Source organism: Ipomoea triloba, chromosome 2, assembly GCF_003576645.1.
Source record: "Ipomoea triloba cultivar NCNSP0323 chromosome 2, ASM357664v1".
Classification (NCBI taxonomy): Eukaryota; Viridiplantae; Streptophyta; class Magnoliopsida; order Solanales; family Convolvulaceae; genus Ipomoea; species Ipomoea triloba.
The window spans coordinates 8,838,005-8,908,614 of record NC_044917.1 but is presented as its reverse complement, the minus strand read 5'-3'; the positions used below and the strand labels follow the sequence as shown (position 1 = coordinate 8,908,614).

Genomic DNA, 70,610 nt, shown 5'->3' with positions numbered 1-70,610 from the left:
AAAAAAACTATAAAAATACATGGACCGGCAGGGCATCATGATGTACATAACCCTATTCCTGTCAGTATCAAAAGGTCCCTTTTGGGCTTTACTTCTTAGATTTGTTAAGGAAGTGGACATGTTTTTTTTTGGATTTTTGACAAAAATGATCCAAAATGGAGAAGAAGATATCAAAATAGGACACTTTTCAAAGTTGTACAATATAGGGAAGGAAAAACTCATTTGGGACTTGAATTTCTTGTAAGAAACCCAAGTCACAAACTAGTTTCTCAAAAATTCAAAATGATTTTTTTTTTTAGCTAAAATATGATTCTTGTATAAATACGAGCACATGTGTTCCTCAATCATCGCCGTTTCTCGTATTTATACTTTAGTTTAAAAAAAAAAAGCATAAAAAACTCATTTGCGACTTGCGTTTCTGACAAGAAACTCATGTCCTAAATGAGTTTTTTCCTATATTGTACAATTTTGAAAAGTGTCCTATTTTGGTCTCTTTTTCTCCATTTTGGATCATTTCAGTCATTTTCCCTTTTTTTTAGTCCTTACCTTTAAGATTGTATGAATAACTTGATGTTGTGTTCTGACAAACGAACATTAATACATTATGGTCTATCTATCTATCTAAGAAACATCTAACTTCTCTGGGATATGATGTAAGATATGTTCTGTTTGTTCATACAATTGTGACTGTCAGATTCCAAACCTTTCTTGAATCTGAATCCTGGTTGATTCAGTAATTGCATGCTGTGTCATAATTGTTGTGTCCTAAGTATCTTAGTCCTCATAATATATATGCCAAAAGCTCTACAGATGGATTATTTTAACTGTCCAATTACATAATTATGGCAATGATTCTTTATACTATGCGTAAATTTACTTCAAATACCTTCTCTTCAACATGTTTTCCTAGGTACAAGAGGTACTTGAAAGCAAGCTGTCAGTTGTTCAGAGGTGAGGAATTTGATTATCTACAATCCTTAATCCATTTAGAATGTGGTTTAAGGTTTAAATGGTAAAGCTATATCTGACACCTCCTTGTCCTCGATCTCAGGAACCTGGAGGATGAGATACGGGCCACTTCAAACCCGAGAACCTTGAAGCTCAAGTTTATAGAAAAGGCGGTTGTTTCTCCCATTTATACCGGAGTGGAAATCAAAGGAGAAGGTGGTTGTCCTTTTCGGGTGGCTTTGTTTGACGATATCACTGGAAATATTGTGGACTCTGGACCTAATGCCTCTCTAGAAGTGGAAATTGTTGTGCTCAAGTTTGAGTTTGGTGCTGGTGGAAATGATAGTTGGACAGCTCGAGAATTCATTGACAGCATTGTGAGAGAAAGGGAAACGTTAAGAAATTCTCTCCGTACGAGATCGAGCTCTCTTCTTACAGAACGTGTTGTTGTGAAACTAGATAAAGGTGTTGGCGATGTGCACAATGTTAAATTCAGACACACTGCAAGTCATATGAAGAACACTCGGTACAGGCTCGGGGCACATGTTACTGATGACCGTTCTCGTGGTGCTACTCGAATTCAAGAAGCAATCACAGAGCCCTTTGTTGTCAAGGATAAACACATCCTGCGTAAGTAGAAGCTAAGATTCTTCATTATCTATCTATCATTTTTGTTTAGTCAAATTGCATCCTCAAACTCTATAAACTTCGTGTGCAGGTAATGCGAAGCATTTTACGCCGTCTCTATCTGATGATGTGTGGCGGTTAGTGCACATTGGCAGGCACACATATTGCCGTCTACAAGAGAAAAGAGTTCTCACAGTGGAAGATTTTCTGATTCTACACCTCAGAGATCCTATGCTTCTTGAAAGAGTATATATCTTGTTTAGTCTTTAATTTCCTCAACTTCATACCTAATTTGGGCTTTCGTATAGTATATTTTGTCTTTCTATCTTAATTGGGATAAGCTTTTGTTTTGTTTTTCATGTCCAGACACTTCGTATGAAGCCAAGTGCTTTCGAAGAAACACTGAACAATGCTAAAAGATGCAACAGCAATAAGATATATTACCATACCAATTCTCATCGAAACAAAGGGGTGGTCTTTAACATTTTTGGTCAAGTGCTTGGGTTAATTCTGCAATCACAATATATACCCGCTGATGAGCTCTCACAAGATGAAAAGGTAGGTTAATTTGGGAGTTTTATTTTATGTTCGCTTGGATCAATTCATTATTATTACTATCCCTCACTTGTTGGTTTGGATTTGTCACAGGCTAATGCCCCCCAATTGTTAGCATCTGCCTATGAACATTGGGAGGAGGAGGTCGAGTGTTTCGATGAGCTGACATCACTTGAGCAAAAGTTTCCTAAGCTATCGAGGTCCAAAAGTTTCATCGAAATTATGATTAAAGAGTTGCATCATGAAAATGTAGTGTTTCACATTAAAGAAGATGGAGCTGGTTCTCGTGCAAATGATTTCGGTTCTACTACCTGTCCTTGGAACACAGATGAACTAATGGCGTTGTCGTTTGAATGGCAAGCTAATGAGGCGAGTCGAGCCAGCAATGAACCTCGGGATGGTAGTGTCGCTAATGGAAAAGTGTTGAAGAAGTGGAAGATATTGGTGAACATAGTGAAATGGCTAACACAAAGAAGAGATGAGGCCATAGTGGAAGTTCATGTTCAAAAGAAGCCTAGACACTCTTAATTCAGTTCTGATCTGTAAGTGGATAGGCCATATATAGTTGCATATATGTTTTCTTGTTCATTATATTGTTTCCTTAACACCACACCTAAACAACATGCATACCAAGTACTTAATCTGTGTTTCTTTATTTGAACCTGTTATGGATGTTATCAATACAATATTCAAATCCAATTCCTTATGAATAGAATGTACTTTCTTGAGTTATGAATAGCCATGAACCCTCCTGCCTTTAATTTCTCCCTATTATTATTTTTTCTATCCAACCTTTATTATTATCATGACTAAAGTGTCATCCCACACCCTGAACTATACATGATTGTTCATGTCGCATCATAACCTTTCATAACATATATTTCGATTCACTTGCAGGTTCTTGGTTACAGCCTAACAAGATATTTGAAGGGACAATATCAGAATTTTGACTTTAAGTTCTGAATGGATGAGAAGTGAAAAATGCACAAGTCTTTGACCATTTTCTCAGGGTTTCTGCACTTGAAACTTTCATCTTCTACTAGTACTGATTTCTGAATATTTGATTTTTTTTCTCATCTCATTTCCTTTTCTTTCTTCTTGGCTCTGGTCTCAAATTTTTTGTAAAGTTTAATTACAATAATTTAATCTAAATTAATGTAATTTATTTGTTAATTTTTTGTTATCTTTTAAGTATTTAGCATTACCGGTTTGAATTTTTATGTATAATTTATAATATTATTTTCTTCAAAATTGAGTAAGCAAAAAAAAAAAAAAAGAAAAACTAAAAGAATGGAAAACAATTCAAAAATATGAAGTAAATGGGTTGGTGCTTTTAGGACACATATGTTGTAAATAAATAAATAATTATGGACATTATTCTCTATATCCATGGCTAGTCTTATCATTTTATAAGCTAAGGTAAGGGTATAAATGAACCGAGCCGCTCTGTCAAATTCGAGCTCGAGCCAAACTCGAACGGCTCGTTTAATAATCGAGTCGAGCGCGAGGTGACTCGTCGAGTCGCTCACAAGCTCTATATATATACACATATATTTTTTATTTTTAATTGAAACATGAATTTAAAATCAAACTAGTTAAATTCGAACTCAAAATCGAACTTGAACTCAAGTCTAAGCCTGAACTCGAGCTCGAACAATTGAGCTGCTCGAGCCGAACTCAAGCAGCTCGAAAATTGCGGAGCTCGAACCGAGCCTTTCTTAATGAGCTCGAGCTCAGCTCGTTTACACCCCTAAGCTAAGGCAAAATAAAAACAAGGCTATTAATATATGAAGTTAAAAGATTAATTTTGAATTTTTATAAACATATAATTTTTTTTATTAAAAAAAAATTAGAATAGTATTGGAGTAGTGCCCATTCAACTTTGGACGAAGTGTAATTATATATTTTTAAGGACTCTTTTAACTGATACAAATGGTTGTAACTATTGGTTGGAAATTTGGACTTGGAGGTAAAGGTCGAATTTTTCATTTCTGCTCTGTGGCGATATGCATGAACCAGCCTCGCCATCTTCAATCTTTAAGCAGAACTGAGGAACCAGAAGCTCATGACTCGATAATGACGACAAATTGACCCGCAATACAAACCCCGATTTCACCAGGTAATTCGTTGGTCCTTATTAAAACCAAAAACCCCTAAAAACCCTAGTCATTTCACTTTGGATCTCATCGAATCCAAATACCAAGAAAGATAAGAGTATTTTTTCAATGCATACATTACATTGTTCGAATCCTTACTTGTTCTTTCGGGGTTTCCGTTTGATGATTATTTCTATGCCGTTTTGGAGAGTACTGAGATAGAGGGTATGCCCCATTTTTCCAAACTATCAATTCATGTACTCTGCAGCTCTTTTGGTCAAAGGGTTTTCCAGGGCTTTTGTTGTTTTAGCAGTTTTTCAATTGGGGATAGTTTAGTTAATGGGCTTGGAAGCATAGAGTACCATTTGAATGAAAGTTGGAAAAGTCCGAATTTTGATCACAGTTTTGAGGAGAAGCTAAATTCCGATGTGTCACATGGTTCCATGGGTGTTAATGGATTTCCTGAAGACCATTCCCATAAAAACTTTCCCACAAGGACAAATTTTGTTGGCAATTTTAGAAGTGAGGCTCAGATGATTCTTGGAATTCTTCATAGAGGTGATCCCCGGTTTGATGCAAAAGCAGCCTTAGATGATTTGCATGTTAGGCTTACTGGCCTTCTAGTGAGGGAAGTTCTCTTAGGGATATTGAAAACGGCAAATTATGTGAATAAGAAAAGTTGTGCCCAGATGGGGTACATGTTCTTTGAATGGTCTGGTAAGCGGGAAAACTATATGCACACTGCAAATTCATACCATTTAATGATGAAAATTTTTTCTGAGGCAGGGGAATTCAAGGCCGTGTGGGCACTAGTAGATGAGATGATCGAGAAAGGTTACCCAACAACTGCTCGTACTTTCAACATATTGATATGTACTTGTGGTGATGCGGGATTAGCTAGAAAAGTAGTGCAAAGGTTTATTAAGACAAAGACATTTAACTATAGGCCATTCAAGCATTCATTTAATGCAATTCTACATACTCTTTTGGCTGTAAATAATTACAAGTTGATTGAATGGGTATATCAGCAGATGTTGGTTGAAGGTTATTCCCCTGACGTTTTAACTTATAATGTACTCCTGTGTACAAAGTACAGGCTGGGAAAACTATATCAGTTTCACAGATTACTTGATGAAATGGAAAGAAATGGGTTTTCACCTGATTTTCATACATTCAATCTCCTTCTTCACATTCTTGGAAAAGGGGACAAACCACTAGCAGCTCTTAATCTTTTGAACCACATGAAGGAAGTTGGATGTGATCCTAGCGCTCTCCACTTTACAACTCTGATTGATGGGCTCAGTCGAGCTGGCAACTTGGATGCGTGCAAATACTTTTTCGACGAGATGATAAAGCAAGGCTGCTTTCCTGATGTTGTCTGTTACACCGTGATGATAACAGGTTATGTTGTGGCTGGGAATTTTGATAAAGCCGAAGAGCTTTTTGCTGAGATGATAAGCAAGGGGCAGCTACCAAATGCGTTTACCTACAACTCCATGATCCGTGGGCTTTGCATGACAGGGAAATTCGAGGACGCTTGCCTTATGTTGAAAGAAATGGAGTCGAAGGGATGCAATCCGAATTTTCATGTGTATAGTACTCTAGTGAGTTGCTTGCGGAATGCTGGAAAGCTTTCAGAAGCCCATCAAGTAATAAGACAGATGGTGGATAAGGGGCGCTATATCCATCTTGTATCAAAGATAAAAAGATGTAGAAGACGATGATAAATTTTCTAATTAGTGTTGGGTGATTCAGTTGTAACATTTAGTTGAAGAATTGCAGATCAATCCAGCATATTTGATACATTCATTCACAAGCTGCTATAGGGCAGTGTATGCTCAATGACACAGAATTTTGATCATGCTCTCTAATAATTTCTATAATTTGTTAATTTTTCCTCGATGTGGCAAACCTGATAGATGTGCTAGACAAATATAAAGAAATGCATGCTTCATCTGAGCAGATACATATTAAATTTCAATGTAGTTTGAAGTGTTCATCCTATCTGTATCTGTTTGGCTCTGTTTTTAGTACAAGTTCTTTGCGTCACATCAATAGTTGCTTGCCCCTTTAGTTGTAAAAGTGTATATCACCGGTTGCTGTTAGCCATGCTATCTATTCTGTAAATATTGATCTGTCATTTATTATATCTATATATTCATTAGTGTTCCAATGGAATACATTGCCTTAGAGGTCTTAGCATGATAGCCAACTATTTATGGAGTTAAAATCTTCTTGTTTCTGAATTCTTTTGTTTGTTATCACTCAGTTTTGGTCTTTAATGAAGAAGGGATGTTTACTGTGTAGATGTCATATTAGATTAAAGTAAAATTAATGCATTATTTGGAAGTCTTAACTCTTAAGTGCAGACTTTGTTCACATTCTTGCAAACCAGTAAATGAATAAATGACTGATAGTTCATGATAGCTTGACCATTCATTAACTAGGTTCAAGAAAACCATTTCTCCTGCATTAACATCCCATAGTATGGTCATTTGCCCTTTTCTTTTTTTGGGTGACTAGGGAAACTGCTCTGCAACCACTATTCAAAGGTAAACTACGTGTCTGCAAATCACACAAGAAAGAAAATCCTATGTGACAAGTTTGACTGAGACGGTGTTGGTAATAATCGAACTCATAACATTTTGACACGAGAATCATGTTCCACCTACTCGACTACTCATTTCGGGGCATCATTTATCCATTTTGGAGTTTGATATGGAAGTCTATTAATATTAATACAAATGCATAGTAGTTAATTGGGAAAATGACATTTTTTCCCCCTAAGTTATGTGCATATAGCACTTTTTTCCCCTGAGTTATTAAAGTGGTAGTTTTTCCCCCTCAGTTATTTTAAAAGTGGTTGTTTTCCCCCCTGAAATGTTAAATTGACATTTTTGCCCGGCCGTAAAATAACTATTTGATTTATTTTTATTCTCCAACCATTTATATTACTAATATGTATGGAAGATTACGGTTCGATATGAACCTAATCAAACACCGTAGCAATTGAACTTAAATAGTATGGACGGTTACGGTTACAATTCGGAATCGAAAAAATAAAATAAAATAATTGTTAAATTAAGAGTAAATACCCAAAATGGTCCCTTGACTATAGCTAAATTCACAAATTGGTCATCGACTTATGATTTTAACCAATAACATCCTTAACTTTCGATTTTTGACCCAATTTGGTCCTCCGTTAGTATGCCCGTTTGTTGACCGTGAAATCCGAGGACATCGTAGTAATTTCACAAGCTCCTTGCATTCTGCCTTCCTCAACAATCCCGGCGCGGCGGCGATGAGCATTTCCGACGTCAACAAAATCCAAGGACAGAGTATTATTATAGTAGTAAAATCCACTTGCATTCTGTCTTCATCCAACAGCTTTCACACAAAATAATGGAAGAGCCGGAAACTCCAACTGCCTTCTCCGGCGCGGCGGCGATGAGCCAAGAAACAACTATGTTTTCCGACGACATCGACAGCAGTTGCTCCACTCCGTATGTGAGCGCCCTCTCTAGCCCAGGCCGCAGCCAACCTCATTGTGGATTTTACTACAGTGCTCCCGCTAGTCCCATGCACTTCGTGCTTTCCACCACTAGTCTCATTTCCAGCGCTTCTGTTCACTCTAAGGCCTCCGCCACCGCTGCGGCGGCGAATTCCTCCTTCGAATTCGACTTCTCTTCCTGGTTGGCGGGCGAGGGCGACGCCTGCGCTGGATCTATGAGCTCCGCCGACGAGTTGTTCTTCAACGGCCAGATCCGGCCGATGAAGCTTTCCACGCATCTTTAGCGCCCCCAAGTCCTGGCGCTGCTGCTTGATCTCGACGAATCTGAGGAGGCTGATATGGATCGCAGCGAGGAACAGGCGTGTAGGGGGAGGGATTTGAAGTTCCGCGATAGATCTTTGCGTCGGAGGACCCGATCCATGTCGCCACTAAGAACCGCTTCGTTCTAGTGGCACGAGGATTTTGAGGACAATGAAGAGCGGAAACCTAGCAATGAGAAGAAAGAGAAAGTTAGTAGCTTGTGAAATTACTAATCTGTCATCGGATTTCACGGTCAACAAACGGGCATACTAACGGAGGACCAAATTGGGTCAAAAATCGAAAGTTAAGGATGTTATTGGTTAAAATCATAAGTCGAGGACCATTTGTGAATTTAGCTATAGTCGAGGGACCATTTTGGGTATTTACTCTTAAATTAAGACTATTTTTAAATAATAAATAAAATTATAAAAATAAATAAATAAATAAGTTTTGATTGGCGGTTCAAAATCGAAATTGAAATCGAACCGTACAGATTTATCAAAATAAGTATTTGATTATTTTCACTATATATGATTGTGGTTCAGTTCCAGTTTATGGTTCAACAATTATTTAATTTTATTTTTTGGTTTTGAATCGTAACCAGAACCGTCCATACTATTTCGGTATGATTGATACAGTGTTTCCGAATCGTGATCATCCATACATATAAGTAATAATTTGTTAGAGAAGAAAAATAAATGAAATAATTATTTTTAAGGGTAAAACTGTCAATTTAACATTTCAGGGGGAAAAACTGCCACTTTAATAACACAGAGGGAAAAAGTGCTATATGCACATAACATAGGGGGAAAAAGTGTCATTTTCCCTAGTTAATTTAAAGCACAACCTCATAATCCACACATACATCACCTCTAAAACCAGAACATCATATCCCAAGTACAAACACTGCAACATTCTAACACAGACACACAACTTTCTCAAATCCAAACACTTGTACCCACCCATACACCATGAATGGGCTACTGTTCCTATTGATCAGAGACAATAAGTACAATAATATAGTTAAGGGCACTTGGGCTTGTTTCCATGGGTGGTCATCTCAGAGTAACACTTGCCACACATCTCCCTATTGCCAGAAGTGCCAGGGGGAACACACTTGCACCTGGCACAACAAGTCCCACAAGCCCTCAAGCACACATTTTTCCTGGAGTGAAGGCTGCATCTATGGCTGCATAACCCCCCACAGTCCAAGGGAACTGGATTATGTACTGGACCTGGGGCTGCTGCTGGGGCCATTACATTTGCCTCCTGGTGGTGTCCTTGGTTCAGATATCTTGACAGCCTTAGCACTGCACATTTTCAATTGAATGTTAGCCTTTTACAGGGGGGCAAAACAATAAATGTAAAAATAGGGGTTGCAACTTTCACAAGAGAACTGTCACTTGAAAACTTTATGTTTATTGTTATAGCACCGGCAATCCATTAATAAATACTTGTCATGATGGAAGTGTCAAAAGAAAGTTGGATATAAGAGATGTGAATCTTATATTGTGGATCAGGTGCATAATTTGAATGTCATTTTGGACAAAAATTTACAATGCAAGGTGGGCACTGGTCTATGGTATAATTTGCCAAGAGATGTAACGTTTTTCTATTCATCATACTCTTGTGAGAAATCTGATAAATCTCATTCGTTTAGGCTAAAATAATGTGATGTTTTTGTAGGTTATGTTATAATTGGTCCCACTAATTTTATTTATTTATTTATTTTATCTCCGCCACTAAATTTAATACTTTCACCAATACTAAATTTAGATTGATAGTTATTTGTATGGTGGCAAATCTCTCTCTCACACTCTAATGATAAATAGTGATAAAAAGACAAACCCATATCTTCCATGAGTCTTCTATTATCTCTGGTGAAAACCTGAAATATAGTGTAGATAATTGTGAATTATATTCTGTCAGCATCATTTGTGGTCCAAAAAAACAACAAAATTCACCCGAAAATTTAAAGAATAAACCAAGAAAAGAAAGCAATATTAATTAACCCAAACAAATAACATAAAATAAAATGGAAGAAGAAAACAAGAAAGTGGAATGAAACACACGTGAAATGCCTGGCTGAGACTTGCATGCTCTGTTTCTCTTGCTCCTTCAATTCTGGGATCAGATGAAACCTGCATTGCATTAATTTATTCAAATTAAATAATGTCTAGAAAAAAGAGAGTAAATATAAAACATATATATTCCCACCGCATACAATTATTGCGACCCCAAGGTTGCCAAACAAGGAATTTATTGTGAGTGAGTGTGAATAATGTTTTTGATATTAATGAACATTGAATACAATTTTACTGCATATTGTCTAACGATGTAATTTGTTTCAAAATATACTACATTTTAATTAAATTTGATAACTTTAAAAGTCAATGACTAAAATTAAGTATGAGTGATTGTCAAAAGAACTAAATCTGGAATTAAGTCATTTCCTGATTGCAATTAATTTAAATTTCTTTTAAACAAAACAAAACAAAAAAGGTCCCTAGTATCAATATAGTAAGATTTGTAGGAACATATAGTATAACTCATTTGTATTGAGCATCCTCAATAGCAATGATTTTTTTTTTTTGTTTTTGAAATGCCAACTAGGAGAGAGAGGAGAGAAAGAGAAGGAAAGAGAGAGAGAAAAAAGTAGGTCCAACACTAAAAAAAAAAAAAAACCAAAACAGCAAGACTCTCTAGTCGGTATGTGCACTGCACACGCTCGATTGGACGCTATAAGTGTGCGAAACGCACATCCATGTGCTTCTCTTCTCCGTTTTCTCTCTCTCGGGACTCACAAAAAATCACCCTTTTGCAAGAAGACCTCAATTCTTCTTTCTCCTCCCTTTCTCTTCTCCACATAAATCATGTTCTTCGCAAAAACCATTTAAAAATTGCTATTAAGAATGCCCTTGATGCACAATGAATTTTGTGGATATGTGAATTAACATCTCCAGTTTCATTACTAACTATAATTATTTCATTTTTAATCTTTCAAATATTTTAGATTCATCAATTTTAGTCTAAAATGTCTTAAATATTCCTATGAGAGAGTAAGATATAATAAAAGTGATAGTATTTCAATCTTTTCTTTTCTAAGTTTAATAATTCTAAAAAAATTGAAAATAAAAAAATAGTTAAACTAATGGTTAACAAGTAAAAGTAAAAATGTTACAATATTTGAATGATAATAGGTAGAATTTATCGTATATATAATATTTAGATCAAAGGCTGATTATGTTTCCTGTGTAAACTTGCAAATATGCACTTTTTGAGTTCTCTCTAGATTTTTTAAATATTTTATTTATTTGAATTTTGTTGAGTCCACTTTTAGCGAGAAACTTTAAAAGCGTATAATTGGAATAAACAATTGAATTTCAAAAAGTATAAATGTGAATTACAGAAAATTCAGTGTAAATTTATGCGAACATATAGGAAAGCATATATATAGTTTGTATATGATCTCATCTCAGTTCAAGTTCTCGTGAGGACAGTATTTTCTATGCGATCATGCGGTCAGTCGCTATTAGATATGTACAAGTGCACTACCAAATGTTTGGAAATGCACCATTGGGTGTGGTGAGGTATGGTGATTTTTTTATGTGTGGTGCATTTTGTGGTACATTTCTTAACACTGTGTGGTGCATTTGTGCATATTTGATGGTGAATCTGCACCAGCTACATGGAAAGCACTCTCTACATTTGAATCAATATCTATGTGTGTGTGTATATATATATATATATATATATATATATATATATATGTGAATGAGTTGATCATACCTCATAAGCAGCAAGACAGAGAAAGAAGAAGATGAGAGGTAGGAAAATGGTGAGACGCAAGGCCATGAGTGAGGAGCATAAGCTCTGCAGCTTTGATCTGTCTAAGGGCTTCTGCAGTGTTGAGGCTTTAGTTTCTCCCTTTTTTATAGAGGAATTGAATTCAGATATTTGTAGTAACTCTTGGATTCACCAAAATGCCCTAAAGATTTGCATCCTCCCACTGTTCACACATTACAGCTGTTTCTTCTTCAAGTGGTACCCCTCCCATTTCTTATTTTCGTGATTACTTTCTTGCTATAAAAATCTCTAAAATTTTATAACCATAAAAAATACCGTATCTTGCTCACAAAAGAAAAAATTCCTCACCTCGAGAGTTCCCACATCCTGACTTGACAAGATAAAAATATTCAATAAACAAAAATAATCGTGTAATTATATAATTAAAATAAATATAAAATTGCATGATTTTATAACTATTATGAAAATGAATTATAAAAATATATATAATTAAGGAAAGCATACGATGCCGATGAATACCGTAGGCTTTTTTTTTTTTAAAATAATTAATACATTACGTATAAATTAAAAAAAAAATACCATGTATATAAAATTCTAAATAATTTGTAAATGTAAAAGAAAATATACATAATGAAGTTATCATATTTAACTATGTTATTTAAATGTGTTAATATTTTATAAGGGAGAAAGGGGGGAGGGGGGTGGGGAGTGGTGGCAAAATAAGCAAAATTACAAAGAAATTGTGAGTGCACAATAGTGAAAACACAATACACAAGTTTAACACTATATTTAAGCACTAATACATACATTTTATTCATGTTGTATCCTTACTATCATTAACTTTTTCACAGAATAGACCTGGAATGACATAGCATTCCTAAGAATAAGCATATTCCTTTGTTTGGTAATGCTTTTTATTCCCAGGAACATTGTTCCTAGGAATGAGCTATTACCTTACAAGGGTAATAACTATTAACAGACCTCCTTAGTATTAACTTATTCCTGAGTTCTCGGGCAAATTTTCTTATTTACTATTTTACCCTTAATTAAACTTAAAATATATTTACATATTTTTGTTAAATATTTATACATATATTTTATATTATTAAACATAAATAATATCATCTCATCAAGGCGATTAAAACAAGATTAACATTTAATATAGATTAATTAAATATTATACAAATAATCAAGTGTTGGGTATAATTTTTTAAATTTTATACCAAAAAATAAATAACTATTTCCAAATAATTCACAATATACACATTTAAATAAATAAATATACAAATGAAATGTAATCTAAGTACATGTTTAGCTCAGGAATTTGAAATCTCATTTGGTTCATTCATAATACAACATTTGTTGGTAATTTACAGCCAAGTGATGTTCTTCTTGAATTTTCCAGTGGAAAGATGCTCATGAGTGATTGCGTTCTTAGTGTTCTTGCTGCACTAGAAGTGAGTGGCCACTTTGCATCATTTTGGCTGCTTCGAATGGGGTATAGAGCTTGTATTCTCCATAGAATAATCTCATCACATTTTGTTATAGTAATATTAGGACTATTGAATATGATAATTTGTTGCAGAAAGACTCTTGAAATAAGGTGATACACACATCTCAAACCGACTTCATGAAGACTTCATAACCTCTTCTTCTGAATATTATTAAATGTTCTTAAAAAATTTTGTTATTTATATGAATATTTTATTTCATAATTTATAGATCATTTTATTAATATTGCAATTGCTATAGAATAATATTATATAAAAATCTTATGTAATAATAATAATAATAATAATAATAATAATAATAATAATTTTGTATAAGGGTATTTATGTCTTTTAAATATATATTCCATTTCTATTTCTTTAACCAACCAAACGTTGGAATACAATTCCTAAAGTCTATTCCTTTAGTGAACCAAACAATAGAATACAATTTATATTCTATTCCTTACTTATTTCATTCCTTATGGAATATTATTCTTATTCCCTCCAAATTCATTCCGTGAACCAAACGTGTTGTTATTATATTTTATTAATTTAATAAAATAAGAAATAAGAAATTAAAGAAATTATATTTATGTAAATAACTAAAATTCTATTTACAAAATTGTCATATATATATATATATATATATATATATATATATATATATATATATATATATATATATATATATATTGTGGACAAGACACATTTTCAACATGGTAGAATTTTCAAAATATCTATAGAATGCATTTAACCATTATTTGTTTAAATTATTTAAATTCAGAATAATTATTAGTTACATATTTACATTATAAAGGAAGTTACCTTTTATTATGTCTTTTTTTTACTTAAAGAGGAAATAAAATGGACATTTTTTGTAACATTTTTCTGTGACAAGAAAACCTTGGAGACAGTATCCAAGAATGTGCACGAGATAAACCATACTTCTATGTAATAGCTTACAAATTACATAGGAAAAGTAAATTGCTCTAGAAAAATAATGTGTGAGTTATTATTATTTTTTCAAACATAGTTAATGTGAACAAAATACCTCCTTTTTTTTTCCCTTACATTACAAAGATTATTAATTATTATTTGTATGTGTGTATATGTATTTACATATTTTGTCCTTACTTTAACCTTAAAATAGGTTGTTTAATACGACATTGATATTTAACAAAATTTGGACATTATTGGACACTTATGATATGGACTTCTAAGTTCTAACCAGTAAAAGGGTGTTCTGTGCTTATGCTTCATACTAAGTAACTCTACTATCACCTAAAACGATAAATGGTTTAAACTTGTCATTAGTATTTGTTGATTTTTGAATTAGTAATATTGTATTTATTGGATCTAAAACCAACCTATAGGATCCGAGACGAGTTAGATTTTTTATAAGTATTATATTTTTTCTTTTAAGTATCAGGTTTTTTTTTTTTTTTAAATAACTCTTTAACCTCTAATATTACATTTTAATTTAAAAGTATTATATTTTTTCTTATAAGTATTGCACTTTCATTTACAAGTAACATTCATAATTACTTATTAGTATTATATTTACCAGCATAGGTATTATATTCCTATTTTGACTCGACTCAATTCATAGATTAGATCCTCATGAGACTCACCCAATAGAAATTAGTTTGTAAACATTATATCTTTTTGGCATTCCCTCATGACAAATTCTCCTGTAAGACTATCTCATGTGTCTCAATATGTGAGATTGGTTGTGTGAAGATTTTGGATCTTATGGTATATGTATTTAGTAATATTATTTCCAGCAAACTATCTATTACAGTTTTGCAATAAAATATTACTCCCTCCGTCTCATTTTATGTGTGATTAGCGAGACTTAACTGAAGTTATTATTTACAAATTAATTTTTTATAATATTAAGTTTAGAATTAGTATGTAAAATTTATATATTTAAAAACTAGATTAAAAAGTACTATTAAACAAAAAAAAAATTATATTTAAAAATTATATATGCAATTATGCTATGTTATTACTTTATTTCTTGCAAATGAATATTAGAGTTTTGCTATAAAATATTACATTTATGATGTAAAATATTATATATAATTCTTAAAGTATTGATTATATCTTGTCTTGCAAATTAAGACTCTTGAAATGATTTCACAAGAGACAAATCCCTCCTTTATAAGTTTTAATGTAATTGTATTTCAAGTGGAACTGACTTCATTTTATCGATCCATCGATGCGGAGAAAATCCCATTAACTGCATAGAACAATTATTGATTTATAAACTAGTCTTAGTCTCCAGTCTCTAGTCCCCACAACCAATCAACGTAGCAGAAAATTATGTGCTGATGCGGTGGGAAACTAAGAAACATTATCGAGTGGCAAATTATTGTGTGGACCATAGTTCATACAGCGTTATGTGACCATAATAAAAATTAAAAAGTATATTTTTAATATATTAAAAATATATTATTCGTGTATTGAATGTACATTATACAAAATAATAGTACTCAAATAATATATTTTTTCTAAATGTAATGTACATTTTTAATATATTAAAAATATATTATTTATGTATTGAATGTACATTATTTGATAATATGATCCATATAGCTATATGAACACACAATAATTGTTATCGAGTTGGCAAATCGAGTTGGCAAAAGGGTGTTCAATACTGACCTGGGCCTAAATTTTGGACCCTATTTTATCTATTTCAATTATTTCAAACGAGTCGCGACAAACTAATGAGGTGAAAGCCCATCAACTTGGTTTGAACTTTGAACATTGAGAGAGGAGATTTATCCTTTTATCCCAAAAGCTGAGAAATTAAGGGCAATTACATTTGTGGTTTTTTGAAGTTTTTTTTTTTTTTCAGATTTAAAATTTTGAACTTTTATGTTAATGGGAAGCATAATTTTTCTCATGCAAATGGAAGTTCTTTGTAGGTTCCAAAAGTAAAAAATTTTACCGCCCAACCGGGGGCGCTCATGTATACTTTTCCTTTAAAAAAAAAAATTGTCAGATTTTTTTTACTTTTCCTCTTCCCCTTCTTTCTCTTTCCTAGGTGTACCTATAAAAATAGAAAAAAAATAAAATAATAATAATAATAAGGTTGCTCTAAGGTCTGTACTCTGTAGTAGGTACAACGTTGTTATTTCTTATACTATTACTTTTATTTATTTATTTTGATTGAGGGAACCTATTGTCGCTATCTCATAATGTGTATTGAATTTACTTATCAATTTAAATTATTCATACTTGATTGCCACCAATTCAAATTTAAAACACTAATAAATTACTCTCCTTAACAGTCAAATTTATAATTTTGTAATTATTAAATTAACATATAACTTGACTATGTTGCCTTTATTCTTTACTATAACATCGTCTTTTCATTTTCTTGTTTTAATAAAACTAGTCATGCCATGAAAATTTTATTCGGCGTTAAAGGCTGTACCATTTCGCTTTCCAATCAGAGTAGGAATGAATCCAATCCAGGATCCAGCTGTCCAGAATTGTGGAGTGGAAACCAGCTCAAAGTCTCAAACATGGGTTCGTACAAAAAGGTCAAATTCAATTCATGCATGTACAAATGTACAATGTTGGTTTTTAACAAAATCCATTGAAAAGTTTAAAGAGTCATTGTCTTGTTACAATCGTTACATTGTGGACGTCCACGGTGCACCGTGGATCCTGATCCGAAACGACGTCGTTTTGATGTTAGTGGATGCGCACGCGAATGACTCCAATGAATTCATTATCTATAATACATATAATCCTTATTTAGACTACACAGAATGTTTTCCTAGAATACACAGAATATTGACACAAAATACACAGAACTCATCCTCCTAACATTCGAATGCACAAACACATCACAACCTGTGTTAATAACATGAATACACAGAATATTGACACAAAATACACAGAACTCATCCTCCTAAACATTAGAATGCACAAACACATCATAACATGTGTTACTAACATGAATACACAGAACGGTTGCCTAAAATACACAGAATGATTGCCTGGAATACACAGAACGATTACTAGAATACACAGAACTCATATCCTAACATTTTGGTACGGGGTGCACAATGCATTGTGCACCGTGGTACACGATATAAATTGTCGTCTTGTTATGTCAAATCAGCAACGCGATAGATATTTACAATTTTTCATATTTGTGAATTAACTGAGAAAATATTAATTTTAGTTCTATAAGTATTAGCAAAATGACAGTTTTGATTGTTTTAGTACTCATTCACGGTTATTGTTTTAGTACCACAATTTATCATGTCGGTCACTCCTCCAACATGTTGAAATCTAAAACTTTTAAGGGTATTTTCATTATTAAGATCTCAAATTGAGCATGAATATAGGGATTTAAGTAGGGGTGTTAGCGAACAGAACTTTCGACAAACTACTCGTATTCGTGTTCGGTAAGCGTTCGTTTATGTTCGTTATTAAGATAAACGAACATTAACAAACAAAATTTAGAGCTCGATTAATAAACGAACAGAGTCTAAACAGTGGTAAGCTCATTTGCTAAGAGATTGTGAACAAGCTTGTTTATGTTCGTTTAATAATGTTCACAAAAAAACTCGTTAAGTGTTCGTTTAATATTGTCCGCAAACATGTTCACAGACATATATAGTTGTGTTGTTCGTTTGGTTGTTGTTTGTGAACGTAGATTATGTCTTGTTCGCGAATGAATTGTGTTCATAAACATGTGCAGATGTTTAGTAATTAAGTGTTCACAAACCACTTCATGAATATGCACGAAAATGTTCGTTAACGTTAATGAACACGTTCGTGAATGTTAACAAACGAACACAAACAAGATTTTCAAAAACCTTAACAAACAAACCAATACCGCCTCCACTAAGGCTCAATCTCATGACTTATGAGAGAGTCACTACATGCCATTTGAGCACAAGGTGCTTGGCAGCTTAAATATCTTTATTCATACCCAAATTGAAATCTTAATTTGAAAAGGATAAAAATGCCTCTAATAATTTCATATTTCAGCATGTCTTAAATGAAAAGGTGACTGACTTGACAAATTTAGCCATCATGGATGAAAATTGATATTAAAATAATAGTCGTGGATGAAAATTAATACTCCGTAAGAATTAAACATGTGGACCAAAACTATCATTTTGCTAAAATTGGGATTTGCTCCAGTAAGAATAAGCACTCATCAAATTGTCAAATATGGAGTAATATTGTAATATTCGGAGAGCTTCTCAAGTTCTCAATGGTATAAACTTTCTATCCTCTCCCTAACATCACATTGTTTTTTTGTTAGCATACCTGTGAGAATAGGATTGATTATATCTGCACTTCAAAAATCTTTTTTTCTAAATCTTTTTTTTTTTTTTTTTTCTGAACTGAATGAAACAACCTGTGAGGCTAAAATACATATCATCACATTTTCTTGAATCAGGAAACTGTGAATTATCTTAACCTCAAAAGAATCGGTATATATATATATATATATACAGCCCAATTTTCATATCAACAACCACAAACCACAGTACCCGGCCATACTGCACGATCGTCTTCTACAGGTTGTTGAATCAACACCGCAATCTTCGTCGGTCAAGCATCTATGGTCAGCACGCGTGTCGGGGATGTGGCAAGCGCTCTCGAGGTGCTGATACTCCTGTTCATGGCTAAGCGTGGTAGCTGGACAAATCCGCTGTGACATTGCACTAGCCCGCCGCTTTCTGTGTTCTTCGTGCTGCAAAAGGGTAGTCGTTATGTCGAGCAGAAAAGCAGCAATGGTAGATCAAGTTTGTTTTTTTTTTTTGGGGATTAGTAACACCACACCTTGAATGAAGTCCAATTGCTCGGTAAATAGGCCTCGGAAAGCCTATCGTGCCAAGTGCTTAAAACCGGGAGAGGATGGCCCTCGGTTGTGAAGATGTAATTTCGATTGACCAAGAATGAATCATCAAAGAGAAGATACAAATACTTGCACCTGCAGAGATCAAGTGACGAGCAATCATCATAAACATCACATCAAAGAGGAGTTCGAGCATTTGGGGTGTGATTTTCTATTGTGCAAAAAGAATTTTGCAGTTCATAGAAGGAGAATGATTGAAGAACAGCAGATATGAAGGAGTTGAGCAAATTTGCATATTATATGATGAAGAAGAAATCTTACGTTTCAGCAAGGAAGAAACTGTGCTGATGATCTTCTAATTCCATGGTTGTCACATCTCTAACGCTCGCAAATCCACCTTGAACTCTAGTATATTGGTTTAGAGAATTAACGATTAATTCGCCCACTTCCATATACCATGGATCTGGTAACAAATGGAAAATGTAGCTTGATCAGCGCAGTTATTATTATTATCATTACTATTTTTAAAGGAAGCTGAACACTGCATGAAAATTGCTCCTTGAAACAAACAACAATATAGCAGAACGCTTATACTTCAACAAAAGCAATCATAACAGATAAGGGTTTATATTTCAACAAAAGCCATCAAACTACACACGAAACTTCAATTGGGTCATCCAACTCAAAAAAATTGCATTTGGGTCACTGAACAACGCAAATTCATGCAAATAAACTTAAAATGACCCGTTTACCCAATATTGCTAACATGACGGTTACCACATCAAAAAATTATTTTAAAAAAAAATTATAATAATTTAAATAAAATAAAATTTAACAAACACCCCCCCCCCTCCCCATGCCTTTGTATCCGCTGGAGACGAAACGGGGGAGGGGGTGGGTTTTTGTTTTGTTTTTTTTAACACAGGTGAAGTTTAAAACACAAGCAGAAAGACATTCTTTAACACAGGTGAAGTTTCTTCTTATTCCCTCCCACTCTTGAAAGGCAAATGATATTTTCATCAAAGGAAGCATACTATGCGGCTAATATCGTTAAGGCCTGTGTGCCTATGTAAAACCCATACGTATGTACTCTTTTAAGGTATTAAAATTAAAGCATGTAAGAAATAACCTTCAAAATGAATGTGTTGGGAAATCATAACGGGAAACTATTTAAAAGGAGCTGGTGCACACCTTTGGTTGCTTGGTATAGGTAAAATGTAGATTCCGCAAATTCAGGACGTAGAGGATAGTACTTCTCCGTGGGATGCAACATCTGATGGTCTAGTAGATACCTATACAAATAAAGACATACGTATTTGTTAAGACTCCACATTAAAAATAAGAGAGAAACATATTGGCTTATAAGGCAAATAGGTTAGACCAGCTAATTGATTGGATTCAGTCTTTTTAGTATGGTTTGGCCCACGTGCATTATAGCCTAGTTGAGTGACTTTTGTCCAATCTTAGATTTATTAAGAGTATTCATCTTATACTTTCCAACACCAAAGGAATGACACTAATGATGGCAACCCCAAGAACTATTGATTTCATTACAGGTCCAATATGCAGAGTAAACATCACAAGGATATAAAGAAAAACATTTAATCATGTAAGGGGAAAAAAAAGGTATAAAGTACCTCTCAGGTAGTACTCCGAATTTTCTCCATACATGGAAAAACTCTCGATGTGATGAATTAGCTGCATCAACATCACCAACTAGAACCTGACTTATAGCAATTATCATATTGTTTCCACCGATAACCACTGTCACATTCAAATGTAAAAACTTCTCCCTGTCTATGGTTTCTTACCTGCACGCCAGGCCAAAATGCTTGAAGACTTGTAAGTTGCCAATAAGTAGCTTTTCCTGTTCTCATGTCCGCATCATGATACCTACATAACAGTCATGATTTGTGTTATTTAAAAGTTTAATGGTCGTCCGATGACTTCAATGAAAATTTTAGGACTAATCCAAATTCCTAAAAGTCCCATTGCAGAAATACAAGACTTGCAAATAGAGAAGAAAAAGAAATAGAAAATCATTAATAATAAAGGGAAAATGAAACCAGCTTGGTTGGCGTGAGTGACCGTGCACTCTCTTCCCCTAAGAGAGGTCAGGAATTCAAAACCCCTCTCGTATGGAAAAACCAATATGGCCTGGCTAGCTGGCTAGCACTTTGTCCCTTAATTGGGCCAGCCCGGTGCAAACAGTGATTAGTTGAGTATGGTACAGGCTTAATGGTGCCTCCTACAGTTAGGACCTACTCAGGACACCTCGTGGTCTAACAAAAAATAAAGGGAAAATGAAAGAAAGATACTGGGCCTAAGCAACGGGCAAGCTATCGTGCAAACTGATGATGAAAGAATGACAAGATATCAATCAAGAAAAGTTAATCAAAACATTTCAGTATAGCAGAAACAGCACCATGGTCCATGTCTGAAATATTTCTGCACAGCAAGGTAAGCAGACTGAAACATCTTCCAAAATTCATCTCTCCCAAAGAGAATGTATGCTTTGACAAGATACTCGTAGAAGGAGTCAACACCTAAAAAGTAAAGATGATGCATAATACTTCAGAAACTTCATGTGCTAGAAGTTACCAAAAGAAAAAAAATCTTATCAATCAGGGCACATCACAAACAATGGCCATAGGCATAGGAGAAAAAGAGTACCAGCCCCAATTCCCGTTGAAAATTCTATCCACTCTCCAGTTGCTACATCCAATGTAGTGCCGAGAAGGTTGAGAGAACTCCGCATGCTCCACAGCTTACGTAGGGCACGCAAAGCAGCTATTTCAAAAATTGGATCCCCAGTTAAACGAGATAAGGCTCCCATTTCAAGAATCAGTGAGCCTGAATTTCAATGGGAAGGAAATCAGCAACAATCATAAGATAAAGTTCATTTAGGTTTGTGGGAATTTATTTGAGAACATATGACAAAATTTGTTTCTTGAACTCTACGGATAGAGGAATACATAGAGTTGAACATAGTAAAATAAGAAATTGAAAGATTTCGTTGAAATTGTTCGTTTGGAAATTTAGTAGAAGTGAAATACTGAAATGTAAATCTTTCTCACCACACCCAGATGTGCTCGTTTCAGTTGTCTCGTTCGGCATCACCCCATGCTGTTGACAATTTCCATTGAGACATGTCAATAAATCCATCTTTCAAACAAAATAATTGCAGCATAATTATACAACAATTATTGACAAAAAAGGTCACTCAGTGAGAACTGTTCCGGAATCATGCACAGCCTGAGAAATTAAAATGCATACAATGTTACGTTTATTATCAAACTGGTTTTTATAGTTTGAATCTATGGCATAGAGGTTAACCGATGAACAGTTTACCACTACACCCAAGCCCAACCTTCACTACTTGTTAATGTCAACTAAACCTTAATACTCCGTAATTAAGAAAATTTATAATGACCAACACCCAAACTCCCACAGTGATGAAGCACTTCTCACTATTAACTGCCTTCAGGCAGACAGTTTTTTTTTTTTTTTTTTTTTTTTTTTTTTCTTTCTTTCTTTCTTTCTTTAGACATTTATGTTACAGATAGAATTCAGCTCATAGTGGGAGAAACAAATAAAATGGAAACATACAAGAAAATATATTAAGTATTTTACACAGGTCATTTATTCAAGTAAAAAGTATGGAGCATAATTTCTACAGAGTATTTGATATTTTGGATAGTACAGATACACCAGAGCGTCCAAATGAGAAAACCCTTGGTTGAGTGCCTAAAGTTTTGAACATGTCAACTTCATCCTCAATTCAAATTCTTGTTTTAGAATGTCTATAATTTCACTAATAACGTCAAGTGAGTTGACACAGGTGGAAAAGTGGAATGTTAAGAAAAGACATTTTGGTAGGGCATTCTTTCTCGAAAGAGGAAAAGAATAGAGAAGGAAAAGCAATTTTCTGTCTAGATCAATTCTATATTTCACATTTCAATCTATACCCTATTGCCAATGGCTAGAGATGTATACACATAAGAAATTCACTCTAACTAAGAAGATTACTAGTAGTCTAAGAAACTAAATCTAGCAAAAAGGAATCGTGTGTGCACGCACGCACACACACAAATGAATTGAATTACTCTAGGAATGTGAAGTATTAGGATACAAGATCTAAAAGAGAAGAATCAAAACTATCCCTATCATTGTAGGAAAAATAATATAGATTCCTTCATGGTGTTGATTTCTCCCAATTTATGTGAATGAGCTGGTGAAAACCTTGGGGTCAAATCCCCTGTATCAAACTCCCCCACTTCTAAAGAACTCATCCTTGAGTTTGAGGAATCATCTTTATCATATGGCCTCCGTAATTGCTATCACAACATTGGAGTATAAGTAGAACTATGTATTAGAGTATTAAAATTAGACTATTAGTCCCATTGTGTTAAAGAGTATTAGAATATGATAGACAGTCTTATTCAAATATTCAATGCATAATTTAGTTCATACTTTAAGACAACAAATTTAAATTTCCCAAAATCTAGTGGTTTATGTTTTACTTGATAAAAGGCATTAACCATGTAGTTCTGGTGAGCCATGCATATTGCTTCAAAACCAACAATATCTACTTTCTCAAACATGTGGTATTCCATATCAATTCACCATTCAACTTCCCTTCACCATTTAGGCTTGTATGATTGACTTCTTGAGCATCACCAATTTGCACATGAAGCTCTATCTTGCTATTTCCGAAATCATGTTAATGAGTATCCACAACTTCTTCCTTTAAAAATACTCATCATATCAATGAAACTCATCTTCATGTCTTCATCAACATTCAATTTTCTTCATAAATTGAAACCAAATCTCAACTAACAACTTCAATACCATTGCTTTAAAGTTGAGCAAAAATGTCACAATTCTATAGGTAAAACAGATCTGTTGCATGTTGTATATCTTGCATGGGAGATAAGGAAACTTGACGGTCCCTTAGTTTTACCTCGGTTGAGCGAATTGACAATTTTGAATTTCATTCAGTATGTGATTGGCCTCCTTATGCAGAGGAGTAAACCTTTCTTCTTTTTTTTCTTTTTTTTTTTGGTAAATTCACCAGGTCTTTCTCTGTCCGTTTAACGGTCCGGGTCCACCCGTGCTCGCTCTAAAATCTCTGAGAAATTTGTACATATCATCCCTTCCATTGTGATGGGCATCATGATCAAAATGCCAAGGCTTATTAAATACAAGATGGTACGATTCCATGCCCACAATGTGATAGATAAATTTATCTTTATAGTATTTTCCAATTGACAAAGGAGCTTGACACCTCTCCACTATCATGATTCCTTCGTCTTCCTTAGTCTACTCAATTTTGTAATGATTTGGATCTCTCTCCCATGCAATCCCAAAAAGTTGACAAGGTTGCATGAATGAATGTTCTCACAACTCCCTCCATCAATTCTAACATTGCAAATACGCTTTGACATAGTACACCTTATCTGGAAGAGGTTGTGTCTTCGCAAGCTATCATCCATTTTGGGAATTAGGAACTTTCAGACCAATAGGCTTGCATGCTTATATTCTCCATGTATGCTGATATCATAGAATAGGTTGGTTGTGGGAAATTCCTTGACTCTCTCCTGTCTTCGAAATTGAATGCCCCTAACTTTGTCAACAGGACCACTACCATAACATTGTTCACCCCATGATTCAAGAGAAGCTTGGCTCTAATGCCACCTAACAAGGTGGGAACATGAAAGGTATGAGCCTTCCAAAGTGAATAAATTTACAACGTAACTAGGGCGGTAGAGCCTAATGTTTGACAAAAACAGGCAAAGAATAGATTTTAATTTTTTTTTTTTTTAAATCCCTTCCTAGAGCAATCCTACATTTCGGATTTCAATCAATATCCTATTGCTTATGGCTATAGCCTATGGGTACATTTATAGGCATAAGATTTTCTTAATCTAAATAGGAAGTTAACCAGTCCAAGAAACTAAAACTAGGAAGAATCACAAATAACCTAGGAACCAAACTGCTCTACGAAAGTAAAGTATTAGGATACTACTCCATTACTAAACATAAAAGGAAAGAACCAACACTATCCCTTGTAGGAAAATAGTATACATTCCTTCTATGATCTTGATTTTTTCCGAATTGCTAAATTTTGATTAACAATTGAAAACCTAGGGGTTGGTGCCCATGAATCAAATGTTTGATGCTGATGCAATTTCATGCCTGTGGTCCAAGGTTTAAGGATTAAAAGGGCATTTCTTCTAAGAAACGATGTAGCACAATTCTGCATGTCATTGGATGGTATATAGGTTACCTTTAAGTTGATCCAAGCATATGGCAGTCCGGTTGGTGTATCAAAAGCAGGTAGAAAACGTCTCCCCAAATCCTCAGCCAGATCAAGAAGTTGATTCTTATAAGTTCCTTGAACCAACCTGTTTGTAGAATCAGTTGCAAGAATATGAGCAGAAACTAGTCCTCCAAGAACTCTTATGTTGCACTACTCCATGCCAATCAAGGAAAAAAGAAACAGCATTAAATAAACCTTTTACATTACCAATTCCACACCAATCAAGGCAAAAAAAGAAAAGAAGAGCACCATTGAAAAACCAATGAAATTTTATCTAAATTGAGCAACCAAGGCACAACATTCTTAAGTCCAAAATAAGTTTGTATATTAACTGATTATTAAGTTGATGGAAAGCAACATTGGAAATTGCAAGACTTTCAATCAATCAATTAAGCCATATACTAAAATGTTAGTAGCCTAGACCATTAATTGATATATTAGATAGAAATTAAACTGTAAATTATACCTCAAAAAGATTTATTCTTGCATCAACGTCAAATGACAGATTTGCTGAAAGCCAAAGAACTGCCTTTTCAAACTCAGTGTGGTTACCCAAGATAACAAGACTGAAAGAAAAACATGATACAAAGACAGAACACAGAATATTAATGGCTCTGCACTTTAATAAACATAAAAAGAAAAGAAAAGATCCTCTTTCAATGCAAAGTCTTGTCAAAAGATGCATCAAATGTTTTATGTTGAAATATAGAACGAAAGAAAGGTAATATACCTGGATAATGATTCAATCAGTGTAAGAGCTGATCCACTATACTGATGTGGAAGATGTTCAAGCTAAAATATTGAAGTACAAAGTTAATAAACAAGTCTTGCAAATATTGTGAAGTTTCTCCAACTAAAACCATCAAATTAGGGAATTCATTTTAAGAAAGGAGATATAATTACCTTCAAATTTCCAAGCTCGCTCAGAGAATCTGTGTACGTTTTGGTCAAAGGTTTAAGCTCATCATGCTACAAAAATTTAGAGAATATACTTTATTTTGCCAAAGTAGAGTATAAGAAGCTGATTAGAAATATCAATCAGGGAGCTCTGACCGACCGGAAATGCATGCATCATATAGTTCTCATAAGCATGGTAAAACCTGATACAGAAGGAAAAATCATTTTACCACTATAGTTCATAAAGAGAGCAACTTGTTGAAACAGAAGAGAAATTAATCGAATATAAATAAACAACTTTTCTTCAATTTTGACATCAGGTTAGTGAGTTATTTCATGGGACTAGCAACAAACCTGCAAAATAATATATTGTCTCGGTAAACTGGTAAAGAGTGGCATTATCTAAAGCTACTTATGACTGTTATGAGCTTGTCTAGTTTGTTAATGAGTGCAGCTTCTTTTAACTATCAGTAAATATACCAAGCTTCTTGAACAAAAGCCTGAGGAATCAGACATTTCACATTTGTATTGCCAACATTGAGTTAGATCTGCCTTCTTAAACTAATCTCAACACCACTAGGATATGGGCATTCATACCTGTAGCAGATACCAATAGGTTCCCTTAATTTTATGGGTTGGACACTTATATAAGTTACAAAAGTCAAAAACCACAAAGGAATGGATAATTTTACTCAAAAATGGATTGCATAATTTGTATGGCCACTACATAATTACCAAGGTTGGGTCAATAGGTCCTCAATTCAATTGTGAAAAAAAATCACTTTAACAAACCAAATTACCAAAACTCAAGAGCAGCCCACCACACAAAGGCACAAATGCACTATAAATAATATAACCACAAATAGTAAATTGATAAGCAAGCATGAAAAATCTTCCTCTTCCTCCATATTTTCTTAAATCCACCAGAACAATTCTTGGACTTTCTCACTTCCAGAAGATTAAAAAAAGAAAAAGTAATTTGATAAAGAAAAGTAAAGAATGAACATATGAGATGCTTAGCATTGTTGAGAAAGCTTACATTTTGCGAACTTTCTGACTCATGCGTTTCCTCCTAGCTGCCATAGGATTAGGATTAGGATTAGGAGGATGAAACCCAGAGAAAGACATTTGAAAGAAGGTTGAAAGAAATATGAGCATGCATATCACAACCCCTTTCCTCATGATTCTAATAAAGTTTGTTTTTTGGGGTGTATTGAGAATGGTACAAGAGAAGGGCAGCAGAGATCTTTGTTTGAATATGAATCAGCAGACAGCAGATTGAGTCGAAGATGGGTACAGTGTCTTATGAATGTCCGTGTCAGCACAGCTTTGCTGGCGCTCACCAATCATCAAACGCCTCGTCAGATTCAATCACGTTTTTTTTTTTTTGAAGTGTTACTATATGTACTCCGTATTTTGGTTTTAGTTTGGCCAAACCCTTCTCTTGTACCATTCTCATTACGATGATTATGACAAGTAGGATAATTTGATAAACATTAGTCTTCTATTTTCTTTTCCATAGCAAATTTTCAGAAAATGATTTATCTTGCATTTTTCTTTGATTACACATGTTGTTTGGGGTTTGGTTCTTACTTCAAATGAGTGTCATTTTTCATGTTTTTTTTTTTTAACCATTGGATTAAAGTGACAATAGGATCATTTAAAAAAAAACAACTTTTTTATTAGTCTTTTTGGGCTAGACTAGGCTAGGCCCAAATCTGCTATTATTGTTGAATAATATACCTTTCAACCTACTACACTTAGTACTATTGAAATACAAATTAAATATAATGAGTAATGATATTGGGAAGTTCCGGTTGGCGTGGTGCTTGTGAGAAGCCCCCCTCACACTAGGTTGAATGCCCAATTTATACTAAGTGGTAAGGGACATAATGATGGTAAAGTACTAATGTAGCTAATGTGACATACATTGATTGGGTACTCAGGTCGGTCATGACATGTTAAACTGTTGATGTGATGACTAGTGAGGTAACAATAAAGTTGGCCTATCTAGCAATGATTGTCAGGAAGTCTCTAGCAATGATAGTCTAAGTCTTCTAAATATAGAGTTTGAGAAGTCCATTGACATGGAGGTTGGTAAGTTTACTGTAACTCAATCTACTGGCATGGAGGTCTGTAAATTTAGAATATGTGCACAACACCTCAAATAAATAAATTCACCATCACATAAGAAATTATTTTGTAACAAAAGTTGTTAGCTTTAAGCCTTTAAAAGTTTCATCATCACATCATTAGCAAAAGTGAGGTAAAAATGTCAAAGTGTTGCTTGATCCCATGATATATAATATCAAATTTTAAGTGACAACCAACTAAGCTACTTAAACATATAAATAACTTGTATATACATTTCATTTTTATATGTAAGTTACTGTTATATATGTATATATATGCATACATACATATAAGGGGATGAGTGAGGGGAACTACCTTGATTCCGCCCATGTCTAAAGTTATAGAAAATAGTTTATTATCTATCTCCCAATCTATCAAATAATGTTAAACTTTTCAAAACAATTCAAAGCCAAAATATGAATGAAACATATCAGAAAATGAAAATAGTTTACTATTCAATTCAACCTAGCTTTTTCATGGATCTATATGATAAACAATCAAGCATATATAACTAGCTTTTGGTAGGAGGCTTTGGTTGATGAAGTCCCACTCCAAAGACAGCTTCTGAAAGACATTAGTAGCGCAGAACAGGAGTTTTTCGGTAGAAAGTGAGAATTAAATCATTGTTTTTTTTTTTTTGAGAGCAACCAAATCATTGTTTTGATATACAAAAATTAGGAATAGACAAATTTCAACTAGTCAAGAACTTAAAAATTTAATGAAAAAAAATATTGTAATATAAAACTATGTACATCATTTTTATTTATATTTTGATACATTAAGTTTCCCAACTTAAAATCAATGAAGTAAATTGCGAGTCGCCCTTTCAGTCCCTAAGTCAAGATCTCCCAATGACTCTACATTGTTGCTAGAACAAAACTTTAGAGTGATCAGTCGAATCAACTGAACTAGTCTCGTTGGACAAAATATGTCCATGAATACCATTTCAAAACCATTAGAAGTGGTCAACCCAAACATTTTTATGACTTTCATTTGGACTTCTAACTCCCCTCCCCACCCCTCTAGTACTAGCAATTTTTATTTTAGTGCAATAACAGGTGTAAGAATAAAAGGCAACTATATTTTACTTTCACTTTCCAAGACTTTCAACCTTATTTTCTGGAGGACCCATGGTGTTTCTGATCTTTTGCAGATGAGCATTGGATAATGATACTTGAGAAGCAGAGGGCATGATAACAACAGGTTCTCTTCTTCCTTTGAAGATACCCATCTCTAGCTCACTATGAGAAGCACTAGCTCCCATATATGGCAGATTGGTGGAGCTATGGCGTGGGCATATATTGCTGAGATTCATGAGGATTTGGAAAAACAACAGTAGGAATACAGAAAAGGTCATCAAAACCGATAATCGAATGAGGGTATATGATAACACCAGTGTTCCTCATGGCAGATGAAAGGTAGAGATTGAAGCTGTTTTCCCTCCTAACTTCAACCTCCATTCTTTTCTTCTTCAGCCTCTCCTTTCTGTGGGCATTCTGGTGACCACCTAATGCCTGTGAGGTCGAAAACTTCTTCAAACAGAAATGGCATTCATATTTAAGCTCCACCACAGAAACAGACAAGTGTTTCTCCTTTGCCTTGGGAGAGACACTCTCTCCTGGGGAGCTCGAGTAGGCGAAAGCTTTCTCAACCTTATTAGATGAAACTGTGTCTGAGGAATTGACACTCTCGTCGTCTATTTCAGACCTCGGGCACACCTCATTTGCGCAAGGATCCACCTTGAAGCCAAATAATCTAAAATGCTTTTTATCACTGCAATCCCTTCCAGGTGAATGGAAATCAACCTTACCAGATTTTCGGTCCTCTGCATTTTCCATTTCCTAGGAAGGAGAAGTTCCAGGGATCTTCTGTCTTCAGGCCCTGCGGGTTTTATAGGAGGTGCATACAGGCAATTGTGTAATGGAAGCCAAAATGTCATGTTGTTATCATGCATAGGCATCAATAAACACAGAATATCATATTATAATCAAAAGATTGACATATAAAGGCAGACCATGGACCCATGTTGCATTACAGAAACTTTTCTGCTTTAGGATTAGTATGCACTCAATGTCATTAGTCACTTTTGTTTGGGAAAACATCTTATTCAAATAAACATTTTTTCCCACAGCAGCACAAATAGCACAAGATAAGAAACTTGGAAGAGTAGACAGCACAAGTTGAAAATTAAGCACCATCAAGATCGAGATAATATAGAGCAACAGGCATTCAGGGTAACCCTATATTTACCTCTAATTGCCATGTCAAATTTAACTAAAAGTAATTCCTATTCCCATGGAATGATACTCTTGCCAAGTGGTGGAAATGTACAAAATGGACTATGATATAAGCACATCTTCTCAAGTATCCAGTGAGATTTGAGCATATCTAGCAAGAAGGTAAAGGCTTAATATGGATAAACATCAAATATTCAAATTCATTCAGCAAGCATTTTTTGTTGCCATCTGCTCAAATTGATCATTGGACCACATTCCTTGCTTCCTTGAAGATGCTATGCTTGCCAAATCGCAATGGAATGTGTCATAATACCACCTAATTATTTGATGACTTTGCAAAATGATTTCTTTCCCAAGTAGCTAGGGATTAAATACCTGTAAAGCAACTTGACCAGGGAATAGAATCAAGCATACTATTTCACATTAAAAATGGATAAATTTGGCCATTTCCTGTGCCTTAGTGGTGCATAGATATTGTAACAAAAGAAGTTATACGTGTAAAGTGTCCTATTTATAAACATACAAAGATATAAGTGCTAAACCTAATAAGGCTAGGGCCACTTAACATATCTATGTTCTAGCTTTAGGGGAATGTTAATTGCAGTCCTAGCCTTATTGGACTTGGCACATATCTTTGTATGTATACTAGTAATCTTTATATATATTCAAGATGTCAATAATACTGCTTTTCTGACATAGTATATGAACTCTATGGTTTAGAGGAGGGACCACCTAAGGTTAGGGCTACACTTAACAATATCAACCAACTCAATTGCTATTGCAAATCCACAACTCTACTCCAAGCTCATGGAGAGCATGAAAAGGCAATAATGAAACTTTGGCACCATAAGAGCAAAACACTAAGCTCTTTGAATGTAACATGCTTAACCATTCAAATATTTTTTATCTAGACAAGTTTCAGTAATCAGCAAAGGCTGACTAAACTATATACACATGCAGAATGTAACATAACCATTCAGTCACTTTGAACTAGAGACATATTTCAGTAAAGGACAAGGTGGTTTCTGATTGGAATCCGCTTCAGCTTTGTAAGATCCTTTCCCAGAGCACACTCGACAGGCCTTGCCATGGGTGTACAGTAGACAATTTAGGTCAAATTTTAGTTCATTTGGAATTCGTTGATTGAGATGAAGGTATGTCTTTTTTACATTTGCCTCAGCTGGTACCCAACCAATTGTCCTTGCAATCTGAAAAACCTGCACAAAAGCTTTAGAAATTAATCTTACTCCAAACATTTATCCACTCCTGATACATAAACAAATAAATAATTCTTACATGTGTGTCTACTGGAAAATCATCCTGGTTGAGATGAAACATCAAGACACATGCCACCTGCCATCCATCAAAACCATCTCATGTGGGAAAAATCCGATAAAAATAAGTATGAGACAGTTTTTTAAACACACTATAGTCTGTCATTTTCTTTTTTTATATAATAACTAGTTTTCACTGGTTAATAATAATTATGTTCATTTGAAACTGTCAAAAAACAAAAAAAAAAAAAGAACTTTAAACGCCCCATTCCACAATCTTGAGAAATACAGAGCATTAAATTGGAGAAGAATGTTCCAGAGAAGCATCAATTGTTGAGATCAATACGATAGCAACAAAATACGGAGGAAAACTCTCGACAATCTCACAATTCAAGCACTTGGGAAGTATTAGAGATATGAAGCCCTTCTTGCAGTACAAAAAGGCCATTTGTAAGACTTCAACAGGTTTACTTGCCAATTTATTTGAGTAATCACAAATCTTTTACTAGATACAGCATATGTCCATTGTGTTTTAAACAGTAGCCTTGCAACATGTTCGACAAAACCTGAAGCTTAACTATATTATTTATTAGAAAGTTGAAAACAGTGGGCAAAGGTCCTGCATAATGCAGAGGATGATATACACAACCTTATCTCCATCTGCAGAAAGTTTCAAAGCTTGACTCCATGACCAAATGGTCATTGAGCAAGCATTTAGCCACTACAACAAGCCCAGCCTTAAATTATACATATTAATGAATTCCCTCCTAAAAAATGCTAGAAGTGATAAAAAGTTTTTTGAAACTGATTTTAACATTATATAGGCATCTACATTGAAATTAGGAACTCTGTCAAAAAATGGAATGACAAAAAGACACTCCAACCTTTTAGAGTTACAAATGCTTCCAAAGACCCAGTCTAATTCTTGAAAAATGAAAAACAAGGCAATCAAGATGTCCAACTTAAAAGCACAAGGAAAATCTAAATAACAATTGATTACCGTTTTAGGTCCAACTCCACCATAACAAGAAAGATCTCTCTTGATTTCCTCAATAGACAGATCCCTCAGGTACTCCAGGCATAACTTTCCTTTTTTCTCAAGCAAGCAACTCAAGATGCCCTTAATACAAGACGTTTTGCTTGGTGCTAGGCCCGCACATTTTATAGCAGTTTCAACTAACTTTGGCTCAGCGGCATGGACCTTGCATATTTACATGACAAACATGAAAACATTGAGCCAAGAAAAGTCAGAGTAAATCAGTTCTATGTTAGCACATTATGCTCAGAAACAGAAATTTTTATTATTCATAAGTTGGGCTATTCCTTTGCCATACAAGGATCATTTGAACAAAATCGTGGCCACAAACGAGCCACCCCTTCAACAAAATTCACTACTAGTAATGCTTGTTCAACGAATTTCATCAATGCCATATAAATTAACCATTAAGAACTAACTATAGTACAAAGTTATTATGAACTAAGCTCACCCAGTGCTAGCTCAAAGCAATCTTTTATTGAAATTAAACTAAATGGAACCCTAAATACCATATAGAAAGGCAAAAGTGAATAGAGTCTGCTCCACCAAAATAAATGGATGCAAATTGGCCCAAATAGCAATTAGTTTAATATGTAGGTTTAAAGCACAACCTATGAGTATAGTAATTAAAGACATTGCTCCATAATTTTAAGTCCAACAATCCCATTTTAAGAAAAATTTCATTATAAAACAAGTATTACAAAAGTTTAAAAGAGCCAGAGAAATATAAACACAGTAAGAGCATACATCTTCCCAGGCGGGGAAAGAAGACTTTAGAGAAGCGAAAGCCCTCCGAGCATTAACCTCAGTGGTGTTCTGCGATAGTATGGCGCCCACTAGACCATCCAGTACACTCTCTTGCCCACAACTGTCGTCATCACCCCCCTCTTCATTCAACTGCTCAGAATTGGAGAGGCTCTGGTCCAGATCGGGGAGATTCTGGTTCAGAAGTAGTCGTTGTTTCCGGTACTTGAGGAAGTCTTGGGGAAAACCATGGAGAGCCAAGAGGTCATCCCGTACGGCTTGACATTCCTCGAATGTAGGATTAGGGAAAGCTGGGAATGGGTTACTTTCATCGGCGGCGGCGCCACCGGTTCGATTCGGCGGCTTGAGAGACGATGGCGTGGACGGAGGAGAAGGAGAGTGTTTCCTCTTTAAGCTTCTCGGCATTTTAACAAATTCGCGCGCCCAACGGCAAAAATGAGCCTAAAACTGCGGCGGCTCCTATTTAGGATTCAATCACTTTACAACACTACAATATGGTTTGGTTTTTATTTGGTTAATTGGTTTGTCATGTACGATGCGCCAATGAGATAATGCACTATTTTTATTATTAAATAAATAAGTATTTTAAACTATATCAAGATTATATAAGAAATGTTTATGCATATGTAATTGAATATTAAATTTATTTATTTGAATCCGTAATTCAAAGTTTATAAATGCAATATAATATATGAGAGATTTATTATAATTGTCACTAAAATAAATGTTTGCAATTTTGTAAAACACTAATCTAAATACTTAGTCTAAAAATGATAGTATAAATAAATAATACTTTTTCGTTTGAATTTCTCTAAGCCTTTTTAATTATCTTTCGGGTAGCATTGTCATTGTCTTTATTTTCAGTATTCGTTTTTTTTTTTAAGGAAAAGAGATATATCATTAATTAAGATCCAAGCTCAAAACGTGAGCAATGGAAGGAATAGACAACCATGTTCGCAGACCGTTTAGCAAACAAAAAGCTAAGATTGTTAAATCTAGAAATGACGTTGTTGATGAGTGTAGTACTTAGTTCGGATCCCAAAATCAAGTATTACACTCATTCATATTAATTCCAAAAATATGAACTTCAAAATAAACATGTGCAAAATGGATGTAGAAATTGTTGATGAAATTTGACATATTGTAGGATTTGCAGCATCAGTATTCGGACTACCTGTGTTGTTACTATCAAGTAAACAAGTTATGAAACTATAACAAAATGTGCTACTCATTAACCTTCTACAAATATAATAAATATTAATATTTTGTTCAATATTTTCACATCTCACAGCACATGAAACATGTAGGGGGAAAACTATCGCTGTCAAATATCAATAGGCGATTGCAAGATCAAGAGTTTATAGTACAACTAAGATCTCAGTCATATATACAAACACAACGAAACAAATCCACAACTTTCTACAGCATAATCTCATTGCATGACGTTGTTCTCTATACTACTACAATAATTCAATTGCACATAACACATTACCAAATACCAATAAATAAATTTAACAATCTTAAATATTGATATCATTTTTAGAGTGATTAATAGTAATAGGAATCATAAAAAAGAAAAGTATATATTCTATTAAAATAAATTAAAAATTTTAATGGTAAAAAAAATTCATATAAAATGAATATATATATATATATATATATTCTAATAAAATGAAATGAAAAATTCTAATTTGAAATTAATATGTTAAATTTATTCTAATTAGATAGAATTAAAGTGCTCTATTTAATTTAATATCTTCATATTGTAGATATCTTTAAAGTTATCTGCTTTGTATTTCAGTTTAGAAATTTTAAAATTGAAAAAATTTCATTTTATTTGAATTTAATTATATATGTTTTCAATCTTACATTTAAATTACAGTAAAGATTAATATTTGTATTGATTTAAGTTCAAACTAATTATAATGATTTATAGTTGTAGTGATTTATATCCATAATATAGTAATAATAAACTAATGACTTATGCTCAAAATATCATAAAATATCTAAAATTATAGTAAAAAATGAATTGTACTCAAAATAATGATAATGATTCATAGTTTTAATGATTTATGCTAAAAATATAGTTTGACTTTACCAAATTTAAATACATATGTAATATAGTTACGAACTATATTAATCCATACAAATTTAAAAATTAAATTCTTTTAATTTGTACATGCAATTTCATTAATTATAATTAATAAAATATAAAATATAAATAAGAAAATGATATTATAAAATTAACAAAATATGTGTTCATAAATATTTAGAAAATTTTTTAAATATATACATATATACTAGCTTAAGCACTGTATTAATAATACAAAAGTTAAATGCTAATTTTTTAATTTTAAATGTAATTATTTTAATTATAAATCTATCAATATAAATTATAATTATGAAAATTATATTATAGAATTTGCTTATATAAGTATTAATAAATATTATGTGTATACAATTATATAAGGAAATGTGTCTCATTAGAGTTTAAACTTACTCATTCAAAATTTAAAATTTACATTTTTATTGATTTATAAGTATTTTATAACAACAACAATTGATTAATTATATAAAAATTACATTTAATTTAATAAATAATAATAATAATAAATGAAAATCTTCTTTAATAAATATTAGTATATATTCTTTGTAATTATAAAAAGTAACAATTAAAGAACATAAAAAATAAAATTCATATTTTTTGTTCTATTTTCTATCAAATGAACATATTAAAATGTTAAAAAAATTGTGGTTTAAAATTAAAAAAAAAAGTTTAAAAAAAATTTTGGGAAAGGATTTTACTGTTTAAGAAGAGAAGTTGGTGTTCAAAGGAATTTAAATCTTTTTTCTCCAAGCGTCAATGTGGAATGTTGTTCACAAGTACTTTTTCAAAATTAATTTTTTGGATGAAATAAGAATATAAGATACCTTAAAAGTTACGTTGTCAACTATTATATAGTATAATGACACCTCTGTTAGTATTTCAATAGTGGTAAAAAGATCAAACCCATAAAACATATACTGTATTTATTAAAAATCTTCATTTTAGCAAACAACCTAAAGAGGCCAGTTTGTCACTACGATAGGCAGAATCTGTTAGTGGGGGTTAAAGCTAATGTTAGGTTTAGACGTTTAGTGCATGTAACCTTAAATAATTGAAGGAATAATCCATAAGGATTAAAGAATGTTGAAGTGGAAATGGAGGTAAATTATTACTTCTCTTGTATGTTCTTCCCTTTATACGGTAGATAAACTAAAAAACTTTCATCCCTTAGCTCATTGGTTTAGTAAGTAATATTTGAGAAGATTATGTATAAACAAAACTGATCCTTTGTCTGCACCGACATTTGACAAGGGGAATTAACTTTTGGGAGACTTTCACTTTCTGGGAAGAACAAAAATCTCCCAAACTTTTGTGTCGCCATCTAAGCCACCGCTATAGAGCAGATACGAGGATGTTTGGTCACCCTCGTTATGACAATCACTCGCCGCCGTCAAACACTTCACCGGCCCGTCGTGCCCCGCCAACACCGCCACACAAGAGTAACATCTCTGCCGCCAAATCCTTATCGTTTTATCCGCCGACCCACTGCACACCAAATCCGCCACCACACCCAGACACAGTACAGCTTTCTCATGCCCCCTGAGCGCCGCCACCGCCCGGCCGCCGCAATCCTTCTCCCAGACCAAAACCGACCCGTCGCAGGACCCGGAATATAGAACCGAACCATTCATATCCACTGCTAACGCGTTTATCCCGGAGTTATGTTTCTCCAGCGTGGCAACCAGGGAGTGCTTCTTCTCATCATCGCCGTGGGGCTTTCCCCACACCTTAATTTTCTTGTCCGCCGATCCGGTATAGACTTGCCCGTCTCGCGACGCTGCTAGAGCGTTAATGGCGTCGTCGTGGGCGTTTTCGATTGATTGTATACATTTAAAATCCGCGGTACTCCAAATCTTGAGGGTCCTGTCCCAAGAAACAGAGTAAAGGAGAGATTCGTCGCGGGACAGGGCCAGGGCCGAGACGGCATCCACATGGTGGACCCATGTGGAGGTCTTGTGGCGTCTGATTTGGACGTGGTTCTTGGGCCGGAGATATTTAATTGCGCGGTCGCTGAGAATCGGGAGCGTGGCTAAGTGTGCCAAGTTTTGGGTACCCGAGTTCTGATTATTGTTGATCTTCCATACCCGGATTTTGTTGTCTTGGTGAGCGCTGAATATTTTGTCGGCTGAAACCACCAGGGACTTCACCGCGCCTTTCCCGGCCACCACCACGTCGTCGTCGTCGTCGGTGGGATTTTGGTGGCGCTTCCACATGCGGATTTCTTTGTCGGAGGAGCCGGTGAAGAGGAATTTTCCGGCGAGTACGAGGGATGAGGTGTAGGAGTTGGGGCTCTTCAGTGTGGCCACGCACCGGGAATGTAAAGAAGTTGAAGCATTATTATTTTCTGCAAATATTTCTTCGTTGGAGCTTGAAGGTTGGTCATAACTTGTCATTCTACCTAAATGGAGAAGGATGACATAAAGAAGTTTGGGAAACTTAGCTTTAATTTAGCATTTGATTTTGTTGTTGTAAGGTTATATAGTGCTAGCTCACGCCCCAAATTTAATGCTTGATGATTGTTTTATTTGTAGTAATTCAATGTGGAGTTGTGAACCAATATTTTAATTACTTGTCAACTTGAATAAAATTAAGCATCTGAATAATATTATATTACAATAATTAATGAACTGTCAGGACAATCCTATTTGCAATCTATTTATCTGTCTTAAATGGTTGGTAACTTGGTATAGGTAAATCGCATACTTAGCTTCTACATTAGTGCCAATTAAACTATATTAGTAAAAGTTTAATGTAGTGGACACACTCGTATAATGCTTTTATATTTAAAGCTAATTAAACCCTCGTGTAATTCTAATCCAAGCTCAATAATTAAACCCTCATGTAATTCTAATCCAAGCTCCATCCTCGACTAACTCAAAGTTCATAGCTAGGTTATGCCAAGTATAGATTGAGTTTCCATGAGCTCAACTTTGGCCTTCCCACCTCACATCCCCATTAGCTTGAAGTACGTACTTGGTAAAACATATATTTTACCAAGTCCAAATTTCAGAATACCAATACTTTGAATTTCTAAACAACTTGGAAGGAGGCATGTTTTAAGTTTTGGGCGTAGAGATGTTAGGATTAAGTACTTGATTGTTTAGATAATAAGTGAATAATTATAATAGGATTACAATAAAACTATCTTAGTCGACTAACAAATTCTTTAGTGTTATATTGTTTGATCAAGAACCAAATTTCTACAAGCTAAGTATATATTCTAGCTAATAATTTCACAGAATAACAATGTAAAAACTAATTTTGCAAAACTAAATAAGTTTTCAAATCTTCTTCTATTTATACACTTTAATCCTTTGTCATCTAGCTATAGCCAATATAAATGGATTCTCTAACCACAACTACACACTTTGAAAACCATGCATCTCCATCCTTGTAGTTATCATGGTTTGATGGAAGCATGCCATATTTCTAACCACTAAATCATGAAGTTTGAGTGTGATGGGGTCATGGGGGCCCACAGAACCCATTTTATTGGCAAGATCTTGGCCCAAGAAAAGTGAAAAAGGGGTCTTGTTAGGCTTAAAGGAGGAAAGGAAACAAATGAGGCCCAAAAGGAGGGGGTAAAATAGGCATTGGGCTTGGAAGGAGGGCATATCCATAAGGAGGGGAATGAGAGTGTTAGGCGGGGGAGGGGTTGTTATGCCGTGGACCCAGGTCCACCTTGCAAGGTGGACCTGGGTCTACATTCACATATCATATACTCTACATTCACATATCATATACTTTACATTCACATACACTATACTCCACATTCACACATTGTAAACTCCACATTCCCACATTACAGGATTATATGTTTAGTAACTATATTACCACTGTTATACATTCACACATTCAAAATTCTATATTCACAGAACCTATACTCCATATTCACAACTTGAGAACTCCACATTCACACATTACAGGGCTACAAGTTGCTAGAACTTCTTTAACTCTATTACAGATTCACACATGCATAACTCTACATTCACGATTTCTATACTCCATGTTCACAATTTGAAACCTCCACATTCACACATTTCTGGGCAACTCTACATTCACACAATCATAAATCTACATTCACGATTTCTATACTCTACATTCACACTTTGAAACCTCTACATTCACACATTTTTGGACAACTCTATATTCAGCAATATGTTTACTAATTTAAAAAAAAAAAAAAGAGACAAAAACGACGTAGTATTGGACCCAGGTCCACCTTACAAGGTGAACCTGGGTTCACAGCATAATTTGCCGCGGGGGAATAGGTAGGCTCATGGGGTCATGATCGGCCCTAGCTTACCGGTGACTGGCCGGCGGGGGTGGTTCTCAAGACTCCTCAGGCCACGGCGTGACCGACGGGATCCAGGCGCCCCTCGCCACGTTGGTGGCACCCCCATCAATGGGGTTAAAGCGAGGTGTGGAGAAGCTCACAAGGAAGGCGAGAGGGCCCATCGGACACCCCACACCCACTGCACACTTGGTAGGGAAGTGAGGGAGTAAAATATTAAATTTGAACCCGCAACCTATGGGATTATGACAAAACAAACACTAACTAACCAAGTTACTTCACACTTTGATTATAAAAGCGTGGCAAACTATATATAATCAATTGAATGGCGTTTGTAGCAAAGTAGGTAGGTCATGATCGACTCTCAACCAATCGACACCTAGCATGCAGGAGGGCTCCCCAAATCACAGTGTGGCTAGCGGGGTCAAGAGCCCCTTGACGCACAATAAGCGACGGTGGTGAAAGGGATACGACAAAGGGGTGAAGGTTGGGGTAAAGAAGAAAGGCTGAATTGGTGAAGACATAGGACATGTGGGTAGTGGAAGTGAAGAGCAAATATGGGTCATACACTTGGCATGGCAAGCAAGGGGAGGGGGTCAACATCCTCCCTCGTGTGGTTTACAACATCCTCCCTCGTGCCTCCCTTTTGGATCTCCCTTTTGGATATACCTGTTTGGTCTCGTGTGGTTTACAACATCCTTGATGCCCAGTAATCCCTCCTCTTGGGTTCGATAATTTGATTCCTAGCAAGTCTACATTATTCATAGCTTAATACTTCGGTTTTACTTGTCATTTACTCCCTCCGTCCCATTTTACTTGTTTTACTTTCCTTTTTAGTTTGTTCCAAATTAATGTCATCCTTCCAAAATTATTTTAGACTATTAATGAGTACAATTGTACTTTGTACAAATAACACCTACTTTTAAGGGGCAAAATTGAAACATTTGTTATATTGTATTAAAAACCGTGCAAAAAGTAATTGAGACAAGCAATTAGGGACGAATGGAGTATTATTTATTTCTTAGGTCATTCTTTGGGTCGGTATCTTAGGCTAACTATTGTATATATTCTTTTTTAGCTTAGTGTTGCAAACACAGGGTCATCCATGATTGAGTTGTTAATAAAGTTTGGTGCCATTATAATTTTAAATTAAGTTGTTTTTATAAATAATCATGTAATATTATACTTACATAGATTATTTGTTATTTATGTTTCTAGTTAACTTGCGATTTACCTATGTAGTAGCTCTAGGGGCCGGGCTATGTGAATTTAGGATTACTTCAGCAAAGCTATAATCACCTAAGTATTAAAAAAAATAGTAGAGATGAATTCTTGAGATAGAAAACTATTATGGCTTTCAAGAACAATTCTAGGACACTCTAATAAAAAAAGAGTATCTTATGAATTCTCAAAAACTATCCAACATCCTTGGACCTTTTTTTCATACATGTTTTTAGTGGGATCGAACCCCACACTATCGCATCTCGTCATTACCTTTAAGTTAGACAACTAACCAACTACACTAAACCCCTGGAGGCTTCTCTACTACTTTTTATTCATACGGGACAGTGATATTTATAGATGTAGAATTCTAATTTCATTGGACACTTCCCAAAATAACTAGAAATCCTAACAAATTACAACAAACTAATCATGATAAAAATAAATAACAAATGATAAGGAAATCTAAGATAACTAAAACTCCTAACTCTAATCTAATCCTAACTAACAATATTTTTTTTTTTTGAAAAAAACTAACAATATAAGAAAAATAATAATTAGTACGCAAGAATTAAACAACAAACAATCTCTTTAAGTCCCAAATTAACTAACTAAACAATTAATATAATATAAGAAAAATGACGAATTTATATAATATAAGAAAAATGACGAATTTAGTCAATTATTTATACTTAAATTGTAGGCTCAGACGCTCAATTCATGAATTATTACCATATTCATTAATTATGTTAAAAGTGACAGTTTCAATCCATTACTTATAAATAATGTTCTTAACATTAACAATTTATTTTGAATTTCTAAATTATTAAAGGACATATTAGTCATTTTGTAAACTTTTTCCAAATTTCTTCCATGAATATTCATATATACACTACTCTTATCGCAAAATCATTGCTAAATACTTGTTTATCTTGATTGAGGAGGAATATGAGAAGCAAAAATGACAAGCTGGGTATTACTCAGATAGATTGAATTGTAAGTACTTTAATATATTAGTTTGTTATAATTTTTTTTTTGAATGAAGTTTGTTATAATTTTTTCTTTTCTTGTATGTAAATTATTATTTTTGATATTTTATTGAGTTCATATCTTAATGGGTAATATATACAATTTAGTTATTAGCATATTAAAATAATTATTTTTAAAATTCATATATGTAAGTGAAAAATATATTAATTTAATATTTACCTCCAAAATCTACCTAGTAATAATTAATAAATATTCAATATCGTTTCTTTTAGAATCTTCCTCTCTAATCCATCTTAGAATTCTGCTCCATCAATAACATACAAGCTTATTAGTAAGGAATAATAATAATAATAAGGGAAAAGGGTCAAATAAGCCCTCCAACTTTACCTAAGGAGTCAATTAGGCCCCTGAACATTTTAAAGTAGCAATTAAACCCATCAACATTATATTTTGATGCAAAAAAGTCCATAAGCCTATTAATGACCTGTGATCACAGGTCATTAAGATTCCGGTCAAATTTTTGGCACACTCAGGCTATATTCCGGCACAAAACCCAGTGGTTGCCTTCTCCAGTGAGTCACCGGCGACCGTCGAACGGTCGCCCTTGACTTTTGTGCCGGAATATGGGTGCTGAAAATTTGACCGGAATCCTAGTGACCTGTGATCACAGGTCATTAACAGGTTTATGGACTTTTTTGCATCAAAATACAATGTTGATGGGTTTAATTGCTACTTTAAAATGTTCAGGGGCCTAATTGACTCCTTAGATAAAGTTGGAGGGCTTATTTGACCCTTTTCCCTAATAATAATATAATGAATACATTTTATCATTAAAATAAAAAGAAATTAAAAGAATCTTTCTCTAATATAATTGCAGTTAGCAAAATAAAATGAAGAGCTAGGGTGCAAAATTAAGGTCTATCTTCAATCCTAAGTAATCTCTTGTTTGTTATTTTTGCTTCTTAGATTCCTCCTCAATCAAGATAGACAAGTATTGAGCAAGGGTTTTGCGGTAAGAGTAGCGTGTATATTAAGATTTATGGATGGAATTTGGAAAATTTTTATAAAATGGCCAATATATCATTTAATAATTTAGAAATTCAAAATAAATTGTTAATATTAACAAAATTTATAAGTAATGGATTGAAACTGTCACTTTCAACATAATTAACGGAGAAAATTTGTATAGGATAATAATTCATGGATCAACTCTACAATTTAGGTATAATTAAAGGACTAAAACCACCATTTTGCCTATAATATACCGTATATGATAGTTTCTAAAAACTAATTAATTTAAAACTATAATGGCACCAAACTTTATTAACAGCTCAATCAAGGATGGCTCCCATGTTCGCAACATCTAGTGCCCCAAGCAATATTATTATTCTTTTCCTACTCCCATTTTGTATATCTGTACCGATTTATGATGAGTTCGGGTCCTATAAAATCATCAGAGTTTGGTACATATACGAAATAAGAGGTAAAATTCTATTACTAGATCTAAAGAATAACATTTCAAAATAGTTAAATAAAAAATTAAAAGTGTCATTTTATTAACTTAGAGATTAAAAATAGTGGTGACACTTCTAATATAAGGCTATCAACATTTGTGAATTTTGTAGAGTTTTTAGAACAATAAAAATTTGGAGGTTGGGTTTTAAACAAATGTGATGATGATGTTGTGGGGGTGTTTTTCTCCTGCAAGAGAGAAAATTTTGCAAGCTCCAGTGAGGCCCACTGCATGGCAGACCAATTGCGGCTCACTTTCGTGAGGCGCAGATTCGCGCCCAGGCAAGCCTACCGGAGTGCATAAATAACTTTTTATTTATTTTTTTCTATTTTTTAATTTAATTTTATTTTTTCCTTTTCTTTTTTTCCTCTACTCATATTTTCTCTTTCATAATCACACTTAAAAAACTTCTCAAAAACCAAACCAAAATTCCAACTATTGAGGACAGCCTAAAGATCATATTATATTTACGGTTACCCTACAACTCAACTCAAGAACCAAGAACCAATAGTGTAATTATTCCTATAAATTTTACTATAAATTTTTTTAGTTCAAATGTTTTGTTTAAAATTTTCTATAGGGAATTAGTCTGGTCCCATGTCACTACAGTCTACATATAGTTGTTGGAGATGAGGGTCATGTGAAGTGTTTGGTTCATCAAAGAATCAGAGAATATTCAGTTGACTGCTCCCTCTCCCTCTCCTCCGCTCTCTCTCTATTAGCCGTGCGCAAAAATAGCAATAATAAAGAGATAATATCTACTACGTATATATGTTGTAGAAGAGCTTTGTTAATTGTTAATATATATAGCTTTCTTCACAGCGATGCATTTGAACGATTGGTCAGCTCAGCCCAAGGTTTATAAAATATGTCCAACACTATTCGATCAGTGCGCATTATATATTATATATTACAAAAAATTACTTTTTTCTAGAGTATTTTTATTGAACCAACCATGCACATAATATATTCATTAAAAAATATCACAGAGTAAAATGAAGGGGTGTATTCAATCATGATTTTTTAGACTTTTAAAATAATGAATTTTTATAAATTTTAAATAACTTTCGTAGAATCTTTCTAAACATTTGTAAATTTTGTACGAGATTATAAAAGTCTTAGCTTATATCACAAACATTTGTAAACTTTGGTCGCCTTCTCCAGCGAGAAGGCGAGGAGGCGACCTTGGTCTCTTTCTCGGTGACCGGTGACCGTTCACCGGTTGCCGGTCACTTTTTGCCTGAAATTTCGTCGGAATCTCGCCGGCGAGTAACTGGAATCCTAATGACCTGTGATAGCAGGTCATTAATAGGTTTTTAGACTTCATTGCATCACTATTCATTAATTCCAACTATTGAGGAAGGCCTAAAGATCCTATTATATTTTACTATGTGATATCATTTAGTTTATGATGGCTTTTATGGAAACCATCATAAATAGTTTCTCACATATACCAAAAACTATACCTTGGTGTTTGGTTCAAATGATAAAACATAACTAACCGATGTGGGACGGTGGGAAAAGTGGGGAATATAAAATGAATTCTTTCTTCTTTCTTGTTTTTTTTTTTATAATTTTGATTTTGATTTTATATAAATATTATTATTAAAGTTATTTATATTTTTTTGTCTTAGATTTATAAGAACATTTACTTTTGGTCATTGTATTATACTATTATTGTGACATGACTATTTTTGATCATCTATCAATAAAAATAACTTAAATGTCATAAAATACAAAGGCATTTCGGTCTTTAATTATGAATTTTTCAAAAAAAAAAACATAAAAAATATAGTAGGTCAACCTATTACACGGCGTTGTTTATTATTATTATTATTATTATTATTATTATTATTATTCAACCTATTCATGTTATTAATATTAATATTAATAATAATAATATTATTATTATTATTATTATTATTATTATGTATACCCTTTTAGGTCATTTTACATGTTAATCACTAACCTAAACAGCTAATCTTATCAAATATTTTTTTACAAAACGCTAATATATATTATCCGTTAGTCAAACCCGCTAATACAATTCGTTGGTTAAATAAAACCGTTGTCTAAATAAAAAACGGGTGCACATGCAAAGACAACTATTTTAATAAATTGTTGTTTTTGAAGTGTTGTCTATTCAAGTGTGCTTAAAGACAACACACAAACGACAACAGTTAAATAAAATCGTTGTCTTAAAAAGAAAAATCGCGCAAAGACTACGGTTTTAAAAAACCGTTGTCTTTGTAATGTTGTGTATTCAAGTGCACTTAAAGACAACACACCAACGACAACAGTTACATAAAACTGTTGTCTTTTTTTTTTTTTAATGCACATAGACAACGGTTTTTAAAAAGCGTTGTCTTTGAGGTGTTGTCTTTTGACAAAATGCACAAAGACAACACACTAAAGACAACGATTCGGTAAAAACCGTTGTCTTTGATAAAAGTGTTGCGTCAAAGACAACAGTTTTGCCAAAAAGTGTTGTCTTTTACACAAAAGACAACATTTTTGTCAAAAACTGTTATCTTTTTAGTGTTGTCTATGTGCATTTTTCTTGTAGTGTAAGTGTACGTAACATTTCAAACTTAGATTCTCATGTGGGACAACTTTGGGTAAAGAAAGTACTACTCATCGCGGGCTTAGGTAAGTTACGGGTAGTAGTGAAAAGCATAATAATTATTATTATTTTTGTATAATTATATTCTTTAATTTTATTTAAAAATATATTATAATACTATACCGAAACATAACAACTCTTGAGAAATCTTAATTGGAGTATCGTCATCTAGCATTTTCACACTATTTCCTATTAATTTAATTGGATGGTAATTATTGTCTCATTCCCATTAGCCTAACAAATAGCTAGTCTGCCCAGCTTTAAAATGTTGACCTTGTAATTAGAAAGTTCCACCTAAATGTATACTTTTGTGCCTAATCATGGATAGGTTTATCTAGTTTCCCCTTTTACCCCTAGATGACCATCATGTTATGAAAGAATTATTTGGATTCTCTTGACAGGATCAATCAGAAAGTAGCTTTCCAAGTAGTTTTAATTTTCCTGTCCTCCACAACTAAATCCATGAATGGAAGACAGTTCTAATCCTCTGTATGTAGCATCATTAATTTAGTGCTATACATTATCTGGAAGTGTGTGTATCTAAATTTGATGATGGGAATTTCATGTATGTACCCTTTTTTGAGAACATTATGCATGGCATGCTATCCATTATATTGTTTATTTTAATAGATAGAAATTTTTATAATTTATATTATAGAGCAAGGCTAGGTATAAGTCAATTGGTCAAAAGTTATAGTGGAAAAATGTGTTTCAATTTTCATGCATTTCTTCTAAGCTTGCTATGATGAATTTGGGAATTGTGTTGTGTAATAAATTCATATTGAAGTTTGAAATGGATGGACGATGGAAAACTTGAGAAAATAAATGGAACAATTTTTCCTGTATAAAGTCACTGGTCTAAGATCGAATAGACACATAATTGTACTTTGGAAAAAAAGTAATGTTATGTTTGTAAATAAATAAATCATGCTTATTTATTCCAAACATGATGTGTGTTTTAGCAATGTTGAAAAAATTGCTATGCGTGGTGCCTGGTTTTTTTTTTTTTTTATAATTAATTTTTTTCTATTTTTTTTTAAATTAAGGGCCCGTTTGTTTCACGGAAAATATTTTAAAGGAAATGAAATTCAAATTCCATGGAAAATTAATTACTAGGAAGATGAATTTCATTGTTTGGTTGGTGAAAAAAATTACTTGGAATACTAATTTTTTTGTTTGGTTAGATTTGGAATTGTAAGGAATAACAATTATAAAAACCTATATGCCCCTACAAATTAATAATAGTAATATAATTAAAAAATAAATCAAGGGTAAAATAGTCAAACCATATCATTTTTTCTTCCCATCTTCCATGGAAAATAAAATCCTTGGTCCAACTAAGGATTTTGTTTTCATCAAATTTGAATAATTCATTTTCCAATGAAAAATGAATTCCATGAACCAAACACCAAATCTGATTTCAAAAAAAAAAAAAAAATTGCAAACAGGGGTAGAAACCTGCCCAGCGGGCCGTGCAGTGCACGTGCCCGTGGCGCACTCTCACGCGAAGACAGACAACTGGCATTTATTGTTGGTGGACCTCACTTTGTACAAAAAATCTCATATTTACAAGAGTAATTTTTATCTTCTCTCACTTGCCTCTCTTTCTCTCTCTTCTAATATGGCATAAATTTTTTAAAAAATCGTGAAAATTGCTCTATTGTGAATGGCTTTAAGTTAACTTCATAATGTTTCATATTCTTACTGGCGTGCATTTGGGTAGGTTATTTTGTGTTGCATTTATTGGGGAAATGCACAATAGGGCACATAGTATACAGGAAGTGGGTATTAATTGTCCTATGCTATAGAATTGTGTCATTGTGTGCATCAAGGGCTAAATTGGTGAGCACCTACATACAAGGGGTAATTGAATATGTGTGCTAGGGTAGGCCCTTTTGTGCACACTCAAATGTCTAAAACCAACTAAACGTAATAATATTTCATAGATAGATGTAAAAATATTACAAAGAAAGTATTGTAGTCCAATTAAACCTAGCTGATAATGTAAGATTTATACTCAAATAAGAACTCTTCTTTAGGTAAAAATTGTTCGAGAAGATAATTGATCGGAGTAGATCATAATTATTTTGTGTGCCTTGTTAACATATTTAAATCAATAGTGATATGTACTAAATAAGATTTTCTTTGGGGTAAATCATGTGCACAGGAGGAGGTGATGACTCCGTGCACAAAAAAAAAAGAGGTAATGTCATTTTTAAACTGATCGGGACAAAAAATATGCCTCCAACCCAAACAACGCAATAAGTCTTTCACACGAATTTTACCTATTTCCACTTTTCAGGTCAAATATCCACGCCGCATAGTAATTCAGAATTCAAATCGGATGAAAAATTGGGGTGCATTTTGTTCACCCCAAAATTCTATGTTCAAGTGAACAAATAATGTCAACGACAATATGCATTTAAGTATGCATTAGAATCCAAAGGTTATTTTCATAGTAACATCCTTGATCCTCCTATCATCAATACCAATCCCATGAAAAAGATTGATTGGTTCTGTCCTTTAATTTCCGATCCCTAGGATTGAAATGAAAACCTAACCTATCCCTAAGAGACAATAGACAAATCCATCAGGCATAGGGTATGATATCATTATTCACCATAAATTCCTATATACAGGCCCTATGAGCAACAGCTAGCCAGCCCCTACATGTCTTGCCATTTTTAAGAAGAATTTATACAAAAAGTAGGTTTCAATAATTCTTGTAGTATATTTTTATACACATATATATGAATTTTTATAAATTTAATTTGTAATCCATGGGTGTTATGCAATATGTAATCCATGTGGGAGTGTAATCCAGATATTACATTGTAATAGAGTCGGTAGTACTTAAAAAAAAAAGAGTTAAATTTCCTCATTTCAAAAATTATGGGACTATTCTAGGTTTTAATAATCCCATCCTACCAACACACATAATTCTAAACCAATTAAACCGGTTAAAACTGAAAAATAACAAAAGAAAAATATGAAAAGACAAAAATGCCTTACTAAAAATATGAAAAGTCATGAAGGCGCACCCAGTCGGACATCGCCTTTCGATTGCCTGCATCAGTCGGGCCACAAGCTGAAAAGATCTAGCCAGTTGGCGGTCTCTAAATACCGGGACCCTTCGGGTCGGGTACCCCAGTCGAGGGCATCCATCATGTATTATAAAGCTTGATTCTTTAAGTTGTTCTTAATTGTGGGGAATTGTAGTCATGTTAGTTTGGTTTTCTAATTGTGTTTGAATTTTAGTATTTGTATTGGAGGTTAGCTTAATTAATATGTGTTTTCATATTAAAATCATGTTTCGAACTGATTTTTTTGTTCTCACTGAATAAGATTTTTGGCTCCACCATCTAATTTTAGAATCTGAGTGTACTGTCAGTTATCCGTGAATTCTCGTCCTATAAATATTTTCAAATGCACATTCGTAAACAGGGATGACACCCCATTTTTCTGTACTTTTCCGTCATTCGTTGATAAATCTAAATAAATGAATGAGATTAATTCACATTTTTCAACACGAGTGACGAATTATATATTTTCACATTATCACATCATTTCACTCAATTCTATGAGTTGTGAAGGCAATATATATCAATTGTTTGCATTTATTAAGATTAATTCATTTGTTTGATTCTTCCAAGGTATAATAATAGGTTAAGTGAATGAACAAGCGGTGAGAAATTCTGACAAGAAATTATAACCACCAAATAATCAAATATGTTCGTAAGTACTCAAGATTTTCCTGTTTGGTGAATCCAAAACTCTTGAGAGTTGGAGAAGAATTTTTTTTTTCTTTTCTTTTCTTAATGATGTTTGGTATGAATATTTCACCATTAGATCAGATTGAGTGTCATCCACATTCATTACTTGATCTATTATGAATCTAGCTTAGTTTATATTATTGGAAAAATTAATTAAAATAATATTTAAAGTGATTATTTTGAGTGGGGTTAACTTCCATTTAGGTTGGAGCAAAGTGGATTTGGGTTCTCCTAAGTAAGATATTTAATTTGATACATTATATGCTCAAAATAGATAATGGGTCATGAAAAATTGATTGTCAAAGTATGCACATTTGAGTTAAGAAAATAAGTAGGTTCGGAAGGATTTTTAAGCGCCTTTATCTCACATTGAAAATGGATGTGGTTTTGCACTAGTATAAATACAAATAGACATTTAAAAGAGTTTAAATTGTGTAACATAGAAACTCTCTCAAGCGCGCAAGGGGAGGTTTGCAAATCAAATATCAAAATGAGTCCAAAAAGCTAGGACTCATGTGCACCCACAACTCTAGTGTGTTGAGTGTTCGTAAAATTGGTAGCCCAGACAAGTTAAGATTTTGCCAAAATTTTTCTCAAAAAAGTAGAAGTTGTTGAATAGTGAATAGTGTGAGCCTTGCTCTCAAGCAATGAAGGTTGCAAACTTTACTATCGAGTAGTAAAGGGTTAAAACATTTGTTGTCGAACAATGAAGGTTCTGCAAACTGGACGGTCCAGGGTCCACCAATGTTCGCTCCGAGAGGCACAGGAGCTGGCGGCCCAGGAGGAATCGTCACTTGTGGGAATTAAACCCGGGTTATCCCGAAATTCCTCCCCACAAAGAGAGCTCACTTGCTACTTGAGCTACCCCATTGGGTTAGCCTTGCCACTCGTTGATTCGGTGTTATTCTCAAACTTGTGTTGTATCTCCTTTAATTCGCTACTCTTAATGATGCAACATAATGGAAATTGTGAATTAATTCTAATAAGTTTTAGGAATTAATTATGATTAATTCTAATTTATCTAAGAATTAACTTTGTAATATCAAAATTATTCTAATTAATTTGCTAGTTATGAGAGTTATATGTTTAAATTTTAAATTCAATTTTTGAATGCCACGAATACTAATGAATTTTATTCTCTTATAAATATCTTGTGTTGGGTAGAATGTAAAAGTTATTTTTGAGATATCAAAATTCTAATTTTCTCTCTCTCAAAATTCTCTTTAATCCTTTGTAAGGCAACACTTCTATTAAAATTTGAAGTGTTCACATGAAAATTGGTAGCCACTAGCCAGATAAGTTAAGATTTTGCCAAATTTTTCTCAAAAGAAGTAGAAGCTAATGAATAGTGAACATTACGAGCCTTGTTGTCGAGCAATAAAGGTTGCAAACCTTATTGTCGAGTAGTAAATGTTTGAAACTGACGGTATTAACTACGAGGTACGGTGTTAGGGTCAGTTCCGGTTACAATCCATTTACCTAGTCTGCTTGTTGGTTTAAGTTATGGAACTCAAAATACGTGACAGTGGGTCAAAGGTTCCCAAGCATATAATTAGCGTATATGAGTAGCCAAAATCCCATCCTTAGTAATAAATACGGTATTTATAGGGAAGAGAAGGGAACAAGTCCCAATCTCGCGGCATGTACGGCACGTGGAACCTAGGCATAGGCTCAGGCCGAGGCCCAAGGGGGCTTCACCGCGTGCCCTAATCTTCCTGAGGGTATTGTATTCTACTGGTGGAACTAGGTTAGTAGGTCAGTCCCGACCTGATTTAGGGCGGGACACGATGATTGCTGGAGCACCTGCGCACGCTGCCCTCCAAAGGAGCTCAAGAACTGAGATGGTCGAGAGGATGATCGTGACGGGTCGGCGAGGGTCAGTCCGAGCTCCACTCACGTATTGGGTTTACTTCTGACCATCATTCATGCATGGATATTAGGGAATAATCCTCGTGCTCTAATATTCCTTAACGTACTGTATTCTACTATTGGAACTAGGTCGGAAGGTCGGTCCCGACCTGATTAGGCCGGGACACGATGATTGTCGGAGCACCTCTGTACGCTGCCCTCCAAAGGAGCTCGGGAACTGAGATGGTTGGGAGGACGATCGTGAGGGGTCGGCGAGGGTAGGTCCGAGCTCTACTCACGTAATGGGTATACTTCCGACCATAATTCATGCACGACTATCGAGGAATAATCACCATCAGAAACCTTTGTTGTCGAACATTAAATGTTGCAAACATTTACTATTAAGCAATAGAGGTTTTTGTGGAAAGCCTTATTGTTTGTCAGTTCCGTGCTGTTCTCAAACTTTTGTTATATCTCCTAGTGATGCAACATATAGGAAATTATAAGTTAGTTCTAATTAGTTTTAGGAATTAATTATGAGTAATTCTAATTTATTTTAGAATTAACTTTGTAATATCAAATTTATTATGATGAATTTGCTACATATGGGAGTTACGTGTTTCAATTTTAAATTCAATTTTGAATATCACAAATGCTAATGAATTTTATTCTCTTATAAATATCTTGTGTTGGGCATAATGTAAAAGTGCTTTTTGAGACTTCAAAATTCTAATTTTCTCTCTCTCTCTCTCTCTCTCAAAATTCTCTCAAATCCTATTGTTTCAACCTAACACTTCTATTGAAAATTTGAATTGTTCACTTTGGTTCAAGTTCGTTGATATGTTTATATTTGAGTGCTCAAATATTTACATAGAATCCATTATATCATAGAAAACCAATGCTTCAAATCTCCTATCGCCCTCGAGATGAAGCAAATCGAGTTTAAAGAACGTGTGAGTATTGATGGAAAAAATAGCATAAAATGGCATTTTAAATGGCTATTTTGTGGTACAATTATATGTGGGGTCCACATTCAATTTGGGTCGGGTCAAAGTGGATTCTGGTTCTTCATAGTTAGATAAAGAGATTGATATATTGTATGCTCAAAATAGATAATGGGTGAATGAAAAATTGGTTGTCAAAGTAGACCCATTTGATATGAAATTGCTTGGGAAAAACAGCTTTTGTCCCACATTGGTTAGAAAAGTGGGTTTGCACCACTATTTATACAAGAGTCTTTTTAAGGCATATTGACTTGTATAGGATGTTTCTTTTCGCGAGCAAGAGGGGTGCAAATCAAATCTGTGTACGTGCTGATGTTTCGAAGGTTACACTATGGTTTTTAAATGTCATGTTTAATGTGTTATTAATTCCTCTCCTCCACTATGTTTTTAAATGTCATGTTTAATGTGTTATTAATTCCTCTCCTCCTATATATACTCAGGTTGAGTAGTAACATTTTACGCACAACACACAGAAGTGACAGAACATATTTACTTTGAAACTCTGCTCTTCCTTTCTTTCTAACCATATGTGCTTCATCTCACGCTCTAGTTCACCTGGTTCTAAGTTTAAGTGCTCAACACTTATAATCGTAGTACGTTTTATCTTGGGAAGCCTAGACCGCAACGCTCCTAGCACCTTGGGAGGCGGTAAATAAGGTTTTAAGAAGAGGGTGAAACTCGACTCGTACTTGCAACCTACCCAAATCATCATCCTTTCGTCCTTCTTGTTTTTCCAGAAATAATAACCTTACGTAGGTTTATTTTTTCCATTTTCAAAGATTTACACCAACAAGTACCACACACCTTTGACTTTCATTGTTATTGTGGATTTGAATTTGTTGGAAAATATTTTATTTGAACTTTTGTGAAAATTTCCCAACAAGCTTAAAATTAAAAATTTGATAAAATCAATGGGTTTCACTCACGTTCAAGATAACAATGTTGGAAATGGTAACAATGTGGTGAATGATGCAAATATTGCACATTCGATTGTCAGTATTTTGACAAATATATGTGGGCACGCAAAGGTCTATCCCTATAGTACAAGTACCCCTTATGATATCAAGTGGTTTGGCTGAAAGACCGGAGGGAATTTCAAAATGTGGCAACAGAAAATGTTGTTCTACTTGACGACTATCAAGCTTGATAGGTTCTTGATCGAGACGGTTCTTAGTGTGAAGGAACATGAGTTTGACGTATGTGGGAATCCTTAGACTAGAGTATAATAGTAAAGATGCCAAGGCAAAGAAATTTTTCTCAAGCCAATTCCTTTATTACAAGATGGTGGATTCCAATACTGTCTTGAGTCAGGTTGAAGAGATCCAGATGATATTCAACAACATAAAAAACAAAGGAAGAGTTGTAAGTGAAGCTTTCCAGGTGGTATCCATTATCCACTTGTTGCCTCTAGGCATAGAAGGTGACAGGGTAATTGGGTACCCGACCCGGAACCATTGGCATGACCTTGTCAAGACAGTTGCCGTTCAAACTACCCGAGACACCTCACTCCTCAGCATCAATGCGCAACGGTCCAACTCCTCAGCATTGATGACCGACGTTCAACTCCTCAAGCATTGATGTCCAACGTTCAACTCCTCAAGCATTGATGTCCAATGTTCAACTCCTCATTAATGCTCCGTTACTGAGCTGAAAGGGATAAAAAGACTCACAACCACGTAGTGAGACACGACACTTGAACTTAGACAAAAACACTCTGAACTCAATTGTGTACTGAGCATTGTACTGAAAACACTGTACTCAACGCTATTCAAATATTCAAATAATATCCGGTAACACATTATTACCGTCAGAAGGATTTCAAGAACTATGTATACTTAGAAGCATAAGTGGAAGGAGATGCATCTAGAACAATTGATTCTTCTACTAAGAAAAGTGATGAGAAAATCCCCATCCCCGTTGGCGTTAAAGCCATCATGGTGGAGCATGACAAAGGCTCCAAGAATACCATGAGTGCTAAGAAAAAACTTAGTCTTAGAGATAGTGTTTTCAACAACAACTTTCATGGTAAATGTTTCAATTGTAACAAAATGAGCCACAAGTCCGCTAATTGCAAAGAACCCATGAAAAAATCTCAAGCAAAAAATATGGTGGAAGGCAATAAAAAAGAGTCCAAAATCATCATCTTGATTGTGATTTCTAAGGTGACCGGATCGGGTTCAACGCGAATGAGTGTTTCATTGACACTGATGCAACTCAACACATTTTTCAACTGTGCATGAGTTGGTCACTACCTTTGAGACTACTAATGGTGAGAATGTATGGATGTGCATTTTTCTCAATTAGTTGTTGAAGGTGTGGGCAAGGTATTTCTCAATATGACCTCTGGGAATGAGCAAACTTTGAATAATGTTTTGTACATGCTAGACATGCGAAAGAACTTGATGTTTGGTTCATTGCCGAACAAGCACGGCTTCTGGATAGTTTTTAAGTCAAACAAAGTAATTTTGTTAAAAGTGAAATGTATAAAGGCAAAGGCTATGTACTTGATAAGCTCTTTAAGTTCATTGTAATAACCATGATTAATAAAAAAAAATTATTAATTCTTCTTACTTGCTTGAGTATTCTAATTTGTGGCATGGTAAACAATGACATGTTAATTTTAATATTCTACATGTAGATTAATTAACATGGCTATTTTCCTATGTTTTAAATTAACGTTAATCACAAATTTTTCAAATGTAAAATTTGTGTTGAGGTAAAACTAACAAAAATTACTTTTAAATCAATTGAAGAGAAAACAGAACCACTTGAATGAAATCATATGGATGCAGGTGATTTTAAATTAATACAGACGTGAGGTGGTAATAAATATTTTACCTTTATTGACGGTAATGTACGATATTGTTATGTGTATTTGCTTAAGAAAAAAGATGAAGTTGTGAATAAATTATTTCTTTATAAGAATGAACTGGAAAATCCACTTAATTATATTGGACAATAAAGGTTGTTTAGAAGTGATCGAGTGGTGAGTATGATACACCTAGTGGTGATTACTGCACGCAAAACGGTATCATACATGAGTGCCTTATTCACCTGAATCAAATAGTGTTGTTGAATGCAAAAATCACACATTGAAAGAGATGATTAATATGATGTTGATAAGTTCAAGTTTGTCCCAAAATATGTTGGGTGAAGCTATTTTGTCAAGTAACTACATTTTAAATAATGTACCCCGCAAAAAACTCGATAATAACCTTATGAGTTGTGGAAAGGTAATAGACCTTCTTATTAATATTTGAAATGTGGGGGTATGTTGTAAAAGTAGCAATGCTATCACCGAAGAAAATAAATAGGTCTTAAAATCGTTAGCTGTGTTTTTATTGGCTATATAGATAACAAAAATGCTTACCAATTCTTAGTGTACGAGTCTCATAATCCATACATACATAAGAACATGATTATTGAATTGAGAAATACATCATTTTTTGAAGATTTACTTTCATGTGGGTCCAACGAAGGACCTAGTACGTTGAAATGGACATTCAGCATGACCATGGATTATGAAAGTGGTGATTCGAGTCTAGACACAAAAAATGGGTTATAATTGACAAATTATTTGATCTAGATTTTCTAACATATATTTTAGAGTATGGGACTAATACTCCATCAATGGGTGAGCGGTTTGGTTCGTGTTATATATATATATATATATATATATATATATATATATATATATATAAAATGTCTAAATGTCTAAAATCTAAATTTCTAATCGGCGCACCAGACTCTAGTGCTCCCCACAGACCTCCATGTATCCATAGACCACATCGGCACGCCGGTATAGCCTCTCCCCTCCAAAGCTCCATGGGTTGCAGATCCCGTGGCTGCCCCTCCCTTGCAACAGCGTCGATCCCGCCGACCACCTCCCCTATTTATAGTCTTTGCCATTATTTGAACTTTGAAGGTATGCGATATTGTTTGAACTTTGAATGATTTATTATAATTTTTTTGCAATTTCTGGTATTCTGCTATGCATTGAAGTCTAAAATATGAAATTTCAATTTTCTAGCCTTGAAGATTGGAAAACTAAAGTTGGAACAAAATTAATAATCAATGGATCTAGTCAAATTAAAAATCAGTGATAATAAAAATTAATAAATGTCAATAGTCAACGTATCATTTAAAATTCAATTAAAAATTAATGATAAAAATTATTAAATGTCAATAGTAAATAGATCATTCTTGAATATTTTTTTTATTTAAAAAAAAATCATTCTTGAAATTAACTCTTAAATTAAGTATCAACCATTTAGTCCGGTTCGATATCTGGGAAATGCATCCGATTTGGTTGAATTAAGGGTTCTGGACTTCTGGTCTTGGCTGCGCATCATTTTCATTTCATAAACCCTAATCAACAAAACTAGGGATTTTACACTTTGCTGAACAAGAACGAAGCTCAGTATATATATACACAGTTATAGGTAATAGAGAATGGGAGTGGCGAGCAAGGCAGGGGATTGGGTATTCAGGGCTTTCACGGCGGGGCTAGGCGTCGCCACCATTTACCTCGGCGCCACTTTCTCCGTCAACGTTTATCGTGGACTTAAATGGCACAACGCCCAAGCGGTACCCATACCGAATCCCTTTCCTTTTATGTGATTTTTTGCACTTTGGTTGCAACCCTAGATGTGAAGATTCAATTTAGTGCTTATTATATTTGAGATTAGTTATAATATGGTTGTATGCTGTTAAAGAACACAGTTCGTCGTTGTAATTTGAGCTCGATGTCTCCTTCCTAATCAAAATTTCCCTGTTTCTTGATCAGTTAGGTAGTTTCATTCGATTCAACTTATTAGATTTTATGCTTCTTTTGGGTTTTTTTTGAAGAACACGGTAGCATTTATGGTTTTGTTAACAAGTTGTCCCAATTTGAAGCCCTCTGCACCTTTTTGGTGAATTTGGGAACTGTCCCATTTAAAGATTGGGATGCTGAATAGTGCCTCCATGGACAATCTTAGCTAGGTTTTAGATAGGTGGATCATTTAGAGTTGCTTTTCTGTTGGGCTGAAGCTGTTCAACTTATACTTGAATAAATCATAAGTAGAATCATTGGGTTTATCAAATTTGACTCAAAACATAGCCATATTTGTAATAGCTGTCAAATGAATGTGCCCAAGGTTGTCTTGTGGGTTATTCATCATTTGAACAGACACCCAGTCTCTACCTAAAAACACTCTCAAGATGCTTAAATCTTTCCTTCTGTACTAGCTTGAGCCCTTTTAACATTCCAATCATTATTGTGTGGATCATGGTCTACACAGCTCTGTGGACCATACTATCAAATAATGTACATTCAATACACAAATAATGCGCTTTTATTATATTAAAAATGTACATTGTATTAAGGGAAAGTACATTATTTGAGTACTGAAAGTATATTATTTTATATAATGTACATTCAGTACACGAATAATGTACTTTTAGTATATTAAAAATGTACTTCTTGTTATGGTCTACACAATAATTTGCTGTAACATTCACCAAAGCTTAATATTCCTGAGGCATTGTAATATGGACCAAAACTAAATATTTAACTCAGTTCTTTCCTAGATTATAAACTAACTTGAGTGAGGTATCTTTGTCCTTCTGGCCAGGGGCAAATCTTGCCCTTAATATTTTGAGGCCTTTTAACATGGACCAAAACTAAATACTACCTCCGTCCCATTTTGTTTGTCTGATTCGGTTAACGAGGCTTGACTGAAGTTATTTTTAATTCAATTTTTCATAATATTAAATTTAGTATTAGTATATAAAATTTATATATTTAGAAACTACATTAGAAGTACTATTAAACACAAAAAATCAAATTTAAAAATAATTAAAAATTACTAAAGAAAATAAGCAATGAATAAATAGTTGTTTTGACCAATGAATAGTAAACATGACAGGTAAAATGGGACAGAGGGAGTATTAAACTTGACTCTTTCCAAGGTTAGGAACAAATCCTTCTGGCTAGGTACAAAGCTTGCTCTCTATATTTGAGGGAGTCAAACTAAAGCTGAAATCTGCATGGAAGTTAATATAAATTGCATTGCATTATATATATAGTTTAATTCTTTTACAAATATAGATGAAATGTATTCTCAAATTGCATTCTAAATCATATATTACAAACATCAGATTGGTCTAATTAAACCTCTAATGCTTATAATGGTGATCCTTATATTTAAATTGAGTAAAGACACTGGAAAAATTCCTATCCAATTCAGATCTTAGAATTTTGAAACAAAGATTCTGCTCCTAACTCATAATATGATTAAGATGTACTTGATTTATCTCTATTTACACTTCCAATATTCTTTTGTGGTTTCTATAATCAGAACTTCAGATGCCCTTAAAAGTTTATATTCACTTTTGAATTTTGATTAATTGTTTGTCTTTATGTACATTGTTGTGTAACTTTCTACTTGAAGTCTTTTTAATATTCATTTTTGTGTTATTACCTGCCAGCAGTTTCTCAAAGATTACATTATTCTCCTACCTTTGATGCTATTTGGTATGGAAAGAAGGGGGAGAAGAGATATATTATTTTTGTTAAGTTCGGAGGGATAAGAACAGTGGAATTGCTAATTTGCAATCCGTCTGCTTTTTCACCCAGCCTTAAATAACATCACTCCCCTCTTACTAACCAGTGTAATGACACATGACCAGTTGACTAGTTTGGATACAAAATCATTAATTCATGTTCAGCTGGTAGTTCTTTGTAAGGCCTTTGCACAAACTCCAATGACCCTTCTAGTTAATAATTTGCATGTTTTGACTGAGTTAATTGTTCTTTACTCCGAGTCTCTGAATGGGTTTCTGGTCTTTTACGCTGTAAACTTTAAAACTTGTGTTTTGCATGAGGGATGAGGGAATTGGACTAATCATTATCCCACTTAACCCGCTGAATCTGTTGTTTGAATGCTGCCTTAAAGAGTTAAAGGCCAGGAATATTGGACCATATTTGCCAAGGGATACAATACCACCCAAATATCTGGCAAATTGACAAACTTTCCCTGAATGTCATGCAACTTTGTATGGATTATGTTCATACATATTAGATTTTACTTCTCCAATTTTAAATCTGTATCAATTATGCCCATGCAATTTTGACAGTTTTACCACTTCTGCTGTGGGTTACTATGTTGACAGTTATGATCTTTCAGATGTTTGAAATTCGTCTAATATATTATTTCCTCCAATTTCAGAAGATTGATAAGGAGTCACCTGACGACAATCAGAATCAAGAAAATCAAGAATGATTGCTTGTGATTCCCAAGTAGCAACATGATTTTTGTATTGATTTAATTTGGAGATTGGAGATATAAATTTTGAAGCATCTCTGAATTACATGAGATTGTGCAATAACCTCCGCACATAGCTGCAGTTTCATTTGATGATTATTTAAAATGTATCACTTTATTATGGGCTAAAAGTTGCTTTGCTGGAAGCAACTAAAAAAAACTGGGTTGAAACACAGCAACAGTATGAAGCAGAAAGATATGAAGATAATGACACTAGTGATGAAGCATTATTTGAATTATTTGTTGCTTCCAAATTATTATGGAGTGTGGTGCTTGAGCCATATTGAAATCATGATCGAGGATTTATGTTGCAATGGTATAAGGATTGTGTATTTGTGTTTCCACTTTCCACCCAACTCGATTATAACCCTAATAAAAGGTTTAAGCGAATCAGGTTCAACTTGAAACATATTCAAATATTAAGATACTCAAATCGATCTTTTAATGAATTGAGTCAAATTTGAGTATCTTAATATTGGGAGGAATAAAAGAGATAAGCTGGGCTTTATAAAGAACCAGTTGGATCAAAGGAAGAAATGCTGACTTCCTTCAATTCAACTTCAAACAGATTATTGCCAGCAGGTGGTTCAAGCTTTGACTGGCTACTAATGTTCATAGATAATGCCTCTTCTTTTCATCTTATTATCCTAGCTAGATATTATTAAGGAAATATATGTTGATGAACTTCAATCACATTTTCGTTAAGTTTGTTAATTCATCAGCGAATTAGACTACTCGTAGATTAGCCCATAAGTATATTTCTTTGTCAAATTGTATAGAGTGGTGTGACAGGCTTCCCGACTTTACAAATAAAGTTTTTCCTTCAAATTTGAGTTAATGTTATTTGTTTATTATTCTTAAAATAAGTTTTTCTTTTCAAATGTCGAGATGCCATGTAGGAGAAATGTGAATATGAAAAAGGATAAAAACAAAAAGAAAATGAGAAAAACAAAAAATGTAAAGATTTTTTTTAGGCCTTTTATTTTTATTTTTTTTATTTTTTGTCCTAATAGTGAAATCTCACAAAAAATCAACACTTGTAAGTGTTTAATTTTCTTCTCTCTCATCTCACCTTTCTCTGAAGTTGTAATGAGCTTTTTATTACTGTATTGTTTTTAAAAATATATTTTATATTATATGTAATATAAGTTTAAATAGTCAAAGACCTTGTGGTCTAGTGGCACCCGGTGTCTTGGTTTACACTCCACATGGATGATGAGAGTGAATTTGAGATTGAGAAAGTAGCTATGAACAAATATTACATTGTAACACTGCTTCTTACGGCGTTGATGGAAGATGAATGAGGCATTTCACGACCTAGAAAAATTCAAATAGATAATTATTATATTTTCTCGAGTTAAAAAAAGCACAAATATATTATATAAAGAAAAATTACACTTTTCATCCTTAAGTTATACGATAATGTTGAATTCGTCCCAAATGTTAGTTATACTCAATTTTCGTCCCTTAGTTATCTTTGACATTGCACTTTTCATCCCCTTTACTAATAAACATTAGGAATGAAATTTAAAATTTTAGTATAACTCAATGATAAAAAGTGAGAACGAAAGGACAAAAAATGCAACGTCAATGATAACTAAAGGACAAAAAGTGAACATGACCAACATTAAGGGACGAATTCTACAATACGATATAATTTATGGACAAAAAGTGCAATATTTCTTTTATATAATTACCAAATGACCCTAATATATAAACTCAAACCCTAAAACTATAACATCACTTCTCCCATTTCTGCCGCCGCTCATCTTCTCAACACTGCACTCCACTTCTCTCCCAAGCCACCGAGAAGAACCCTAAGCATCAAGGTAACTCTCTGCGTAATCCAATGCTTTATTAAGCTTACGTCTAAACATTATACTGATTTCATAGGGATTGGTAAATATTTGTAAGTCTGTTCAATGATAAGGAAAGGAAGACAGTTATGTCAATTATCATCATTGTTTTTTAGATGTTTGATAAAATGCATGTGTGGTAGTCTTAAGAGTTTTTGAAATTGGAATTTCGAACTCTGAAATTTGATTTGAATATATAGTCATACTGTCAATGAACGGAATCCTCTTTTCTATGTGTTCACAGGAAATTTTCACATTTTTATCTGGAAATGGCTGTTGCATTCTACAACCTAAGCTCAGATGCCGGCATCAAGAAGCTTGATGAGTACCTCCTGACACGTAGTTACATCAGTGGGTGGGTCACTATCTGCTGTTTGTTTCTTTTAATGGTTGGGTTCCCATCTTAATTTGCATTCACCATATTATTCCTTTCTCAGGTATCAAGCTTCCAAGGATGACATCACAGTTTATTCATCACTTCCCAAGCCCCCATCATCTGAATATGTGAATGCGTCTCGGTGGTTCAAACACATTGATGCACTTTTGAGGATTTCGTGAGTTCTAGCTACTTAAACATCTTTAACTTTAGTTTCTGTGAATTCAATTTCAAATTGTGTAGCAGCATGCTAGGAATCCAGTCATCTACCCTCTGTTTACTTCCTTTTTTGTGTGCACGTATAATCCTCTGATATTACAATTTATTTTCATCATTAGTGGTGTATCTGGAGAAGGTTGTGGTGTAATTGTTGAAGGTTTTGCACCTATCCCTGCCGGTGTGGCAACACCCCCTGCTGCTGACACTAAGGTAACCCGATTAATAGTTTTTCATTGTTCATTGGCATTTCAAGCCTGTTGCTGTAATTGTTGATATTTTAGTGTCTTTGTCGATTTTGTTTGAGATATGGTTTGGTTTATGCTGTTGTTTTTCCTACTTTTAGCTTTCTGCAGCCATTTATAATGTTTGTATTTCATAATGAAACATGACTACAGGCTTCAGCTGCTGATGACGATGACAACGATGATGTTGACTTGTTTGGTGAGGAGACCGAAGAGGAAAAGAAGGCTGCTGAAGAGCGTGCTGCAGCTGTGAAGGCTTCAAGCAAGAAGAAAGAGTGTTAGTTTCTCCCTTTATATTCAATGATAATCATTATTTTAGAAATGTTAATGGATATAATAAAATGTCTGGATGACCCTGTTTATTTAAATTACCTTACCTGGGCTTTTTTATTTATTTATTTTTATTTTAGCTGGAAAGTCCTCAGTTCTTATGGATGTGAAGCCATGGGATGACGAGACTGATATGAAAAAGCTTGAGGAAGCTGTTCGAAGTGTTTCAATGGAAGGATTACTTTGGGGAGCATGTATGTTCCTCTTCTTGTCTCTATTCATGAATCATAATTATTGCATACCACTTTGTTCAACACATTGAATTCTGAAAGGACTTTTTAAGGAATCATTCTTCTAGTGTGTTTAACATTCAAAGTGCAGATTAATCTTTCAATAAAGATTATTGCTTTGTAGACTAACTAGATTCTTAACTGTTGACTGTTTTTTGCAGCTAAACTTGTTCCTGTTGGATATGGTATTAAGAAATTACAAATCATGCTCACCATTGTGGATGACCTTGTGTCTGTGGATGAACTTATTGAGAGTTATCTCACTGTTGAACCTGTGAATGAGTATGTTCAGAGCTGCGATATTGTAGCCTTCAACAAGATTTGTAAGCTCACTTTTCCCTTTGTTCTTTTTATGGCTACAAAGTGTTCATTGATACTAAGTGGTGATCACTCATCCACTGCTGTTCAATGTCTAATTTACAGGAATTTTCTGCACTCAGAAGTTGGAAATTGCATCGGCTTATACGGCCTACCAAGTGATAGTATTCTCAGTTGGTTTTGGTTAGACATTATGAGTGTTTCTTGTTTTAGACGTCTCCTGATGGGCCTATTGGTTGGAGTACTGATAGACAAACTGTCATTTTTATGAACTTTTTTTCGTATTAGCAGTTGCCAAAACATTTCTGTTGCCTCACATTTTTAGCACACAGCTTATTTGCACAGTTAATTTTTATAGCCATGATTGCGAAACCTCTAAGCCATTGTGCTCCATCTTCCTAAACTTTTCACCTTTTCGACTTTGCACTCCATCTCTTTAGTCCTCAAGACTTACTCGCTGATGGATCACACCATTGCACTATTGGTCACCCATTTTGTGACTTATTACTATGCTTACTTCTTAGTGGATCATTTATTTTGTGACTTATTACACTCAACTATATGATTAACCATAGAGTTCTTTCCCTCTAGTGGTAAGTCATAATGTCACGTTTTGAATTGAGCAGAAAATTCACGTCTAGGGGTTAAAGTCGACCAACCTGGCTGTCCAACACTCGCTAGCCTTGAGTTTTCGTATTTTTCCACTTTGTACAAATGCACTCCATCTCTCCAACCCTCTTAGAAGTTTGGACCCCCACCATCTTAGCCCAATCTACACATTTGCTTCTGTAGGTTCAATTCTTATTAATGTCATTATGACAAAGTTCATGATGTGATGATGATAACAATTCCGACAAAACATGTGGCAAAGCATTAATAAATTTAAAACTATCATATTTTGATAAATAAAATTTGAAACTGCCTAGGAAAAAAATCCCCAAAATATTACTATTCTGATCTACATTTTCCTTCAATTGATACATGTTTGCACGTGTCATTTTCTGTACATATTTACTCTATAACTAAAATATTGATGGTTGGATTAAATATAATCACTTTTAAATAGTCGTAAATTAGATTTGGTTAAATTAATAGTTAAGTAATTGATTTGAAAATGTCACTATTGTCAACATACAAAAATGAAGCTTAGTTCTAAATTTGAATATACAAGTAAATAGGGAGTGCTAATGCTACATAATCTATTGTACTTATAATTAAAGAAGATTTTATAAAGTTATTATGAGTGGTTGAGAAATGAATGATTGATAAATTTCTAAAATTATTTAAATTTTAATTTAAAGTTTAATAAATTAACAATTCTATTCCTAATTTTTTTAAAATTAAATTACTTTTTTTTTACAAATAAAAACTAACATAAGTCATAAATACATGTTCATTAAATTACTATTATATACATTCATTACGATATATTTATTAAGTCATTACGAGGTGTATAATATTTTCCGGCCTCCATCTAATTTATAAAGTATATTCTTCTAAATTTTGCATATTTCATTTATATAATGAGAATTATTCAAACTTGCCAACATAAATGCTTTAAACAACCATTACCGCTAAAGTATTAAAAAAATAGAATAGACTATACAAATATTACAATTAATACTATCTCTTTACCAGGTGTTAATCAACACTAGTGTCTTTTATACTGGGTACAACTAAAGTGTATGCAAAATGTTTTGAGGGCTATATTGAATTTAATAAGGACAATACCCAAAACTTTTTGAGATGTAACCGATATAATAGACACAGATATGGATTTAGACTCTAATCTTTCCCAAAAATATATTATGTGGAATTTCCTTGGGCTGTTATTGCACTACGCAACCCAGGACTTGCATAGGTGACAAGCTCATGGAGTCATGGGGTCAACCTCCCACACCGTTACCATTAGTCAGGCACTGTGCAAAAGGTCCAAAGCACAATTTCACTAACACGTATAGAAACATATATCTTTAGTCTGATCATAAAGGAACACAAATTTTGAACCCCAAAGGGGGGAAAGATGACAATTAATGATTCTAATTTTCCTATACAACTCTCCATCTAACTAAATATGGAATTGGATCAATCATATCTAACCACTAAGTCTGAAAATCTGGATTGGTTGGAGTTGGATTTGGCACAACGACAAACACTGGCAAAATATGACCTCAGCATTCATTCTAGTCTTCCAGCTATCTATACTTGATCCAATCTTCTTACCCTGAAAACACAAATGAAGCAAAGGATATGTGGAACTCAGGTTCTGCTCTTTTGTGTAGTACTAATTAAAAATATTCGTTGAAATACAGTCTAGCAGTTGGATTGGGACTGCCTCAGCTCTTTTACACCATGTCAGTGAATTGAAGAAGCTAACCTAATTTGGAGTGTGCAATCCAGTGTTTCACCTTATAATTCAAGCTTTTCATCATGATAATATTTTCACAATAGAACTGTTTTGGGGCGGAGGTTAGTGAATGGCCAAGTCCAGCACTAATTTTTAAGTAGAAGCATGAAGGGTCAATTCCGGCACACCCTATGCCTCTAACAAATGTAGCGGGAAATAAAGTTGCTCATTCACTACTGTTGATAATGTTAGGCCGCACATAGATGAGCTGACCAAATCAAACCATCTATTTATTTCTTAATGTTTTGTGGTTTGTAATATTTCTCTTGATTTATATTCTCATAGCCATGATCTGTTTACCGAGTTTGTGGACATGGATAATCTGTTTGGCTGTGGTCTCCATTCACCCATTACTACTGTGAATAGAACTTATATGGATACTTCTAAAACATCAAACACAAGACATTCTCTTTTCCTCATTCCTTTCTTATTAACTCTTGAGCAGTGTTTACTGCATTCCAACTACAGTCAACAGGTGCACATTACGACAAAATAGCCGTGTAACCTTAGGGAACAATGCCCGTTCTTTATGCTTTGCACCTCATGATTAAGTGAGTTAAATCCTTTTTGACTTTCCCTTGAGCCACTACCTTTTGGTATAAGCTATCCTATTTGGTTTGAGCAGTGAATGTCTAGTTCTACTGGAAAAACTTAAAGAAATGTAAGTTAGGTATGGAAAACTGAAATACCTTGTCATGGGAAGATTTCTTGATACTCCGTTGTAGGAAACATGAGAAATTCCCTGCTGGGATTGAGAGTAATGATTCGTTTCAGCCAATGGGTTCACAATAAAACCAGGGCTAGCTTTATTGTGAGCCGAAGCCACGAATGGGGTTCCACCAGAAGCAGGGAATTGTGAAGTTGAAGTCCTCCTCCACAGTTTTGAACTCAAAAATTCTGCACCTGGTAGCTTGCAACACATGGCTGCTGAGTCCCTATTTGACATTCTTCCAGTTGACACAGCTAAGTCATATGATATCTCATCTAAGCTCAACTCCAGACCATGAACACGTGCCTCTAAAGAATGCATCCCACTCTGACAAGTCCCAATGAATTTCTGCATCAACCAACAAACAAGGGATGCAGGCTTTTATTTTAAGCTCGCTATTCTGCAGAAAGATACATGGTAGCAATTCAAAGACAACATATATAGGGCACAAGCAAGTTACCTGGAGGACTTGTAGCAAATTGGACTGCTGATTTTCAATTTGAACAAGTTGCTTCCGAATCTCAGACAGATCATCACGTTCTTTCTGGTTCATACACAGATCCCCACTTTCATTCATGACAACATTAGAATCTGATCTCTCATCTTGATATGGAACTACGCGACACCCAGAAGCACTCTTCCCAAAAAGGGGGCGTTTTATTTCTGGTTTTGTGAATCCTTCTTTCTCCTCATCACCTTTCCCATTTTTACACTTGAGATCATCCCCAGAAGAATCCTGTGAATTAGGGACTTCAATCTTCAATTGATCAAAAGGCTTCTTGTGATCAAGTTTGCGGAATATTGCTGGTGTTGCTTTCTTCCCGATTACTGTAGCAGCAGAAGAGCTGCCTAGTGCATTTGTCTTGCTTTTATGTAGGTTTCTTCTCCCAACATTGAGAGTACCAGAGCTCCTGGATCCAGGTGGATCACTACCATTCTCTGCAGCATCAACAAAACACATATGATTGATTATACAATAACATTTTCAACAAATTAAAGATGCAGAATTTAAACCATGTTGGAATAGGAAACAGAAAACCCAAAAGAAACTCGTCAAATGCCAAATCTGACCAAATGAGGAACGACCAATTTTCACAGAGGGGATTTACTTTCTTTGATATTTCCATTACCTAAATTTTCTTAAGTCAAATATTGTACCAGATGTGGAATAATTTTCCCACCTTTCAATCATATGTACTCTAATATATCATCTAAATAGTAATAAACAACACATGTACAAGAAAAGTAACAAACGGAAAAGGGATTAGCAAATACATTTGCAGAGTAAAATGATTATTCATCCATGGCACGATACCTCTAGATGATGAATCTGATTCAGGTGGAAGCGAAACGTCATCTGATAAATCAGGAATCTCCTTCCACGCTTCCAGCATTTGGCTCATTGTTTCCCTCACAGTCTTCACCTGCAGAATCAATCAGACATTTCATCAAACGCAAGAAAATCATTCATGAAAAGATAAGAACTGAATTAATGAATGCAAAACCTTATCAAATCGTTTGGCCTCAAAGGTCTTTAAGCAAGAGGCCTTAAACTCGGATAATGTTTCTCTTTCTGCAACTCCAAGCCTTAGCAGAGCCTCGGCGCTAGCCTTCCTCGCCGCCCAATCCTCACTGCTCACGAATTCAACCAAACGCGGCACTAAATTCCTCACGACTTGCTGATTCGATGCGGCTCCAACAGCGATTACGCTGCCAATCAGCGTAAGCAGCGCCGCCTTAGCCTTGAAGCTCTCGGATTTCAACAGCTTCTCGAACCTCGGAATCTGTTTCCGCAAGCTCACCACATCCGGATCGGGCGCGGCCTCGATCACCGCCGCCAAGCACAGCGCGGCGCCGATCTGAGAGTTCATTTCCTGTTCGGTGAACAGCGCCTCGAGGAACGGCTTCATGATGGAGGAGAACGGCGACTTGGTTAAGTGCAAGGAGATCGAGGCGGAGGCGGTTACGCAGGCGGAGCGGACGGCGGAGTCGTGGTCGCGGAGGCGGCGGATAACAGCACCGAGAAGCTTCGAGAGGTAAGGAGACAGCAAGTTGCCGTGGCTTTCGGAGAGGATGGAAATAAGGCGCAGGCATTCCTTCCGGACCGGAGACTTATCGGAGGAATCGGTGGCGGCGATGGAGGAGAGGAACGGCGGAATAGTTTCAGTTGAAAGAGCTTTAGCAATGGCCTCCAGCTCAATCGCCGCGGCGGAATGCGTGTCCCGGTCCGAGAGCTTGTGGAGGCACGTGAGCACTCGGTGCTTCAAGTCACGTGCTTGGTTCTGGTTCTGCTTTCTCGTCATCGACATCGACATCGACATCTTCTCCCTCTCTCTCTCTTTTTGTGAAGGAGTTATGAATGAGGTGGCGGCGCCGGTGGGATCTCCGGCGGCATCTCACGGCGGTGATCTTTGGTGTGAGATGTCGGACTTTTTCTTCTGTCTCTCTTACCCTTTTAAAGCGTGGACTGGGACTGGGGAGGGAACTGTAAAGAGGAAGTTTGTTTAAAGGAAAAGCCGTTAATTTCGTTTGCTACGTCAGATACGTTTCTACGCCTCTACGTCGTCGTATTAGTATATTTCGCGCCATTTTAAACAAAAACTATCCAAACAAACCACATAGCTGGATATTCCGATCCTAATGCTGGTTTATACATAATAATTAAGATAAGGCCAAAGAAGAAAAGAATATCAGAATTTTTAAATTGTCATTATTTTATGTTCAAATGGGAAAATTGCAATTTATGCAACTTCATAGTATACCAATTATGAATGTCACTCCTGAATTATTAGTGGTGTAAATGTTGTCTCTCAATTTTTAAAAAGAGTATATATATTTCCCCTCCCGTACCGATAGGAGGGACAATATTTACACCACGGGAGAGCAATATATGTACCGTTTTTGAAAATTAAGGCGCAACATTTACACCACTAATAATTCAGGGGTGACATTGATAATTAACATATTATGAAGGGGCATAAATTACCATTTTTCATATTCAAAATTAGTTTTTCTTTTATCTTGTACAATAAAAACAAGACTATAAATTGGCGGATATGTAAATTAATAAAAATGGCAGGTTTTTAGTTGTAAGTATTTTGAAATTAAAAAAGGTTATGGTATTTAATCTGTATATAAATGTGTAGATATTTTAATATTTTCTTGTAGTAAAACGGTTGTAATGACAAAATTATAAATATATTATCTAATACGGGAGGTGGTGGGTTCGAGTCTCAGTGCAGGCGATATTGACTCTTGTTCTTCATTAGGTTGAGAAAGTAGTTATGAACAGATACTGCATTGTAATAGAGTCAATAGTATTCAAAAAAAAAAAAAATAATCGCATGAGCAGTTCAGTTGGTACTTGAGTGGTAGATGGTAAGAGTTACGACACTCAATGTGTTGA

The 70,610-nt window shown here is 34.3% G+C and overlaps 9 protein-coding genes across 10 annotated transcripts in view; 3 read left to right on the top strand and 6 right to left on the bottom strand.

Moving 5' to 3' along the window:
* Window positions 1-3,303, top strand: part of LOC116011249 (calmodulin-binding protein 60 A-like) — a 4,337-nt gene extending 1,034 nt beyond the window's left edge. For both annotated transcript variants that reach the window (XM_031250795.1, XM_031250794.1), the window contains exons 3-8: window positions 911-951; window positions 1,052-1,578; window positions 1,667-1,821; window positions 1,942-2,133; window positions 2,224-2,672; window positions 3,028-3,303. In XM_031250795.1, the coding sequence (XP_031106655.1) occupies window positions 911-951; window positions 1,052-1,578; window positions 1,667-1,821; window positions 1,942-2,133; window positions 2,224-2,658 (1,350 nt within the window). In that variant the 3' untranslated portion in view covers window positions 2,659-2,672; window positions 3,028-3,303. The remainder of the gene's footprint in view (window positions 1-910; window positions 952-1,051; window positions 1,579-1,666; window positions 1,822-1,941; window positions 2,134-2,223; window positions 2,673-3,027) is intronic.
* A 784-nt stretch (window positions 3,304-4,087) lies between these two features.
* LOC116006459 (pentatricopeptide repeat-containing protein At3g60050-like) lies at window positions 4,088-6,353 on the top strand. Its single transcript, XM_031246829.1, has one exon. The coding sequence runs from the start codon at window positions 4,454-4,456 to the stop codon at window positions 5,948-5,950; it is 1,497 nt and encodes a 498-aa protein (XP_031102689.1). The 5' UTR covers window positions 4,088-4,453; the 3' UTR covers window positions 5,951-6,353.
* Window positions 6,354-8,776: 2,423 nt separating this feature from the next.
* On the bottom strand, window positions 8,777-11,981 carry LOC116009590 (gibberellin-regulated protein 13-like). The gene is made up of 4 exons (XM_031248762.1): window positions 11,827-11,981; window positions 10,110-10,178; window positions 9,886-9,925; window positions 8,777-9,347 (listed from the first exon to the last, which is right to left on the bottom strand). The coding sequence occupies exons 1-4, from the start codon at window positions 11,890-11,892 to the stop codon at window positions 9,061-9,063; spliced, it is 462 nt and encodes a 153-aa protein (XP_031104622.1). The 5' UTR covers window positions 11,893-11,981; the 3' UTR covers window positions 8,777-9,060.
* Window positions 11,982-18,530: 6,549 nt separating this feature from the next.
* Window positions 18,531-27,637, bottom strand: LOC116004261 (alpha-mannosidase I MNS5). Its single transcript, XM_031244236.1, has 15 exons — window positions 27,432-27,637; window positions 26,553-26,595; window positions 26,399-26,464; window positions 26,226-26,287; window positions 25,962-26,061; window positions 25,463-25,645; window positions 22,251-22,299; window positions 21,847-22,026; window positions 21,599-21,719; window positions 20,985-21,066; window positions 20,811-20,896; window positions 20,365-20,465; window positions 19,495-19,636; window positions 19,158-19,308; window positions 18,531-19,068 (listed from the first exon to the last, which is right to left on the bottom strand). Exons 1-15 carry the CDS (start codon window positions 27,572-27,574, stop codon window positions 18,838-18,840), a joined length of 1,740 nt encoding a protein of 579 aa, XP_031100096.1. The 5' UTR covers window positions 27,575-27,637; the 3' UTR covers window positions 18,531-18,837.
* A 1,619-nt stretch (window positions 27,638-29,256) lies between these two features.
* Window positions 29,257-30,853, bottom strand: LOC116011114 (zinc finger protein GIS3-like). Its single transcript, XM_031250632.1, has 2 exons — window positions 30,776-30,853; window positions 29,257-30,438 (listed from the first exon to the last, which is right to left on the bottom strand). Exon 2 carries the CDS (start codon window positions 30,361-30,363, stop codon window positions 29,809-29,811), a length of 555 nt encoding a protein of 184 aa, XP_031106492.1. The 5' UTR covers window positions 30,364-30,438; window positions 30,776-30,853; the 3' UTR covers window positions 29,257-29,808.
* A 666-nt stretch (window positions 30,854-31,519) lies between these two features.
* Window positions 31,520-34,285, bottom strand: LOC116010628 (putative DNA glycosylase At3g47830). The gene is made up of 4 exons (XM_031250110.1): window positions 33,820-34,285; window positions 33,037-33,237; window positions 32,059-32,115; window positions 31,520-31,979 (listed from the first exon to the last, which is right to left on the bottom strand). Exons 1-4 carry the CDS (start codon window positions 34,240-34,242, stop codon window positions 31,743-31,745), a joined length of 918 nt encoding a protein of 305 aa, XP_031105970.1. The 5' UTR covers window positions 34,243-34,285; the 3' UTR covers window positions 31,520-31,742.
* A 2,872-nt stretch (window positions 34,286-37,157) lies between these two features.
* LOC116011312 (protein JINGUBANG) lies at window positions 37,158-38,513 on the bottom strand. The gene has a single exon (XM_031250864.1). The coding sequence runs from the start codon at window positions 38,335-38,337 to the stop codon at window positions 37,219-37,221; it is 1,119 nt and encodes a 372-aa protein (XP_031106724.1). The 5' UTR covers window positions 38,338-38,513; the 3' UTR covers window positions 37,158-37,218.
* A 23,736-nt stretch (window positions 38,514-62,249) lies between these two features.
* On the top strand, window positions 62,250-64,460 carry LOC116007433 (elongation factor 1-delta-like). Its single transcript, XM_031248109.1, has 8 exons — window positions 62,250-62,346; window positions 62,618-62,728; window positions 62,811-62,927; window positions 63,088-63,178; window positions 63,364-63,487; window positions 63,621-63,734; window positions 63,932-64,093; window positions 64,194-64,460. Coding segments are annotated over exons 2-8 (696 nt in total). The 5' UTR covers window positions 62,250-62,346; window positions 62,618-62,642; the 3' UTR covers window positions 64,196-64,460.
* A 1,550-nt stretch (window positions 64,461-66,010) lies between these two features.
* LOC116011105 (TORTIFOLIA1-like protein 4) lies at window positions 66,011-69,725 on the bottom strand. Its single transcript, XM_031250622.1, has 5 exons — window positions 68,710-69,725; window positions 68,520-68,628; window positions 67,665-68,143; window positions 67,185-67,552; window positions 66,011-66,312 (listed from the first exon to the last, which is right to left on the bottom strand). Exons 1-5 carry the CDS (start codon window positions 69,523-69,525, stop codon window positions 66,288-66,290), a joined length of 1,797 nt encoding a protein of 598 aa, XP_031106482.1. The 5' UTR covers window positions 69,526-69,725; the 3' UTR covers window positions 66,011-66,287.
* Between the last annotated feature and the right edge of the window lie 885 nt (window positions 69,726-70,610).

What these genes read in the sequence shown, in the direction of transcription:
- LOC116006459 (XM_031246829.1), top strand. Translation starts at nt 4,454, where the DNA reads ATGCCCCATTTTTCCAAACTATCAATTCATGTACTCTGCAGCTCTTTT.
- LOC116011105 (XM_031250622.1), bottom strand. Translation starts at nt 69,525, where the DNA reads ATGTCGATGTCGATGTCGATGACGAGAAAGCAGAACCAGAACCAAGCA. An exon ending in AGGCCAAACGATTTGATAAG is followed by an intron (nt 68,629 to 68,709) that starts GTTTTGCATTCA and finishes TTGATTCTGCAG; the next exon opens with GTGAAGACTGTGAGGGAAAC. An exon ending in AGAAATCTTCCCATGACAAG is followed by an intron (nt 66,313 to 67,184) that starts GTATTTCAGTTT and finishes TTGTGTTTTCAG; the next exon opens with GGTAAGAAGATTGGATCAAG.
- LOC116010628 (XM_031250110.1), bottom strand. Translation starts at nt 34,242, where the DNA reads ATGCCGAGAAGCTTAAAGAGGAAACACTCTCCTTCTCCTCCGTCCACG. An exon ending in GTGGAGTTGGACCTAAAACG is followed by an intron (nt 32,116 to 33,036) that starts GTAATCAATTGT and finishes GATGGATGGCAG; the next exon opens with GTGGCATGTGTCTTGATGTT. An exon ending in ATTTTCCAGTAGACACACAT is followed by an intron (nt 31,980 to 32,058) that starts GTAAGAATTATT and finishes GCTTTTGTGCAG; the next exon opens with GTTTTTCAGATTGCAAGGAC.
- LOC116011312 (XM_031250864.1), bottom strand. Translation starts at nt 38,337, where the DNA reads ATGACAAGTTATGACCAACCTTCAAGCTCCAACGAAGAAATATTTGCA.
- LOC116007433 (XM_031248109.1), top strand. Translation starts at nt 62,643, where the DNA reads ATGGCTGTTGCATTCTACAACCTAAGCTCAGATGCCGGCATCAAGAAG. An exon ending in ACACGTAGTTACATCAGTGG is followed by an intron (nt 62,729 to 62,810) that starts GTGGGTCACTAT and finishes TTCCTTTCTCAG; the next exon opens with GTATCAAGCTTCCAAGGATG. An exon ending in CCCCTGCTGCTGACACTAAG is followed by an intron (nt 63,179 to 63,363) that starts GTAACCCGATTA and finishes ACATGACTACAG; the next exon opens with GCTTCAGCTGCTGATGACGA.
- LOC116011114 (XM_031250632.1), bottom strand. Translation starts at nt 30,363, where the DNA reads ATGGAAAATGCAGAGGACCGAAAATCTGGTAAGGTTGATTTCCATTCA.
- LOC116009590 (XM_031248762.1), bottom strand. Translation starts at nt 11,892, where the DNA reads ATGGCCTTGCGTCTCACCATTTTCCTACCTCTCATCTTCTTCTTTCTC. An exon ending in TCTGTCTTGCTGCTTATGAG is followed by an intron (nt 10,179 to 11,826) that starts GTATGATCAACT and finishes AATGCAATGCAG; the next exon opens with GTTTCATCTGATCCCAGAAT. An exon ending in GTCTCAGCCAGGCATTTCAC is followed by an intron (nt 9,926 to 10,109) that starts GTGTGTTTCATT and finishes ACTATATTTCAG; the next exon opens with GTTTTCACCAGAGATAATAG.
- LOC116004261 (XM_031244236.1), bottom strand. Translation starts at nt 27,574, where the DNA reads ATGAGGAAAGGGGTTGTGATATGCATGCTCATATTTCTTTCAACCTTC. An exon ending in ATATGATGCATGCATTTCCG is followed by an intron (nt 26,465 to 26,552) that starts GTCGGTCAGAGC and finishes AAATTTTTGTAG; the next exon opens with CATGATGAGCTTAAACCTTT. An exon ending in CCTATACCAAGCAACCAAAG is followed by an intron (nt 19,637 to 20,364) that starts GTGTGCACCAGC and finishes ATTTGTTACCAG; the next exon opens with ATCCATGGTATATGGAAGTG.